This window comes from Sinohyriopsis cumingii, chromosome 6, assembly GCF_028554795.1.
Source record: "Sinohyriopsis cumingii isolate HCF-2022 chromosome 6, ASM2855479v2, whole genome shotgun sequence".
NCBI lineage: Eukaryota > Metazoa > Mollusca > Bivalvia > Unionida > Unionidae > Sinohyriopsis > Sinohyriopsis cumingii.
Window position 1 is genome coordinate 97,684,055 of NC_142966.1, and position 54,853 is coordinate 97,738,907.

General features: G+C 33.4%; 1 protein-coding gene across 14 annotated transcripts; it reads right to left on the reverse strand.

Annotated features, from left to right (window-relative positions):
• Positions 1-4,372: 4,372 nt before the first annotated feature.
• LOC149797516 (uncharacterized) lies at positions 4,373-50,339 on the reverse strand. Of its 14 annotated transcripts, XM_089962363.1 has the most exons (18): positions 50,176-50,251; positions 47,908-47,986; positions 45,874-46,068; positions 45,275-45,380; positions 45,150-45,235; positions 43,523-43,588; positions 38,353-38,382; positions 35,713-35,778; positions 20,519-20,602; positions 19,246-19,326; positions 17,616-17,765; positions 16,998-17,199; positions 16,563-16,682; positions 15,806-15,898; positions 12,791-12,856; positions 11,835-11,894; positions 8,267-8,377; positions 4,373-7,570 (listed from the first exon to the last, which is right to left on the reverse strand). In XM_089962363.1, the coding sequence occupies exons 2-18, from the start codon at positions 47,952-47,954 to the stop codon at positions 7,277-7,279; spliced, it is 1,857 nt and encodes a 618-aa protein (XP_089818489.1). In that variant the 5' UTR covers positions 47,955-47,986; positions 50,176-50,251; the 3' UTR covers positions 4,373-7,276. The 14 variants fall into 14 exon arrangements, with proteins under 14 accessions (XP_089818489.1, XP_089818498.1, XP_089818485.1 ...); XM_089962372.1 differs by lacking the exon at positions 45,874-46,068 and having other exon boundaries at positions 50,202-50,339; XM_089962359.1 differs by having other exon boundaries at positions 45,150-45,380; positions 50,202-50,339.
• Between the last annotated feature and the right edge of the window lie 4,514 nt (positions 50,340-54,853).

The window sequence follows — 54,853 nt, forward strand, 5'->3', positions numbered from 1 at the left end:
CTTGTTTATATTTGTACTTGAATGTTTGTATTATAAGTTTTAAGCAAAATGGCTACCTACCTTGTTTCAGTGAATAAATAAATATTGACTAGTGTGTGAATTGTCGAATTTTAAAGTACAGAAAATTTAAAGTTGAATGCATTTAGCAATTAAAGTTATCACAGTTAAGCCAGGAAAGTCTTTGTGAATGGTCACTCGGAACTTTCGTCCATCATTTCCCCCAATGTCAGTGTAAACTTCAAAGGAACAATATTTCCGAACCAGTGAAATTTACCGAGGTATCTTAAACAGTCTTTAGAAATAAACATTTGAGATATCGACCCCGAACCGCTTGGTAGGAACTTATATCCACTTATCATTTTTTCAAAGGGAAAATTGTCACGCACTGTCGTACACAGATTCTGCGCTGTCTAAATCTGATGAAAGCAATTATTTCTTTGGGAAAGATTAAGGACCATTGCCTACGATTGGGTAGAATGAATTAGGGTGTACACTTTAGAGCAATCTGACTACGAGAGGAAACTTTGTCTCTGCTCCGTGGAAGCCTATAGATTAGTGCTTTCCTCGTGAAACAAGAAACGGACCAGTTGTCGTCGTGTAGAATGAAAGGCATGTTTAGTGCTAGGATGTGGAATCCTGGAAGAAAAACAGCGACGAGGAACAGCTTTCGGAGAGAAGGAAGAGACAGTCCGAATATTAGAGTACGGGAAAATAAAGAAAGAAGAACGAGGTCAGAGTAAAATGGCCAGGAAGTCCATTAAGAGGCAGAACCTAGAGTTTGGAAGGATGAACAAGGAGACGTTGATATACGGTCAAAGTGAATGAAGGTTATGCAATCAATCGTGGCTATTGCGCTCTTTCACCTCTCGTTATGATGATGTAATAGATCCAAATTGGGCACATCTGTTAAATTCTGCTTATATAATCTAACTTGAATTTGAATTACCGTTTTAATTTGTTCTGACTAAAGTTGTTTTTTTTTTGTCAAAGGGGGCTCGTATTGTTTATTTCTTACCAGCATTCTCGCTCAGTTCTCTGGTGAAGTTCTATTCTTCTTTCACTCCAGCCGGGCTATAATATCAAGGGAGGTCATCCTCTGGATAACGCAACCAAACCCAATTAACCACCTCTCTTTATAACAGGGCGACGTTACATAATGAATGAATCGTTATTATTCAATTACCCATTTTACACAGAAAACTTGTTAATTAGTTTTTTCTTAGATTTCTCTCAGAGCACTAATCTTTTCATGTGGTACGCACAACAACTGGTATAATTAATGTCTCCATTTTTAAAAAGTATTTTTTTCTCATTTCAGTTTAGTTTTTTAAGATATTAATGCGTATTATATTTGCATGTTTTATATGACTAATATATACTTTTCGACAGACTGATATTAGGGTTTGAGGATATTATATAAATTTCAATCATCACTTTTCTTTAATAAATCTTGTTTGCCCTGGGAATGTAAATATTTGCATTAAGTTATATGATTCCCAAACAGATCAGTATACATTTTACTGAATAGCTCTTTCTCAATTTATTAGCAACTTTACGAACTATTCCTTGCATTTAGTATCATGTCGCGACAAAATATTGATGTTAGTATTACCAAAATTACTAATGCATTGTATGATACCTCGATATTTGCGCAGAATATTTGAATGAGATGTAGCAATACGACAAAACGGTAGCGCTTTAAAAAAAATGTGAAACATTATTTAGACGGATTGAACAAATGCCTCGTCTGGTTATGCAAGGTAATGCCAATTTGCTCATTGTACTATTGCAACATTTAGAGGTGTCGACTAAATAATGAGAAACATATATTAGTGCATGGATTGAAAATTATTAAGCGGGACGTCAAACAGAAACATCACAAGAATATGTAGATAATCGACAAGAATTATTTAATCAATATTCATAAATATAGGATAGGGCTTAATAGGTCATGCAGTACGATTTAACATTTTCTGCCACATACAGATAAGACAGATTGCTACTATTAGCTTTTCAGTCTGATTCTATTACTGTGAGAATTGAAGCTATGTAAAGGTCTCAACACTTTGAAAAGTATTTTTGAAAAATGTAATCAACAACATTTATAGAGTCAGGGAGAAAGGAACACTTTGCAAATATGAATTAACAAAAGATAAGTAATTTTGGTATAAAAAATATCCACATGTATTACGTAATATGCCACATTAAAATATCGGCGAAATTGTTTTTACCCAAATATTTCTATAAATATACTTTTGTAACGTAAATGCAATAGCTACATGAAAGGGAAAATTAACTAAAGACAAGATTTAAAACTATATCAGCAGGTACGAGGGCGTACCATAAGGATATGAGCTAGCCGATCTGACAATTTCTAAGAAAATCATTTAGTATCGTTAGTGATCCTTTCTTAGGTACTGAAAGCTGACATAACTGTTCAATAGTGAACTGACTTTCGACTGTTTAATAGTGAAATTTATTACAAAATGGCCACTGGAAAGCGGAAACGTATATTTTAAGTGTATATTTCCAAACTGTAATATTGTATTATTTTCTGTATCATTATAATTTAGTCCTTATTACACGGCATAAATTACTGATGAAACAATTGGATGGGGAACTAAATGAGATGCAGAAAAGAAAGAGAGTGTGTACCACTTTCAACGTACTGATTTTAATTTAAAAAAAAGAAATGCCTACATCATATGTGTCTACTCTTATAACAGGTTGTATATGTTTTCTTTAATTGTGAATTGAGTACTATTGAAACGATCGCAATGACTTAATACAAAAAGGAATGGAGTTTTCTTTTAAACTGATATATTAAGGCTTTACACGTTGTTTATGAGTATATTTATGAAAAGATTTCACGAGTAAGGTGAAACATTGTATTGTCACGATTGGCGATAATGCAAAATGTTTCGACTTCACAAGTGACTTATTTCCTTATATCTACTTTTCTATGTATTTTGTATCTTAAAGCTTAAACTTCACTTGACAGACATTGAAACATTGTAATGTCACGATTGGCGACAATGCAAAATGTTTCGACTTCACGAGTGAATTATTTCCTTATATCTACTTTTCTATGTATTTTATATCTTAAAGCTAAACCTTCAATTTACATGCATTGTTCCATTCTGTGTTAATGCCATTAACAGCTGCATTACTACATCGATAAAGCCAAGTTTTTAAATCTAACAATAGTTTTAGGACAATGCTTTCTTACAAATTTAGATTGTAATGCTTCATATTGTAGGTTGTGTTAAATTAATGCATGTTTGCGTGCGAAAATGAACAAAGATAACGTCCAGTAACAAATTTCTTGTGCCGACGGATATAGCGAACACTGTGAACAACATTGCTGGGTATGGAGTTCTACAGAAGCATGAGTGTAGCATCATTAAGCAACATATTTTAATAATTGTAAGTTTACGCGTAAGGATTTTGCTTGCTAGTTTCCTTTATTTCTTTAATCAGACGTGAATTTGCGTGTGTTGACAGGCCTGTTGTCTCCTTTTGTAGCATATCCGGTACACTATTTTCGGTTTTCACTTAATGTCGGTTTAGCCACTTACGAATGCCAGATTTATCTAGCTTTCTCAGGCATGATTATGATTGTGATGATAAATAAAATAGCTACTTCAACCATTTGACTACTTTATGCAGTCAAATTTTTTTTTATATAGAAATGTGTACCAACAGTCGCTGAGTGCATGCAATATATGATGACACTGCATCGATGCCACAGATTATCGAATACCAATAGGTCATGCAAGTTCGCCCACTTCCTATTTGCACTATTCATTTAGAAAGCTAATTATCTAAAATACAATACATTTTGAGGGCGGAATTTCTGTTAACATAAATGTATTCTAGAGATTCAACATTGCTGATTCACAGTCCGATGCTGAGGGAGTGGACGGGGGTGGGGGGTGGGGTGGGGCGGGGGAAACAGCAGAAGAGAAGACGAAAAAATGCGAAGGAAATATAGGTTCAAATACCATGCTTTAGGGAAGAACAGTGACTGAATATTGAATTAAATATTTTGAAGATGATGGAAAAGTTCAAATTTATTAAAATATAAATACTATTTAAAAGATATATATATATATATATATATATATATATATATATATATATATATATATATATATATATATATATATATATATATATATATATATATATATATATATAAATATATATTTCTTTCAAAATAAATTTAAAAAAATAAACAGTAGAAAACATAAGTTGAATAATTTCAAACTTTTGCTATCCTTGGCAATCAAAAGTTTAAAATTATAGATTAAGTATCATCATTTATATTTAATTGAGCACAAATAAAGGATTTTATATATCACACGATGAAGCAAATATCATATGTTTAATAAAAAGCGTTATAGTTTAGGAAACACTGAAAAGAATTTCGGTAGATTGCACATTGCAGTTGTAAAGTTAAATATTGATACCATAAGTGACTTCATGAGGTGTAATCAAACGATGTAATATAAGCTAATATTCTATAGCTTAATCAACGAAGTAGGAAGAACAGCAATGTTATGAAATCTAATAATTATTATAATGAATTAAACTATAATTATCCTATACTGGATAATTGTCTGGTATAACCATTTAGTCGTTAACCATCGTATTTTGTTGTTATTGCAACTTTTTAAGTAATTTCTAGTAGTTTCGTTTGCTTATTTGTTTGCTATATGTGCAGTTCAGAAGAAGTATTTAATGAATAGTATCAACCCCTACACAATGAAACAAGTTTTGGAGGCAACAATACTATTCGTTCGAGTTCTTGGTAAAAAATTCAATTATGTACTGAAACTATCTTGTTATATGATGAAAAGATCCACAAAATAAACACATCATATCGGAATATTGTCTTGATATTATGCCGAAACGCTAATTAACAATATGTTTACTAAACATATAAGAGCCACTGTTGAAACTTTGTAGAAAATGGCAACTTCTGCTGTCAAATATCTACTTTGAAAGCTATTTTAGCATTGACATTAAAAACACGTTTCAAAACGTATTTATGTTTAAGTTCACGTTGTTATATACAAAATGATGTGAAAATTATCTAATCTCAAGAATAGATAAGAAATGTTTTATTACAGTGACCAAAAATACCCTGTTAGTAAGTCGGATTTAAATAAAATACTACAAATGACAAGTAGATGTGCAATTGACATATAAGATAGGTTAACCTCATTGAAGTAATTCAGTAGCTAACTGAAAGTAGATATAAACAAAGATTCATACCCAATTTACATCAAGGAAACATTATTCAGACAGGTATGTCATATAATAATCTTAATATTCGTTCATTTCATACAATAAACAGTACCTAAAGACAAGTGTATAAGGTTTCGATAAACCTTATAGTATTTTACACCAACGAGATTTGAAAACATGAATTGTACACCTCATCAATAACGATTACTGTGTAATGAGGAATACAATACGGAAATGAAAGCAATCGTGTACAGGGTTTCATATTGATATAAGAATAAACACATTGCGAGCGTATAAAGCACTGCCATTTAAAATGACTGCGTATCGTTCTAAAGATTTTATCTCATGATAGCAATGAAAAAGTAGAAAAATATTGCTTTCTTTTCTTATGTTTAACGTTTCTTGGTATAATGCAACATTATTCCATATGAAAGTTATAATGCAACATTATTCCATATGAAAGTAGTTCCAAACACGTGAAGTAGACTTTTTCTATCTCTTGTTGTAGTAAAACCGGATAGCAACTATTATTTTGGGAATAGTGCTTTTTTCTATATCTACTATTTCAATGCTTGAAGTTAAGAAGTTTGAATTTTAATATATCATGTCTTTATGGAGCATAAATATCCTCAGTGATATACCGATTTATAAGGGCAAGAATACATTTAAAAAAGCCACCATATTAGTTTACAAGGGTAATACATATCGTATTATGCATTAAACCTACACTACACTACCAAAGTTAGAACTGGTATATTTGAACAGAAGCCCTGACACCAATACCTTTCAAAGCAGTAGGTTAACGTGTATATTTATAATGAGTCATCATTTATCTAGTGTTCAGCATGTGAGGCAGTTACATATTTCATGCCTAGAGACAAATAATAATATCAATTTAGAAGAGCAGAGGCATCGTGTCAGCTTAAGGAGTTGCACCGAATTTATTAATAACATGTATGTTACCGTGAATATTTTGATTGAACACGGTAATAACACTTACATTTCATAAAATGATCCACTAGAATGATCACTACAGCTCCTCTAAATGGAAATATTTTTCTTTTGTACATTAATCCAATTAGAATACAATTATAGATGTAACATAAAGGAAAGCTTCTTTTGGCAATTATGACTATCGCAATACAAAAGAAAGTTATCATATTAATTTTTAAAATACAACATTACATCTTATACTACACTGTTGTCCGTTAAGTTTGAAGATACATAAATTATATAAGATTAATACAATAACTCCTATAAATTAATCATCAATTAAGTTTGGATTAGTATTGATTTATTTTGCCTACTGCTTGTGGTAGACACTTATCTTATTGATATCTTGGTTGAAAATATAACGATATGAATCGACTTGTTTTGCCATTTGATGAGGCACTAAATTATTTTCATAAAGTGTTTTATTTTATTACACTTTATAACACTTTGCATGTAAATAACAAGTCAAATTGGTATACATGAAATGTGATGCACAAGACACGTCGATATACTTTTATGATTGTTATATATAGGTTAATGATTCATTTTGCAAAATACATTCGTACTTATATTGCATAACTTTACTCTAACAATGAAGCAAATGTATTAAGGAGAGGATGATAATTGCTTATGTCTGCTACTCAATGCAAACTTTCTAGATTATGTTGATGATTAATCCTTGAAAACTAATGATGAGATAAAAACACAAATACTTCTAACAGGCACTGTGCTGAATAACGAAATAATGGTTTTTAAGACATATATATATATATATATATATATATATATATATATATATATATACATACACACAAATTGTTTTCGTTTGCATTTACTTGATCGAATAATGAATAAAATTGGTGATCACTATATCTTCATACGGTGCCCTTTTATTTGCGCTTGCCGTTAAAACACCGAACGGAGATTTAAAAAAAAAAAGAAGGAAAGATTTCACACTTTCCAAACAAATTTACACCAGGTTAGAGATGTTATCGATAAATATGTAATATAAATTTAAGTGTTTTGCGTCTTAACATCCCTGTGCTATCCCTTTAGAAAGTATCGCTCCTCCTACTTGCATCAACAATGCGGGCCAGACAATATAATCAACTTTCTTGCCAGTTTTTGTATAGGGTCTGAACTTGTTAACATCAAACCCTCTTTCTGAACCGTGCTCCATTTCTGCCTCTATGTCAAGATGCAGTGGCTTCTCTTGCATCCCCATCTTCCAACATATTTCCACACAGCCCATCAAATACCTAGAGAGCTTAGGCATGTCGTTTTCATTTATTTCCAAGCCGGTGATAAGGACGGAACGCAATAGCTAGAAATAAAACACCATTACAAAGTGAAGATAAGATCAATTTGATCATTACAGACTGTTCAATTTGATGCATCGAACAAAATTAAGACTAAACAAGAATAACTGTTATCATCCTATATAATGAAGTTTGAAGACGAAAGGGGAAATGTAAAAATAAACAAAATAAATAAAATAAAATTTCATGCATCAAATTAATTTGTACAAAGTTTTAACACCTTGGTAGGGTGATAAAGGTAGATTTCTTCCAGCCACATATACATCTGCTAGAAATTGTGAAATGATATGTTTTGGTTCTATCGTCGTTAGGTTTATTATCAACAATATTTTCTCCTTTGCAAATTATAATATCGGTGGGATTGTTTTTGTTTTTATTCTAGGTAAAATATCGTCTTAGATAACAGTTTTTGTTTAATATAATCAGTCAACTATTGCTTTTAGTCCAATGCATTCTTTCCAAAACGCACAGTTACACCAAAATATTAAACTGAATGTTAGGAATCTATAAAATATGCATCAGTGATGAGATATAAGCATCAACTGTTTACTCGTTAGTGGTGGAGGATCATTGCTTGAAAAGGTTGGATATTTAGCACAAAAGGCAATATTCTCTGGCTATTATCAGCAGATCTACAGCATAGATTAGTAAGTATAATTTGTATGACAGAAATTTCAAACATAATAAAGAATAAAGCTTACTTGTAAAGCTTGGGTTTTCATTGCATTGCTCATTGTCTTCCAGGCTGTCTTTATGTCTTTTTCTTGATCAACAGAGAGAGAAAGGTGTACAGTAGCTTGACCTCTTGAATCCTGAAACAAGCCCACGTGTTTATTTTATTACTTGAAATCAACAATGAATATACTGTGCATCTTGACTCTTTATATTTCAACGTTTGATGTGGAAGTTGTCAACCTCATACCTAATAATACGGTATGTTAAGAGCGTCAATTACGTGGATTCGAACAAACACTTATTTAAGTCGCAGCTGATACTACAAACGCTGTGCACAAACTCCTTCTTTAAAAATGCTAATAAAACATAAACACATGATACAGATAGAACACATTATCATAGGATTTGCTTTTACAAAAATATAATACCCTTGATTTGTTCGAGCAATTTACTTTTGAGAACAACGTTCCATATTCTAATTTTGAAGTCAATATAGAACATGACATTGAGCCACAAAGAAATTACACCTATACAGGCAACGGCAAGACCTCCAACTAAAAGATAACAGAAAGAGAAAATATGAGAACTGTAAGTACTCACCTAATTAATCTTGTTATCGCATAGATGTATTCTTGTTTTCATTTGTTTTGATGATATTGATAATATACACTTTTAATTAATAGATTTTACTTTCTTTTTTCTGCTATAAAATGTGTATCTTTCTTGTCTTTGCTACATGACTGACCATATATTGCATGTTACCTGATTACAGCCATTTTTCCTGCCTAGAATTCAAGAATCGGTACGAAATACAGCATGCATAGTTTGTCTGGACTTAAAGATTTTCCGACCGTCAACCATTTCAGTTTGACTATGTTGTTGCATGATGGTAAATATTGTTTTCCTTCGTCTTGAACTTTAGAAGAGAATGAGATGCAGTGAATCAATGTCTTGGCTTGTGTGAATACGTCTTGCTTTTCTTAATCAATATATATATATTGTCACGAAATTGTGTAGGAGTTATATCAATATGTATATGTTGTCAAAAACGTACTCAGGTTTCGTTGCCGCGTAAAGCGGCACCCGAGGGTGGTATATTTTTTCGGCTTAGTTATTTCGAAATCCTGAGCGAAACTCAGACACCTGCACGTGCAAATTGCCTACAGCGGGAAACCTAAGTACCTAGCTGCGCATATCTGTCACAGCTAGTGTACATATAGAGCAAATTCTCTATAACCAAATCACATAACGTCAAGTCTTGTCAGGAAGCTTACCCCTTTACGGAAGCAAATCTCCAGCTGTAGAGATAATGAAATTTCCTTTATTACTATTCGTTTATATGACTGAATTATTTTCATACTTTAGATGTTTTAGAACCTTAATTAATGTTTCAAAAAGACTTGTATCTGCAAACATATTCCTTGAATGCAGTAGCTAATGAGCAGGAAACATATTTATTCTAAATTCTACGGAGAGTCAATACCTCGGTTATACAACGCCATATTAGATATATTTTTGTCTGGTTCGATTTAGCTATTTGTTGTAACTGAACAGACAAATTGATATTTAATTTTATACGCTGTTTGCATTAAACGATTAATGTAATGGGTAACGAATTCATGTGCGTGCATGCGCTACATATATCACTGCAGAAGTACTTAACCGTGTCATATGTACTACACGGTTTAGTTATCATTTTAGCTGCCTAAAAGCCATGCCTTGTATATGGTTTAATGTGGAGTCACGAGCTGTAGAGCTGCTTTATACATGCCTGCCATGCCTTATACATCGTTTGATCTGGATCTGGAGTGACAGAACTCTGTGGGGTTTCGTGTGACGTATACCCTGTGTTTTGGTGACGTTGGATCGGAAGAGTGGACTGGTTTTCTCGATGCGAGGAACCAGGTCGTCGCGACCATCGGTTCTGTGATGTGAGGGATCCTTCAGCAGACTGAGAGGAGCGGACCATGCGTGGGTACTGCTCTGGCCATTTACTAGAGCGCGTCGAACCGGAGTTAACATCTTGGTCGTCAAATGGGCGCCACGATAGTTATAGTGTTCCATGCTATTTCCACAGCTGCATTTCATAATTTCATTCACTCCAATTGTTATATCGTTATGTGAACGATCGATTGGTTCATAATTTCATTCATTCCTATCGCTACATCGTTATATGAACGATCGATAGGTTCGTAATTTCATTCATTCCTATTGCTATATCGTTATGTGAACGATCGATGGGTTCATTTCATTCATTCCTATTCCTATTTCGATATCGGTTTACGATCGATAGGTTCATAATCACACGTATTGCTATATCGTTATGTGAACGATCGATAGGTCATAATTTCATTCATTCCTATTGCTATATCATTATGTGAACGGTCGATAGGTTCTTCATTCAATTCATCCCTATCGTTATGTGAACGATAGATAGGTTCGTAATTTACACTGCTTTTCAATATTTTTCTATGAACGATACGTTTAAATTTACCTGCTTTTCTAAATCGTTATTTGAACGACACATTCAAGACTTTTTATATTGGGGTGTAGGGCATTTTTATTTTGTTGATCGGTGATAGGATTTCAAGTTTGTTTTGAAATTCCATTCGTTAAATTAATGGTTGAGTTTTTCTCTCGTTGAGTTATTTGTTGATGATAGTTCCATGTTAGGAACTTTATAATTTTCCTTATATTTTTGTTTATAATGGTGTCAGATTTGTTTATATTTAAATTGCGTTTATAAATATCTTGTAAACGCAGTTGCTTTTGGAGTCTTCCCTAATCCAGTCCCGACCCGGCTTCATCCTGTGACATTATACTGTATTTGTGTATGTAACTTTGTATCTATAAGCTGCCTTCTCTCGGTATGAATATTTGTATCTGTAAGTTGCACACCCATTCAAGGCGTATGAATGAATCTGTTTATTGCAGACTCCATACTTTTTTGGGGTTTGAAGGTTTCATCTATAAATTGCACACTCCATAATTGCTTTGGGCATGAATGTTTGTTTATATAAATTGCACTTTCCTATCTTTTTTGTGGAATGAATGCGTGTTTCTATAAGCTGCACTCCAAACACATTCTTTCGGTATGAATATTTATACCTGTAAATTGAATTCTCCTCTCCGTATTTTCTTTGGGAATGAGTACTTTGTATCTATAAATTGCACACTCAATATTTTCTTTGGGTATGAATAGTCGTATCTATAAATTGCACAATCCATACTTTCTTTCGGTACGAATGTTGGTACCTATAAGTTGCATACCCAATGCATATTTTGGGTATTAATGGTTTTATCTATAAATGACACACCTAATACTTTCTTTGGGGTTCAATGTTTGTTTCAATAACTCAATGTCTGTGAGATTGCATTATATAATATGACCGAACTAATGTAGAGTGATGTTTATTGTACCTTAGACAGAATTGGTTCACATAGTTTTATTATGTCTTACGTTACATAAAATGACATAATAGCGCTTCATATCCAAGGAATATGATTATACGGAGACGCGTAAAGAAAAAGCAGCGAAAAAGATAATCCAGAATATTTATATAATGACAATACAGAATATAAAATGATAAGAACCTGGTTTAAATCCTGGCGACCATTACTTTTGTTGTGTGATTCCTGACAGTCAGTGGCTGTCTGCAAAGTAAATCAAATGTGTAAGGATTATTATTCTGTCAACTGAGCGTCATCTATCCTATGGATATACATAAACATTAATGAAGTTCACCGTTTCTTCAACATTTGTGGTTATATAAATGTGTTTTCTGTTAGGATTTCATAAGTACTTCTAAGTGCTCTGACATATAAGTACAAGTAATGAAACTGATATGCAGGTAAATATGTTCCACTCCTAAGATAATCTCATTCGAGCCGATGACTATATTGCCCAAAGAGTACTCTACTCGTTATGGAGTTGAAACAAGAGTTAACATTAGAAGGTATTGCTTAACGAAATAAAGATTCCACCAAATGCGCATGATGATATGACTTTGGAGACTCCGTCAGGCACAAATTAAAATTATTCCTTCCCCGTTATTATCGGTATTGCTTATATATTTCTTGAATACAATTAAATCAAGAACAGGAGTATGTGCACTTGCATTAAACACGTCTATATCAGGCACGACTCAATCTGTATTCATTCTGGGTTTTTTTCCTTCTCTTTACGGGATATTATGAGTATCAACAATATATCAAAATAAAACGGATACGAACTATTAGAACCTAGAGAAGTAACAATATTTTAAAATTATTTCAATATATATTTGAATCTGATATATAGGTAAACATACATTTATGATTTACCTTTGACAATATATTATAAAATGGTTATAGAGCGAACGCTACTTTCCTACGAAGAACTTTGTATTGTGTAACATTCGGAAGAAATTCTTCGCAATTTTATTGAGACCAATATTTCGCAGGATGTATATGGATATGGAAAATATTTAAATGTATTTCTCAATTAAATGTAAACATAAAAGTTTGAATTTAGAACAAGCAAATGTAATTTTCTCAAAATCCAACCATACTTTAAAACTCCAAATATTTTCGTAGTCCTCTGTCTCCATCGGTTCCACTGGAATTTGCTGTTGCTGCTGCAATTATTGTAAAGTACAACGATGACGCTAAGAAGTCAAGAGTCATTTAAAATGAAGTATATTCGTACTCTATTATTAAACCATGACATATGTAATATTCAATAGGTCACCATTTTTATCATCCCGACATCAACACTTATAATATCATATCTGTATCAATTTAAAGTCGGCACATATGCGTATATTTATTAATCTATGGCATCATTAATAACATCCAAAAAATAAATTATCAGTTTTGTGCCGTTATGAATAAATTAATTTAGGTATGGTAATAAATGGCGACATATTTTCTTCCTTGCAATCGATCGAAGAAGGATTTTACCGCTTTTATCAGCATTTTTGAATGTTTCTCATACAACCGCTGTTTGGGGAATGTTTGATGATTCACGTGTCCATAAATGGAGAATATCAACGCTTTCGTAGTAGATATAAGAAAATATTTCAAAAGTGAAGTGGAAACATTTTATTGTCATGAGTGGCAAAGCCAACAGTAAAAATACACAACAACGATGTTTTACGAATTTAGCTCTTGTATATAATGATTCAGATTGTTTGGTTTATAAAGGTAATAACTGATGCAATACGAAAATGAGAATATTTGTACTTTCGATTCCGCATATATTGCACGAAATAATATAGTGAATGTTATTGCGGTGGAGCTATCTTACTGTAGCAACATGAAATATGATGCCCTATCTAATAAACTATTGTCTGGTTTAGTAACAGACACAGGACCAAATTTTGAGAGCCACTAATTTCCTTTTTGCAATAAACACATGCCTAATGACAATATCGCCATCGTTTTCAAATCTCATCAGAGGGTTAAGTTATTTAAGTACGGAAATCATTAGGAACAAACAAGTGTGCTTAAGCGTACAGCTTTCACACACACACATATAGATACATAAAAACATACATACATACATGTTTCACACACACACACACACACACACACACACACACACACATATATATATATATATATATATATATATATATATATATATATATATATATATATATATATATATATATATATATATATATATATATATATATATATATAATGACCTTGGGACTGCGTTATATCCATCCGACAAAACAAGTTCATATTTTCTCATACAAATGCAGTAACCTTTTTATTATATGCTCATCTTTCTTATTCTACCTAAGGCTTAATTATAGAAACAAAATACACTACAAGAAACAAAGTAACTGAATATATGCCGTATCCGAAACTAAATATACATCCGCACATTTATTATTAAACAACAACAATATCATCAATGCGCACATAACTCCGTCTAAACAAATTTGAACTTAGTCACGCGCTAGACATAAGTTTCGAAAAGAAATGACGTTTCGGTCTCCAAAAATTGAAATTTGGAGTCATATTATGAAATATATGACTCCAAATTTCAGTTTTTGGAGACCGAAACGCACATTGCATCAACTTTTCTATTTAATCTGGAATGAATAGATTTTAGTATCTTTTTCGATTTCACGAAATTTCGTGATTATGGACTGGACTCATCTGTACTAATACTACATGAAATACATCAGATTGAATATTTTGAATCATAATGTGGAAAAATATGAAGTCTTTGAATTCAAATTATCAAAAGGACGCAACGGAATTTAATGTTTATTTCATCTTGAGTGCAGTATGAAGGACTTCGAATATAGTCGAAATTACAGTACACTATCAAAATGTGTAATCAAGCTTGAGAACCCATGATATAGCCCATGTAAATCGGATTTACAGAACTAAGAATGTACATTTTGAGGAATTCACAATGTAAAACTCTAAGTATATTTTTTCACATTCTTTTTGCCAGCTATAGGAAACAGTTTATGCCTTGTAACTTGCACGTTATTTGTAGGTACCCAATAATTTTATTAAATCTGGCGTCTATCGCCCAACTAAATCCAAAACATTGTATCAAACAAGTTAACGCGGAATGTAGCCAAGAAGTTGGTATGTGGCAATACACGATTCATCTGCTTTACTTCATTCAGAAACAAATTTATTCAACAAAACGAAAAGCGCCCACTACATAATTCTACAAATCAAAATTGCTGGCGTCTGCGTCCATTGCTTGTTCATAACATAAAGTAATTCCTTTAAGAGTGCAATGTGAAGTGTGTGCATGAGTTCAATATCGTAAAATACTGCACGATTCTGACGACGTAAAGTTAACAGAGAACAAATGGGCATTATATATATATATATATATATATATATATATATATATATATATATATATATATATATATATATATATATATTCGTTTGATCATTTGCAGTGCATTGCAGCAAGGATGTTATTTACTTAGTTATGCATTTAATCGCTGTCAGCTCGTTAAACTTATGCTACATCTTAAGCACCTTCGTATTGTCATGTCCGAATACAACTTTTCTTTCATTCCCCAAACTGGTATTGATTCCATTGTACGTGCGATGCTCGTTTAAATATTTTTATACAGAAAACTTAACATCCTTAATGCATTTGATTCAAACATTATAAAAGAGCACAATCTATGCTGTACTCATAACATTGTACTATATGCATCTTGATAGTGAAAGAACATACAAATTTATTTACAGTATTTGATCAGTTATGCATGCTTTCAGTTAAATATGTTTTATTTTATGACTATATGTAAGCTAATGATAAATAGATCCACATATGACCATATTATCTTTAAGGTAAAATATGCCTTACCCAGGTAAAATTTAAGATTATTGATCCTTAACAAACTATTGTCAGCCTAACATAGGTCTATAACTGCACAAATATAATTGAAAAGAGATGATAGGTCAGAACTTCCATAAGATTTTATTCAAAGAGAAACTCTGGAAATGAGCACATGACTCCAATATCTCTGATCAGTACCAACTGACGCGTTGTCATGATTGGATTCCATAACATGCATTTTGGTTACCTGTTCTTCAGATGAACAAGACGGATGAACCGGTTCAGTAACCTTTGGAGAATGATGTGACTTCGATTCTGCAGGATTCGGAACGTCCTTTCTCTAATCAATACATAAAGAATTCAGTGTCAAAGAAAAGTATCGTTATGTTTCTGTTTTCGCTTGATCTTTCTGCAGACCAAAGAAGTTATCAAGATTTTATAGCAATTAGAACCTGTTTTAAGGATCGTGTTCAAATGAACTTTGAAAGGGTTTTATGAGTTTCGTCGCATTAGGCCTGACGCATAGTAATGGAAACGAATGTATCTGAAAGGAAAGTACAAATATGACATTGCGTGAGCATGAAAATGATAATGTTGGTTGTTCTTATCGTGATTAATAGTGTTTAGTGTTACTACAGTTTATGTTTCAACAGATGCAAGTGTATCACGAGTCATATTGGTATGAATGAATTTATATTTGTGGACTTATAGCTATAGAAAGTAGCTGATGGAAGTAGCTAATGGAATGATTTTATATAACATGAATATGAAAACCTTTTCATTAGCTATCATATCATCATATATTCATGCTATATATATATATATATATATATATATATATATATATATATATATATATATATATATATATATATATATATATTGCTACAAGATAATATGCATTTAAAATCAAGAAGTTAAAATACAATAAATCTGCTTTCCTGCTAAGACTGTTATCAGTCTTAATATATGTGTTGTTACAAAGTCGTATGACACAAATATACCTCTTGACGTTTATTAGACGACGAAGAACTGATTCTGTGCGTGATGTCAAGAGTACTTGCAACTGACTTCATCGCCTCATATCTGTCCCATGTTATCTGCCTGCACGTTTGAAAAGCATTCTACAATGGCAAACAAACAAAGAAAAAACAATTGCTACTTGGAAAATGCATCCGCTGTCTTAGATGTGTGGAATATCCAAAATGTATATTTTGTAAACGAAACGTTATTTGTTTTAATGATCTAAGAAAATTTACACTTTGCAACATCATTATACCCACAATAAACATCCGAATTAGTTATGAAAGTATTTCCCTTTGATTGCGGAAATCTTGAAATAATAAAGAACTGTATATGAAAATAATTTTAACAATAAAGATATAATTCGAACGCATTGTAATGAGCTTATAGACAAAAAATATTGATTTTCACAGTACCATGAGTATTTTAAGTAGGAACTCAATCGCTTTTTTCTCAGAGAGTTGGCCCTTGCTTGTCAATTCCTCAAAAGCATCTGTCCATTCATTATCATAGAGCTCAGAATAAACTTCTGAGAGGCGTGCTGGTCGATCGACATCACTTAAATCAGCAATATTGACGTTCTCGTGTGTCAAACGATCGCCTGCAATCATGCTTAACCTGAGAAGTGATTATATTATTTATTAATAGAATGCTTTGAAGCTTATTATTCTGGTTTGCACAGAATGTATGGTTATGGTTCCAGAGCCCAAAGGGACATGTGATAATACCTTAATCCAATCGTAATTGATACATAAAATAATAATACAACCATCTGAAATACAAATACTAGTTTATAACATAAATTCTTTCAATTTTTACAGTGACGAAGCTCTGGTCATGACTTGTAATTGGGTTATATGATGTTTGTCTTGAAATAGATATTCACTTAATTGACAATAATAGTTTAATGCATAATTTATAGTATGTTCTTTTTGAAACTTTAATCACTTGCCAGATATTTTGGCAAAATGAAAAAAAAAACAAAAAAAACAAGGATACAACATGTTATAAAAATTCGCATAAACACGACACACCTTGTTAATAGACGTTCTTTTTCTTCATTTAACTGCTGAATTTTGCTCTCTTGGTTGTTATCCCTTTGTTGAAATCTGACCACATTATGATTAAGAATCGAGACATCGAATTCCAGCTTTTCCTTCAGTCGTTCCAAAGAACATTTCTGTCTGAAATTTTATTTAAATGTTCATTTTTTTAAGCGAATTCCAGTATAATGCACCACGGTTTAGATTATATGTTGTAAGATATTTTTGGGAGTACCTAAAACACTAGTTAGGAAACATTTTATTACAATGTTACAATGTTTAACTCATGAAAAGCATGTATACGTTTTTTATCCGTGTTCTTTTTATTTTATTTACGCTCCAGGTTTTGACTAGCTAATATATTTATATATATATATATATATATATATATATATATATATATATATATATATATATATATATATATATATATATATATATATATATATATATATAACAGATTACAGTAGCATATATCTTAACGTCATAACAGCGGCCACAGTATATGTTATTTTGTGTTTCGCGAATAACGTGCATAGGACATATACAAATATACATATTTGTCGGTCTTTCCTAATTTAGAGTAAGCGAAAAAGGTCCATAGCTGGATTTCAACTTGGTCGTCTAGCTTGATACTGTACCATGGGAGTACCACAACAGGTGAATAAAACAAAAATATAGTTATCGGATTGTTCCTCTCGGAAACTCTGCTAATTCATGAACGAGCATACGAGGACTATTAATGGTTCGTAAACAAATTTTGTCTCCTGCTGTCTTCATTACTTTATATTATCAACCTTTTCTCTCCTTATTTGGCTTTCGTATTTCTAAGTAAGCAAAATGAGTTCATTGTTGAATTTGAACTTGGTTTAGTAGCAAGACAGGTCGAAATGATTATACAGCACCAGGCTTGTAGCACAATGAGTGAATAAAACAAAATTATAGTTATCGGATTCTTTCTCTCAGAATTTCAGCTAATTCACGGACAAGCATATAATAAATATCAATGGTTCCTAAACAAATTTTGTCTCCCGCTATCTTCATCAACTTCTTCTCTCCTTTACAAATTTAGTGGATACCTATAGACAAAAAGTATCCTTTTTTTTGTTAAGGATAACTTGTATGAGAACTTATTTTCCAACTCCTGATATTACTTCATCTAACCACATATATCCTAATGGACGATTATTGTTACCTAGTTTGATTAAAATTAAAATTCATTAAAATTATTAATCGGGGGATGTTTAAAGACGGGAGTAGCAGCGACGACATCCAAAAAATAGGTGCGTCATTAAACGTAGCAAATGTGTAATTATATACCTCTTGACCATCTCAAATGTATTTATGACATCCGTTATTAAAAGGCTAATATCTCTTAGTTCCTGTTTAATATTGCCGTGCTTGTCTTTGTTTGCATTCAAATGTATACCCTACTCTTCATCATTCCATGTACAGGAATAAAGATGGTATTGGAGGCTATATTTCTTAAAGAACCGCACTGTGCAAATCGAGAGAGAGAGGGAGAGAGAGAGAGAGAAACAGAGAGAGACAGAGAGAGAGAGATCCTTTGCATATACACCTTAGTGATCATTGTTTGCATAATTAAAAAATACAATCTTACTGATAAGTTTCTTCGTATATCTGCTTGAGACTCTCGTGCTTTGAATCTAACTCTTTCTTCGCTGCTTCCAATAATGTGTATCTAAAAGTAAGACGATATGATTTGAAGATACATCGTAAAACTTAGCATAGTGTGATTATATATATATATATATATATATATATATATATATATATATATATATATATATATATATATATATATATATATATAGATAGATACATACATACATACTCTCTCTATCCTCAATGTACCTCTATAAACTTCTCTACTCCTCAACCTCTAAAACACGTAATTTTTTAAATCCAAAATATCGTCCTTTCGTAAATAATTTACTTCAAAAAGCAAAATGTACGCGAAAGCGGACTGAGTAATTTCTGTAAGTCAAACGAATTAATTTAGTGATTGTTATCTTGATCGTTAAAAATATTTTGTTTCGTTGTCTTCAGAAAATAGAACACAACATGTTTAAATAAAATAATCTTATCATACATATATTTGTTATACTAAATATACGTATGATTGTTTTTAATTGTTCTTTTCATAATTGCTGTTTACATTAATTCACGCATAAACCATCAGATTGTTGAAATATATAATGAAACTTTCAATCACGTGTTTGAACCCTTAAATTCATTTAATTAAATGATTAATCTAGATAATGAATATTTTGTACACTGCATGATGCACCATTGCAATTGTATAATGACCTTTGCGTTAAAAATGTTTCCTTTACTCTAGGCTAGAAAACAGGCTTCACTGAAGGCGATACAATACATATTTTGCTAGCTAGTATCGGAGTCAAAGTTATGAAAGTTTCGTTTAAAATAATAACAATCATGTTTTGGAGATTTGAAGATGAGCTTTTAGTCTGTGTATAATCAAATGGAGTCAGAAAATTCGTAAAACTAAAATATTATCCCGTAAAATAATAGAATTTCTGTGTGCTTATTGTAGTAAATAATATAAAATTTTCTCAACAAAATATATGTTCAAACGTATGAGGGAAAATAGTCAGATAACGATGAAAGAAACGTTTTTCAAGTTCGTTTACTGATAGTTTTTTGGTGTTGTTTTAAATTTATAATTGTACAGCATATGTTAAATGTTAATGTACTGTTCGTTATATTACAGTACTGTGTTTTGCTTTAATAATCTTTATCGTCAGTATCAATATTTTAGTTAAATAATATTCATAATCAGTACGATTATTTCGATATCATAAATACGATTAGTTTGCTTAAAATGAATGTGTCTAGCATTAATATCATACTCCTTCGTTTTTTGTTTCAAATCCTTTTCAGTTATTTCCCACTTTTTCGCCATATCTGCATTGACTTCCTTCTGCGCACGTAAACTGAAAGAAAATATATTAAATTATGTGTACAAACCAGTTATGAGTCACTGGCCAAACTTTAATGATTATCATTACTAGTTTTTACAAATAGATTAAAACTAGAAAGGGACGGATCAAGAACATCATCATTTATTACAATATTAATGTATAAATACTCTTTCTTGATTTTATATATATATATATATATATATATATATATATATATATATATATATATATATATATATATATATATATATATATATATATATATATATATATAAAGTACCACATCTGTTGATTGCATGTAAAGTAAAGGCGCAAGGACATGGTACAAATATTTGTAAGCCACTTGTTTGATAAAATGAGCTTATGATAATGAAGTTTGTCAAAGCCGTTGAATCATTTCGCTCATGTGCCAGCATTCGCAAGTTCAAATTTGAAATCTTTTTACTCTTATAAATGTCATATAAACACACCTGCACGAATATATTTTCACACAATTTTGAAATTTCTCAAGAATAATATCATTTTTTTTTAATCTAAACAGACCACATAGGTAAGATTGCCTCCTTTTTAAAATATGTTACCCAATCATAATACCTTAGAAGAACAATTACTACCTCTTAAATCCTGCCCTGCCAGGTTATAACATTTTAGCTAAAATGATAAATGTTATCTGCCCACCTAGAAGGCAGTTAGATAGAATAATTTCCACGTGACTGTGGGATTGGCGCCAGGTCAAGAGAAATTGGCATTTACAACTTCCACTCGTGTCGAGTAGCACGCACGTTACGGGCAAAGAGGACTAGCACAACGCATACAAGCAGTTTGGAAGTTTTCCAGCTCAAAACAAGTTGGACGATTTTCATCTTTGAAGGAAAGTATACTCCTTTTATCATTTTCTATCTTTCTGTTTTCCCTATTGAATATAATTCATTATTCAGCTTCCACTTCGAACACTTAGTTACTATAAGCAATGCTTCAGTGATTTAACCTGTATATTCAGTTAAAAGTAACCTTCACACGGGCTACTTCTTGCTTCGTTGTTTAGCGTCCACTTTGTAAATATTATAACGATGCTGTAAGTCTCTGCATGTGAACCCCTTACATGTATTTATCATAGTGGGTAACTCTGCGAGGACACTCGTAAGTTCATAAAGCTAGACATTTACTATACTACGTGTTATGTATTGTCTGCTCTATTTTGTCATTCATATTTAGGCCATGAGCGAGACTAGTATGATAACCACTCACCATGTGGACGTTTTCTCTGGTTTTGTCAATCCTTGAATTCATGTATGACTTGCATATTATGGGCATATGTCAACGGGCGGCAATTTCTTGGGCACTAAGGGGAAGGCGCAGAGGCATAGATTGAGGGATAAAAACATCAGCTTGCACGCAAGAGTTTGAAAACTTTTCCTGTACATGGGAGCGAGATTGACAACAGCAACAAAATCAGTTACAGTCTCTCATATCAGAATTACGGATAGGCTACTTGGATCAATATCCCGTACCCCATTTCACCTTCTAGCAATGGATAACGCGGCCATATAGCTCTGATAATAATGGGCTACGACCAAAATCGATCATACAGTATAAGCCACCATAAAACAAACTTTTCCTCTTTGAAACACTTCCTGCAGACGATGCAACGTTTATAAAGTCACTTGTATGCATCAATTTAACCTGCATAGTGCTGCTAGCCACTTCTGGAGGACGTCGAGTTTGGATAGGTACTCATATGGATCAATGAAACCTGCATAATACCTCTTGTCACTTCTGGTGTACGATGTTCGCCTTGGTGACTCAGTTCCTAAGAGATGTCTCTTCACTTGTCCTCAAACCTTTGCCACACAATATGAGCCTCTATTTATTGACATCTTAAAAGTACGTGGATTTAATTCATAACGTACTTCAGGTGTAATGAACAGCCATTCCCGGCATTTTTATCCAACAACTTCGCAAGTAGAACAAGAGACATCAGCGTCTCTACTTTAATCCAAAACCGACGAAAACTGTCCCTCACGTTGCCCCCGTCGTCACTATATTTTACTCTGATGAGTGAATTCTACCTTGCGGAATAAATGTTAAATCTAATATATAAGACGATCTTCTCTTGATGGAACACACCTTACATTCTCTCACACCGAATCTCAACAAAATAGGCAGGGGCATGTTTTTGAAATGGTCCACTTTGCAATACATGGACCCAACGTACAATGACCTTGGCCATAACAGCAGCACGGAACCTATAACAGGTGGAACGAAATGCCATGCTCTCTAACTCCACCTTTCTTAAAGACCACCATAGGCAAAGGTGCACTCACAATCTTCATCATCTATTGTTTGCTGTAATGATCAGTTTGACGGAAGTCACAACTAGGCACCAATGAAGACTTTCATTTCATCTCCCACAACATAAACTACGGTGTATGGATTTGCAAGACAACCAAACAAAAGGTCGCAGGATGTCCCTACAGCACCGGTCATTGGTAATAAATCCTACCGAATTTACAAACATCGAAACCCACAAATATCTCGAACAAATTGGCAAAAAAGGAGGTCGGTCATGTTCTTTAGCGTTCCATGCCCCCTTTATGAGAGACCCTTGTAAGGAGAAGGCTCCAATCTTTTTGTTGCTGAATGGCGACGATTTACCATGACGACATGTGAACCAGACAAATTATCCATCACGTTCTGCGTATTACCTAAGCCTTTGACCAGAGTACTTTTAAATACAAAGCAGCACTGATCACTTCGTCGTCAACTCTGTTACATTCTTGGGTTCGCGATGGAATGCAACAATGGGTTCTAATGCCGTTAATTGTGGAGGGTACGCAACCAGTATAAATTTGCATGAGGCGTGACTTCGCGACCCCACTAACACGGCTTCTTGATTCGCCTACAACAGGTTACTAAGCCGCAGGCTAGTTATATTTTAGACCAAGACATTATTTTACGTCTTAACTTCATTTTTCATTCTCAGTTTTTTTTTTGTCACTATGGCACCTCCGATTTTGTACCCTTTTAAGAACACGGTGGAGTAGGTCTGGAAACAATGTTCAAGCATAAAGAATGTTTACCTCAAGAGAAAGAATTGATTTCATGCAATATTTGATTCCTTGTTCACAAAAAGCAATCCGTCTGCTAACGAATTCCTTTACTTCTAGAGTTTTGCTCAATGCAGCAGAGAACACCTTAGTTGTTGGTTGTTTTCTTTAGTTCACATAACAGTGACACTGAGGTTCAAATGAAGGCCAAATGTTAACCATTTGACCCATTTTCACAATCTGCACAATATGAAACTATATCGCAAAGGCAGGGAAAGCGCCCTGGTCTCGCATTGGAGGATACCTCTTCAACAACGTCCTCAATAATTATCGCTACGGATACGAAAACAGATGGCTTCTCCTACCGTTTTAGGATGCCGTAGGAGTGTGGCCCCGTCAGGAATATTATTTACATATCAACATCCTCGAGACGAAGCCGTTTTGAAAGTTTTAAATTGCGACTGGAGAATCTACAGGGGAATGGCGTTCTCATTCTGCCCATCAACTACTCTGTGGTGACTTATATCAACATCAAATCGGAACCAAACAATCAGCTCTTTGTGTTTTTGATTAGGATTTTCTTAATTGGTGTCCTCAACGACAAATCCACGTTTAAGTTCGACATATCATAAACTGGCTTATATACTGGCGAAATCTTCGTGCTGCTAGAAGGAACGAATATAAACGGAAGAGCCTTTTCTTCCTTCATTTGTCACGAAAATAGAAACATCGTATGAGTAACCTTTGGTGGAGTTATTGCCGTCAAGGTGAAATGCCAAAATCATCACTTTTAGCTCGTACTGGATGCGAAAGAATCAATAGAATATGAGTGTCTCCTCGTCATAATTACTCCACTCAAATATAAAATCTTGGACCAACCTCATTAATTTTGCACGAGAAATGCCAGGAATCGAGACCTTTCCGTATCTGTGTTAAGCTACTACAAACTCCTGTGTTTCATCCCAACTGAGAGGTAATGAAGCTTCACATCTGGATCTTATTAAATATATTCTTAAACATGTACAGATATCACAACATGTGGTTGAGATTTCGTCAAGTGAGATAGTGAGATGGTTATGATCTTAGAGGCATACGAAGGAAATGGAATATAATCGCAGTAGGGCGCAGAAGAGCACTTTATACCAATGTATGCATCCATACCTCAATAGCTTACGTTATGTGTCTCTTCGATGAGATACAGTTAGCTCCAATCATAATTATACTTATAGTTCCACAATCATTTGCACACTTTCTACCATAGAAGAAAGAATATCAGTAACGAAAAGACCTATCTAATATTCTGTTTACTTTGGATTTCGCCTAGCCGATGACAATATATCCTTGTCCAAGTGGAATGCATCATGTGAATTTACCTGGCCGAATAAGACACAATTTCTTAAACTATTCTCAAGGGCCTAATCAGTTCCCCTCTCATATAAGGCCCTCGACCCCGACTTCGTTCGCGATCAGTAGGCAAAATCAGCGAATGTATTTTCCTATTGGTGGACCCATCTACATGCAATTCTGACAAGATGGATAAGTATCGTTCATGAATCCCCTTGCTTTTGTTGCTAATAACAGGCTACCGTTTCTGGGGAATCGGATATAGGTAATACTGCCTTCCTTGAACTGAGTGATGTTTGCCAAATCCACAGAGGTTTGCACGGTAATAAGGGACTGTAAGGAAGGAAGACATCAACCTATTGATAACAAGGAAGGAATTAGGTGGGTTGGTGTCAGAAACAGTTTCTCAACTGATTGAGAAAATGAAAGCAGAGTTGACAAGACACCTGAAGCAGACATAAAACATAGGATAGCAGGTTTTCAAAAAAGGATGAAATTTTTAGTGTTTGAAAATGAACTTTTGAGGGAAAATTAGAACAGTCAAAAACGGAGAATGTGAATTTGAAAGTAGAACTCAAAACCACAGCAAATCTGCAAACGAGGCAATGCAGAAATCGAATTATGATGAACAATGCTTTAAAGAAATTATATATAAATAATAGACGTGCCAGAGACACAAAACGAAAATTGAAAGAACAAAATGGTTCCGTTAGTTAAGGAAGCTACAGGTAAAGTCATTAATCAGAAAGACATACCCTCCATCTACAGAATTCCCAGAACTAAAGAAGTATCAAAACGAGTAATTGTAAAATGTATTAATTATCAGGCCAACAATGACAAACATAAAGGACAAAAGAAAATTGTAAATAAAAACATTCCATAAGAATGACTAAAGATGTAACAGTACTAAACATTAGTCTCAATAACAGGCTTTCTAAGCATTCAAAGAGAAAATCTGCCTGGTACTTTAATTGCCGGGACTGTGCCAAGACAAACTCAGGGAGACGACTCAGATTTGACCTTTTTGATTACATTAATACAGTGATTAATTCTAAATAATAGTTCACATTCATGACTAAATGGTATTATACGACACCTTCATATGTAGAGGAGGAAAGTTAGATAATGCTATTGCACAGATGATTGCTCAAACAGATGCTATTTGCGCAAGAAAAGTTCTTTGTTAGTCCACCAAATCTTTGCAAGTATTGGTGATTAAATCTGAAGCTGGAAAATGTAAGTAAAAGCACACTTGCGGCTGAGTAATAGGGGTAGCATTACTAATTATTTGATTTCCTTAATGTCAGTCAACCTGCTCAAATGTGGTACGTTTGACAGTTATAACGGTAACAAAGTTGGGTATCATAACCATAAAAATACTATCTGCCAACTGTCTGGGACATGGAGACGTTGAAAACTGTGACGACGGTTTTGATTATGCTAGACCAGAAGAATTATGGTATATATCTTACAAGGTGCACATTTTACAGAGGATAAAGTTCCATATATTAGGGTACAAATGGGGTTATGAATGTATTGTCAGTTTTTACAGGTCCAACTCTAGAAGACATTGCGTTCTATTTAATAATAAATGTGCGTATGATATAAAATAATGTAAAATAATATCTTGGTTGTAATTTGATTGCATTAGATATTCAAATTGTTGAAAGGAATGTCTCGTTAATTACTGTATATGGGGCAAATAATGATTATGAAAATGATTATATTATTAAACAATGGGCATTCTAACTTTGTACAAAGTGAAAAATTAAATTCATGTAATTAAAACAATATAAATCACCCTAATGCTATAAATGCATTTTAAGTATAAAAATCTAGAGTATTAAATGCCGGATCAAAGAGATATACACGGAGAAGAAAATGTCCTTTAAATCAACCTAGATTGGATTTCTTTCTTGTGTCCGAATCGATCATGCCGAATGTAGGAAAAGTAACAATTGAAACAAGTAATAGGTCGGACCACTCCATGAAAATGTTGCATATGAGTACAAACAATTTCATAAGAGATAATTGTTTGTGGAAATGTAATTATATTTTACTGTTTGATAAAAACTATATTGATGAAATCAAAAATTGCATGAAAAGAATAAAAGTACAATATGATGCAAATAATTATGGTGAACATAAAAACAATGTATTGAATTTAGATCTAAGACTAAGTATATCACATTAATTATTTCTAGATATATTGTTGATCCTTGATATAAAAATAATACAAATTAAAACAAGAAATAGAACTTGTGCAGCAAATACAGGTCGTACAGAAATGTTCCATGGGATCTTATGATTCAGAAATATTGGGGTCTAAAAAAACTTGAAAGTTTCCGAAATAAAAATCATCAATTTGCAGATGATACTACTTTAATTTTGCATTGTTATTTTGAATCCTTGGAATCAACTATTGAAGTATTAAGCTTCTTCGCAAAGATTTCATAACTGAAACTTAACATTGCCAAAACAATAGCAGTTTGGATAGGAATCAATAAGATCAGTGCAGGCACATTTCATCACAGGTTAAAGTTACAGTGGATGACTGAAGTTACAATACTAGGCACAATGTTTTCGGCAGATTTGGGTAATAAAATAAATTTACGACATAAAAAAGAAATGATTAAAACTCGTTTAAATATTGGGAAAGCATTCCTTAACATCAATTGGTCAAACAACAGTTTGAAAACCTTAATTATTCCAAAGCTTAATCATTTGTTCATATTTTTGCCAAATCCGCCACAGTATTTTATCTTGGAACTAAGCGAATTATTTTTCAACTTATACGGAAACAAAAGTGAACAAAGTTAAAAGAGAGATCCTGATTCAATATATTTATAAGGGCGGGTTGGCGGTAACAGATATTGGTAAATTTATATTACCTTTTAAAATAGCATGGATTCGTAGAGGTCTTCTACCTCACAGAAAATTTCTCAATTTATCTGATCATGAAATATGCGAGATTAAGAACATGTTCTTATCATGAGATCAACATGTGATGACCTTATCTGAAAAGACTAAAATGTTTTGGCGTGATGATTTGCTGTTTTGGAAACTGTTAATAGAGAAAATATACCCTGGACAGGAGACTATGTTATGAGAACATGTTTATGGATGAATCCTCTTATAAGGGTGAACAAGGTATCCATCTTCTTTCGGAAATTGTTTGAACATATTGTAATGTATATTGCTGATATGCGTACAGATCAGAGAACTATTATTGACTTTGACAGTTTTATAGCTAGATATGGTTTCAATACGAACTTCCTTACAATTCAAGGTATAATTAAATGTGTAAAATCCTTGTGGAAAACGTTACAGTTAGATATAACAAAACTGGTCAGACCATTTATCCCTTTCCACTTAGAACTTATATTTTATAACAATAAAATAACTTGTATTTTATAACAATAAAATATGTAAATACTATTCATACTTATTTTGAAAAAGGATGTTAAACGAACTAGTGAAAATGAATGGAACGAAATTTTCAATTTAAATATGGATAAATAGCCTGACATATAGGCTAACGTTTTTTAATATAAAAAATAACCCAAAATTACAATGGTTTCAACGTCGTGTTACTCACAAAATTTTACCAATGAATTCAATTCTGTATCAAATAAAACTATCCGAGACTCATAAATGTACGTTTTGTAAATATGCTTCGGAAACAATACTACATTTGGTTTGTGAATCTAATGTGTTGATCAGGCTGTGGAATGATGTGTCCCACTGGATTTGAAATATATATATATTTATATAGTGCCAAGTGGAAAAACTTATATTGGGAGATACAAGTAGAGATGGAAAATCTGAAAAACTTTGTTTTGTGTGTTCTGGTAGGCAAATATTACATCCATATATGTCAAGTGAAAGGGGATATATCTAGCTTAGATCGGTTTTCTTAAAGACCACTATAATCTGGGAAGATATATTGCAATAATCAAATCGGAATGGAGAGAAGCATTTATTTTGATTTGGGAATAGTCGGAACCATTATTCCAGCAGTAACTAAGAATGATGTGTTATAATACAAATGCACGGTTAATATCATCGTGTTACAGTGTACAATGTGTGATTGTTTTTGTATATAACCTTATAGTTAACCAAAATATTTCATCTAGTCTGATTTGATGGTAAGCAGAAAAAGGACTCTAACAACTCAAATTCAAAGCCACCGAGGCGCTGTGTATTTGTATTTGACTACTATAAATTGTGAACCATATGAATGAGTGCATGTGTGTTTCCATGTTTGTGAATTATGGTGTCCTATACTACATGTAATTACCTAGATTATGTGAGATCGTAACGTGACCTTGGGATGTTTTTCCCGGCCCTGCGGTCAACATATTAAGGGGAAAAAACATTTCTGTCTATTCTATACACTTCATCGCAAGGCCATCTACATCAACCAGTTATCTATAATATGTCTCATATACCTTAGATGGTCTCGGCAGGCTAAGGGGATGTATCTCTCCACCTTTAACATATTCCCACCATGGAATTAATATTGGGTGACGTATTTTGAAGAAGAAACCAATTATGTATAGTACTACTTACCGAATCAAAATACAAATACAACCTCACAACCTCCTGGCAGTTCCATCTATATAGAGAGGATGCTTTCCATTCCAGAAATACCAGACAATGGCGCTTGTACTTAATTCATCCTTGTGCGAAAATAAATCATGATGCAATTGCCCCCGGCTGCGACCATATTGTTTTCGGACAAGGTCGCTAGCGACGTGTAGTAACGCGGATGCTGGCAACATTTTGAAAGTATGTTTTTACAAGCTTTATATTCATCTGGAAACGTAATTCTTTAATATGGTCACCACTAAACATTGTTGCTATGGTTCATATACAAGTGATTCGAGGTACCAGAAATATTGTGTTTGGTTCATTGAATTTTGAAACGGTTTTCCAAAGACTGACAAGGAGAGAGAAAGGTGTATGCGATGGGTACATCATTGCGGCCGACGTGATTTTACCATAACAAATGTGACGAAGGATACATATATATGTAGTTTGCACTTTGTTGTTGAAATGGACCCACCAAGGAACATCCAGACTCAATTAAACTGGAAATTATAGTACGTATTTTTTATTTTGCTTTCTATCTCTGTAATTTCTCTTGAAGAGGTTGTATCATTAGAAGAATTAGCATATTTTTTAAGTCAAACTACTTGGATACCATCAATAATAATAATAATCATAATAATGATGATGATAATAATAATAAATTAATTAATTTATTACATAATTAAAACAAATACAAATAAGCTAATAAACTCAACAATGCAGTAGTATAAGGGGTATACATCTATTTTTGTTTAAAATATATCAAGATGATATATGTTATAACGCATTAATATTTAAATGGTACTTTTTACAAATTATTTTGAGAAATGTTGACTTGTTACGAAAAATAAACATATGGCTCAGAAGTCAGTGACTAGAAGAAAATGTGAAGACAGAAATGTTATTGTTAACTTTACAAAGCTTGACCACACTTGACAGGTTTACCATGCACAATATCCATGTACTTATAAATGTATGGAATACCAAGAGTATCAGTGTTAATAAACTGAGTGCTATTTGTACTGCTCATAATAAACCTTTTTAGTTATTTTATTTTTTTAAACTTTTTATTGTTCATATGAAGCAGATGTGAAAGCCACCAAAGAGTCTTGTAAAACCCGTATCAAAGAGCTTAAAAGAAGACGTTTCCTTGAACAGTGTTTTAGAGGATGCTGATGAAGGTGCATGCACAGATATGTATGGTGTAAGAGGGGTTAATGATTTTTCATGCCAGAAAACAGTCGAAGAGCAACATGTTGAGATTACGGTCAAACCGTTGGTGCACGAAGCATCAACACAGACCAGTTGATATGTGGCATCTAAAACACTGCAACTGAATGTCTAGAACAAGATTATTGATAATGATTTGAAAGTGATACTCAGTGAACTTGAGCTGTTTAAGTCACCACCCAAAGGACATGAAACAAAGGCCAACGACAAAAATGGATTGCCTAAAGGAAGAGTGAAACATCATGACTTATTTTGCATAGACAAAGTGAGAGATGATGACAGTATATTTCGTTTTTGCACTTGCTTGGCATATTAAATGTTTCTAGCCTCTGGCAGTTTATTTGTGTTTCTGCTTTGAAACTAAATTATTGGAACTCAGGTGTTTCAGACCTAGAGAAAACACCAAGTAAGCTCCGTGGGAGAAATAAAATAATTAGTCCCATAAATGAACTGTTTCTCACATTGATCAGACTTAGGCTTAGCCTGCTAAATACAGATCATTGATACCGCTTTGGCATAAGCACCATGCAAGTGTACACAATTTTGCTCACATGGACTCGGTTCTTATATTAAAGATTCAAGCCAATGAAGACGACAATGTTAGCAAGCAAACATTTAGTCAGAAACCATTTACCCAAGAGCTTTACGAAACATAAGAACATTATATGTATTATTGATTGTACTGAAGTATGTGTACAGCTACCAGGACATATTAGATCACAGGGAAACATGTTTCGGCATATAAAGGTCACACAACATTCAAAGTTCTGCTGGCAGCTGCCACAAATGGCGACATTATGTTTATGGCAGACGCTTCTGAAGGTATTTTTAGTACAGTCTGGACCTTTACACCTGCTTGATGCAGGAAATCAAGTAATGACAAATCGTGGAGATTTGAAAAGGCGTACGAAATGAACGACAGGTCTCCCAAATAATCCCACCATGTCTAGGAAGTAGGATGAAACTGACTCCTGAGAAAGAATCACTAACTAAAGATATAGCCAGGCATAAGATGCATGTTGAACGGTCCATTGATAGAATTAAGAAATTTAGACTGTTACAGAAAGCAATATTCACTCAATATTAAGCCTGTCTTTTCTCAATGTGTATTTATTATGGATTATTTAGTCAATTGTCAAAATCATCTTGTGCAGTAATTACAATCTAATAAGTTTGTATTATTCTGAAATTTAACATACATATGCAGACACTAAAGATATTTTGACATGTACTTCCTTGTTGTATGTAAAATGTGTATCATTTCAAGGCTAGCTGTTATCGTTAGAGACAGCTGTTTTTTATATTACAGTTTATATCAGTACATCCAGACAAAGAGACAGCTGTTTTTGCATTACAGTTTCTATCATTACATTCAGACAAAGAGAAAGCTGTTTCTGTATTACTGTTTCTATCAGTACATTTAGACAAAGAGACAGCTGTTTTTGTATTACTGTTGTTATCACTACATTCAGACAATTATACTTCCCGACATAATGTAATATACCTTTTCAATTAAATGTGTTATGCACATAGCATTAATAAATGACATGAAAATGAACATAAATTTTCTCATTTGTTTACATTGTTACCAATTTACAAATGAGACTTAGAAAACGAGTAATGAAATCATTAATGCATATTACCAAAACAACCTACATTGATATATTTATTGATCAAATATCTAGAATATATATGAAAGTTTGTAGAATGATGCATGAGCCATATTTAATTAAACCCTTTTATACATACATGCATTACGAAACATTCACTAAGCAGAGTTCAAATTGATGCACAAAGCAAAAAGGAAATAGTAACTGTCCTATATGTACATTTCTCTTTCTTTACATGTTTAAAACATCAATCACAAATAACAAGACATCATTTAGATCATTTAATTGGGGCAGTTCTCTTGACATTTTCACCTCAAAATATTCAGGGCATATGCATTGGTGATCAAATTCAATAAACGTGTGCATTATACAGTTCCCATAAGATTCATCAAATCTGATCCTAATAATTACACAGTCTGCATCTGACCAAACCACTAAGTCACACCAGGAAACATTTATAGCAGCCATCTGCATCTGTATTTGAAAGTAATATTATTTTTTTCCTTGGTGTAAGTGTACCTGTCTCATTTTAATGCAGACAGAGCCTGTCCAACTGGTCATTGTTTCAGTTCATTCTTCAAAGAAGATTCATTCTTGTGTTCCAGAATTTTAGGACATTTAATTTCTACTATGCCATACTTTGATGGCTCAGTTGCATCTAAAACTAGTCCATCTGAGGTACAAACAAGTTCAGGATACCCTGGATTTACCCATATACCTGATTAAATTACTTTTTCTTCTGGGTTTGTAAGGTATGACTTGTCTTGATAACATTTGCGAGCCAGTGGTTCATTCCTTAAGCCATACAGCATGGTGGAAGTTTAAATACTGTTTTCCCATATTGACAATTTTAATGTACTGGTTAATGCCACAAAAGTATTTGCATTAAAAATGTTCTTGCATTGCGATGATGTTACCCGTACGTGTTTCTCTCTAATTCATTGGTCATTGGTATGTATGTTGCTTTTGTACGAACTCAACTGGTCAAGGTCCATGTCATTTTGGAACAACAAGACTGCACAGCATAGCTTCTCTCTGACATATTAGGACTTCAAGTTGGTTGTCATTGAAAGTGTAATCGTTGTACTTATATGCTAATATAGTTGTTCACATACTTATGTTGTCAGTGTGACATCACATGCTTCATAAAAGGTCTGCTTTGGCTTCTTCTTCTGTTACTGACTGTAAAGATATTGGCCTCGGATTGAAGATATTAACATCATGGACTTTTTCTTTTTTTGTACTAACATGATGAGATTCCTGTACTTTCTTAGGCCGTTTCCCATGTTTCCTTCCTATATTAAATGTACATTTGCATGACGTACAAGATGCCTTTTCATTTCCGTACTTCTCAACATAGCCTACCGCAGCAAAGAGTAAAGCAGCAACATAAGTGCATCTGTCCATTGTGGAAGCTACACATGTACAAGCGGCATCTTTGACATATCCAGCATCATAAGACATTGTTACTGTGGCATCATAAAATACGTTTAATCTATAAGATGCCATAACCATGGCTTTAACAAAGTAAAATTAATTTTGCTTAGTCTTTCATGTTGTGCACATCTCCGCTGTCCTCATCTGATGGGTCTGGGGACATAAACTGTACAGACTGCAATATCGTGATGAATGTTTCCGTTGTTAAAATTTTCTGGAACATTAGTTGATGGAAAATTATCCCATGAGAGGCATAAATGGTATTGATTCCTTCACATCAATTCCCGTATGTGATGTTGTTTTAGTTTATTGTACCTTTTTCTCAAACCATTTACCACTGTCAACATCAAATGTGATATCCCTGTCTTTCCCTGCATTGAAACAGTCTTGGGCTCTGTCAAGAACAACAACAATAATAATAATAAAAATTAATAATAATAATAATAATAATAATAATAATAATAATAATAAGAAGAAGAAGAAGAAGAAGAATAGGAAAAACAATAATTAACAAATATAACAGTAACATTTATTACTTATATCATCATGCAATTATGACGAAATTACCGGGATTATTTGCGATAATAATAATGATAATAATAATAATAATAATAATAATAATAATATAATAATGAGTAGAAGAATAACAATAGCAAAAACCACCAGATAACAGTAACTTTTATTACTTATATATCCATTCAATTATGACAAAATTACCGGGATTATTTGCGGCGATAATAATAATAATATTAATAATAATGATAATAACAATAATAATATCAATACTGAAAGGATAATATAAGCTCTAGAACAATACAACCAATAATAACAACAACAATAATAAATAGCACTTGTAGATATGAATATCAACGTAATCATAGGTGTTATGTACTGTTATAAATCAAACACATGTCAAAGTGACTTCTGGTTTGTGTGATTAATATCGACATTTCTATTATTTACAAGACTTTGCATACAGAACAGGATTAACATTACAAGATACAAGGTGCACAATGCAAGAAACTATATTCAACGAACGTAGTTCCGGAAACATAAATACACTAGGTCCCGATATGTATAGTATATGTTTTGACTCACCTTTTAAGTAGTATGCTTCTTTCTCCGTTCTTAGGCAGACCTCGACATTCTAACTATCGCTGTAACTGAATATTGGAATGCTCATCTTGGATGAATAAATTTAGCGCCTAGTACATCGTTTTCACTAAGAACAACAATACGGAAAATATCACTGGTCGCCATTATGCTGGTCCGCCTTGTCCGAAAAGATATTGTTTTAGAAACTGATGTCATTGCGTGTGACGTATCAGAGAGGTAAGAAGTACAAATGAAGGGGAGCTCAATCTATCCATCCGCCACTTAGGTGTGTAAAGCAACATTTAGTCTTGTACATAAACAGTATTTACATGGGAGGGCTGGATTCGCGAGGTATTAGTAGTTGTTCTAATAATGTATTATTATTGGGTATGTATTTTAGAAGAATACTATAAAAAATGGTATTCATCACATGACTTTTGATATACGTTGAACAGTACTGAACTGCAGTGCACTGAAATGTCTTTGAGATACGATTTGAACATATCGAACAAACATGCATTACATGACTTCACAAGGTGTGATTAAATATATAGTGGTAGAAAATATATGTAAGTTATCTTAATAACTCAAATAATACCATAATAAACTAATCAATGAAGTCTAGTGATTGATACTGATATTTTGAATAAACCTCTGTGGCCATTAGTGAAAGTATTTTTTTAACAGCTCAGGCTGTATTTGCAACACAATACAGTATGTCATATTAATCTTTGCAATGACGGATTATATTAAAACATGACGATACTTCTCTTCAGCATCTTCTATTCTGGTTTGAATGTCAGGGAGATGACTTGTTCTTGTCAACTTAATTCTGAAATATACCATGAAAGACAATAACTTAATATTTAAACCAATATCCTCTTATAACGAGATTTTCTACGTTTTCATACGTAAGAGACAGCAAAGACAAAATTATATATATATATATATATATATATATATATATATATATATATATATATATATATATATATATATATATATATATATATATATATATATATAATTCACAAAATGTTGATGATATTAGAACCAGCAAACAGTTTCTTAGCATTTGAAGTCAAAGAAGCTATTTGTAAGGGGAAGGCACATCTTACATACAGTAAACGAACTCCAAACACAAAAGTGAAGATTAATTCTCGAATCCTACACATTTTAATGACAGTGAAAATGATTCAAACAATACATACAGTAGAAACAGAGAAGGGAAAACTATTAAACAGCTGTCTTAGAATAAGTAAATTATATGTATATTTGTCCATTCTCAGCCCAACACATATTTTTACAACAAAACTCAATGATGGGATTATCTTGCCTATCGCAAGCTAAGCCAAAAAGGTTTTCATCTAATTCTAAACAGGAGGCAAAGGATGGAAGCTATATATTGAGAAGAATCTACGCCTTTTGCAACGTTTATAAAATAAATTATAGTACCTGGCAGCAACGCAGATGTGATAATAGAAATATGTCAAGATAATGATATAGAGGGATAATGGACAAGAGTAGTAGAAGTAGTAGTAGTAGCAGTAGCAGTAGTAGCAATAGTAGTACTAGTAGTAGTAACAGTAGTAGTAGTGGTAGTAGTAGCAATAGTAATAATAATAATAATACATGCAAATCATTACAGAACACTTGCTTGAGTAAATGTTACAGCAAATTTTGTAAACATGAATAAAATTGATGCCAGGCTCTAGTTTTCATAATATTACATTGACATGGTCAAACGTTTCTATTTAGGCTTAACTATCCACGATAGTTCAGTTTTAGTAATCATTATCGTTCTTTCAGTGTGCGTTCTACATCGGTCCACTCTAGGCTAGGCTGAAGTAGCATGTGAATGAACTTGATTTAATTATTGTGGTTGTCGACTTTTGCATTGATTTTATCGGAAATGTAGTGATTCTGGCTATTCATGCGTTCTAAAAAATCTTCAATATTAGATAATATATTACATTATTGATCAGAGATCCTAAATTTGATTGATTGGGAAATTCTGAAAGATTTGGTATCGTGCATATGCTTTCATATTAGACTTCGTATGTCGCTGCAGCAGTTTGTGATTGAATCTGTGATCTTGTTTAAAATTACCATGAGGCATGTTCGATAGTCCTTGATAGTTTTTTATCTACGGAACTCACTTAACATGACTTTTTAAAGTATGCCCTTCTGGCTTTTGGAGTATTCGGTATGGCGACAATGTTGTCCTTCGTCCGTCGAAGTCGAAGATCACCATTAGATCACTAATAGGGCTGGTTTCTGCGAGTGGTCGATTTGTGTTCTGAACTAGCTGTGACACACTGGATAGGAGATACCATTTGGGCTTGCTTGAAGCACAGATGACGTGCTGCAATTCTTGATTTACGCTGCTAGTTACTCTGCACTGCCTTTGGAAGTTTTCTCTGCTTGTAGGCTGTAGCTTGAGTGCGGATCAGACTGTATTGTATACAACCATCTTTTGGCGTGGTTATTGTTGTAACGAGCCGGTTCAATCAACCTATATAATTGTCGATAATTCGCTACGTAAACCATATTTTGAAGACCATTTTAGTCAACATATGTATCTTTTCAATATGCCTCTACTAGCGATATCGTAGTGGAGTAATCTGGCAGAATGTCATAACATGTGGCGGAATTAGGTAGCTTCAAATTTGTCTATAATCTCCTAAACCGTGGACACAATTTTCTATGCACATGTCTTGAGTACATCTAATGTATGATATATTGTAACAAAAAAGAGCGAAACGAGCAAATTTAGTAAATTTCAACTTATAATTTATCTCCCAAGAATACAAAGTGAAAATTTAATGGAACTTAAGGTATTGTCAATTAAGTCATAAAATAATTCTAAAAGTTCTAACATAAGTCCAAAAGTATATAGTACTCCGTATGAATTTCAGTGTTATTCCAAGTGATTTACAATATTCAATACGCTCATCTGCCAATTGTCTTAAATGTGTTTGTTTTAACAATCTTCATGTATCGATATGATATAATACAAACTTTACATAAATTCATGAATTCATAGTAATCGCAAGATAGCGAATTGGTCAAAAAGTATCAATGCGCACAGGTAATTCCGATGAACACCTTAAAGAAAAAAATTGTACCAATTTATAGCTAAAAGACTTATTCAACTAGATAGATTTAGAAATAGGAATAGTTAATCCTGTCGGTCACTACCCTTATGTATATGACACAATAAGTGTTGACCTTAACCGAACACAAAAGACAACCCTTTCCAAATCCACCAAACAGAGTAAAATATAAACATCTTTAAGCGTGGATGAAAACGATGGCTTAAATATCTCGTAGTATATTCAATTTCAATCATACACAAGTTGAAACGTATCCAGTAGTTGCTGAGGTACTGTTTCGAAATGCTTACCTCCTTTCTTCTTCCAAGTCTTTTACTGTCCTGAAATAGTAAACAATATTTGCCAAAATGTGCATAGCAGAAATTGAACTTGAAGATCAAAACAGCCCGTTTATATCAGAATGAAACTGACACAGCCTTTGTAGTTTGTACTAGAGGGTGTCCATATTATTTTTGTATTCAGAATCAACGTCTTCTGCTTAATAACGGCATTAATAAAACCAACATTATTGAATTAAATTTGTATCAACAATATGGATCAGTGAATTAGACCAGCGATCATCCATAGTTTATCATTATGTAATACCTTTTATTGTCTTTTGCTTAATATGATTTAAATGAGAATAAAATGACCGATCTGAAAATAACTGGAAATTGTTTAACAACACATGGCAATATACACACTTTAGGAGCCTGATTGGTAAGTTTATATCATCAATGGATTCTGTATATAATGATCTCTCTGTCTCTCGTAGCAATGACAACTTCTTTATGAGTGATTATAGGATGTTGAAAGGGCGTTTTCTATTGTTCACCTAGTATTATAATTGCTTTATGCAGTCTTATTGGTGAAAATAATGACGAAAGTTAAATTTTGAAAATGATGTTGGATATATTATTAGCTTAGTCCGATGTAGATGCTAAAGTCCTTCTGCATAATTCTAAATCTCAAGCCTCTCCCCCGTTACGAATATATACCTAATAATAAGTAAAAGAAAAAAATGAAACCAACTATTTGAAGTAAAATTCAACAAACCATTTATTTCTATTAAATATAAAGTGAATATTTAAAAGACATTGACACTATTGTGAACTAAATCCAAATAATCCTATCAATCGCAACTGTCACATCACATGTCCAAAAGTAAAAAAACTGTTCCAAATGAATTCCAGTAGACTTTAATATCTTCACATGTCCCAGTGACATAATCCAAAATGTCTTTGAATGCGCCTTTAAAATTTCAAAGTAGTGCAACAGCTCAAAAAGGCGATGATCAGGTTGTAATACACGTAACCACATTTATGTTACGTACTTCGTTTGTAGAGAAATACAGTCCAATACAAAGGAGCAGATGTCATAATGGGACTCCAAGACTTCATTCATGAAGGAATACAATATTGTCCACACACCATAAGGTTCGACCCATTTAATCTCACATTATTATTTGAGTGGATGTAGCATTTCGTTTAACAAAAGCTGTGACATCGCCTCCAATAGGAGGTAAGCCATGAGAACGAAATCTCACAGACTGAGTGAAATATTCCTAACGTTGATTGTTGCATAACAATTGTAATGTGCGTGGATAACAGATAACTCGAGATAGTGTAAGGATGAAACATCTCTAATCATTCCTATCTAGATATTTATTTTCGTTTTGTGTCTGTAAGGGTTAAATGTTTTTTGTCTCTTTCTATCTCGCCCTTGTTGAGGTAAGCGCGGTAAAGGAATGGTATGAACAGGAGTATGAAGTGAATTTATAGGAAAATTAATTTATTTTCTAGTTTTCGTTTTATTTGAATCATCAAAAGTTCCCCTGTTTTCATTAAAGCTTGTTTAGCAAATTTTGGTCAATGATAATATTTTGGGGAAATTCTTTTCCTTGGTCAAAGCCGAAAGAGTAAAAAGATCCATATGTTTTATGATGGATGCCACTGACTGAAATGCCGATGTCAATATACCACGCAAACCATGCCCTCGTTGTCTAGTCACTTCTTGGTACATGTGATGCTTCAGTTACAACTCAGTGCAGAAAAACTATCAAAAATGTCGTTCAACAGTAACCTTTCATTGAAAGAAGAGAATGTTTTGTCCAAGATTTTCTTATACTAACGTTGACCCTGTAAAAATATGATTTACCGAGTGGAATATAGTAAGGATTCACATATTCTGGGTGAAGTTGATACGTGATTCATGTTTTTTGGTCATGGTTGCTGAAAGTTCCCACCACGTTGGATTCCACATTATCATAGTACACAAAAATCAAATTGACTTCTTCATTCAGTTTAATGGGGTATCGAATGTACTTAACGAATCGGTTGAGCTTCTTGATGTTCATGATTGAAACAATAAATGGGTTTCCACCAATGAATATCAAATAAACTGAGAGAAAGTGTGGCAACATTTATTTGTCAGAAAAATCTATTTTAACATGATGATTGGGTTCATTATATTCAATCGCCTAACTTTGGCGAGTTTCATTCAGTGTTTTGTCAAACTAATATCTAAAAAGAGCTGAAATAGTATCGACCACATGATAATTATTTAAAATAAGAATCTACAGGAATTCCCAGTTGTTTACCTAATTAAGTTGGGATTGGCTAGTGTTAACATAATACTCCACTAAGATTTGACAGATTTGATTTTTAGGAGCACAGTCTACACTCACAACCCATCGGTATATTCCATGGCTGAACTCGAGAAGTTGATTTAGTATTTAACGTCATCTCCGTGTTTTCTTCGTCTTCGTTAGACAATGGCTTCTGAAGCTGCAATCCACGAATCGAAACTGTGTGGGAGTAGACCGGTATCCTTTCCATATATTTGATGATCGATGTTAATTTTGTTTCACGTTTAGGAAATCGTTTGTGTTCCGCAGGTTGCCAACCAGCGATTACTGCTTCTTTTGTTGTGTAGTATTTATAAGATTTGATTTTCAATGTCTGACTAGCAATAACAGTAGATGATGGTGCATGAACAGGGGTAAACAGTTCTTTTACATTTCTAACTGCTTCCTTCACCTCTTTATTTCCTATTTCTAATGGCGATGGTTTTCGATATCAATTCTTTGAGACAAGCACTACATGGCATAGGTCCCAAATGTGCTTGTTGTGGCCGATGAGGTGTAAAACGCTTCTTCTTTCTTCATAGTGGCTTGTGGCCGTATCTGTTGCCGGTTTCAGATCTGGTGCGGCTGTTCATTTTTTAGGTTCTCATGATATTTGTGAAAACTCGCAGAGTAGATTTTGCAATCTCCATTAAAGCTTTTTGGTGAAATAATTGAAGAGGTTGCAATAATTATATGTAACGTCGCAGGCTTTCTGTTTCTGAGAAATATGTTTGATATGTCCACACTGGTAGTTATTCTTGTAAGCGAGACATCAGGTAAGCGTCTGTAATAACGATAATTTCATCCACCGTTCGCAAAGAACTAAAGTTAATTTTCGTCCTTCTATAAGTCTGAGATGTACACGTGTTGTCCGTACAGAACGGTATGGCCTCTTTATGTCCGCCTCATCATTCCTCATAAAAGAGGTCTAGCAATCGTTCATACATATCATTGATATTCAAAACATTCATTTTAGTGAGTACTGACAATACATCCCAAAGTTTAGCGAAACTAAAGGATACACCCATTCGGCATGTTTTATACCTCTTTGCATATCGTCGACGATGGTGTAAATGTGATCTTTGAGAGGAATACATCTTGATAAGATTTGATGTGAGTCTTATCCATCACTCCTTTTTTGTCAGTACGTCCAACCAAAACATGACTTTAGTCCTGAGTTCTGTTTGGAAAAATCCAGTAAATTTTGCAATATTTCTGATCTGTCTTGACCTTTTGTCTTAGAGGATGCCATATTATTTGGCTGTAGCTGCAGCAGTAAAAGCAGCAGAATAACACTAACACGACGATTCAGAAGTAAAAGTATCTTGAGAGACATAATTCCATTTTCTTATCACATGGGAAATATTTGTTTTTAATACGGTTTTGCTGATATCATCAAAAACGAAAGAGTAGAAACTGATGAGAGAAGAAGGCAACAAATGAAGGTTTTGGTGAGTACGTGAGCATTCTATCCGCATTTGCGCTGTTTCTTCTGACACCATGTGCTTTCTTAGTCTTTCCTGTCTTCTTTGTGAAGGAGAATTTGAGCGCAAAGACAATGATACTCTCCTGTTTGTCTTTCTTGTCGGGTTTGGTTTCTTGGTGGGTTTTGTGCATCTAGAATTAGCAACCATATATGCATTGTATTGTAGATGCGAAAGAATAATGATTCATCCTGGCGATACTCAAGAAAGCGGTTTCAAAGTAAATAAAGTTTAGTTAAAGACTTAAATGGACCATTTGTATGAAATCTACTTTATGATTTTCCAAGAAGCGTTGTTTGTGATGAAAGGTTTGCTAAATTTGTTCTTGAAATTGAAGTGCTGGCAAAGTTTGTACTCGTAGCACTTTTGTGACCGGTTCTAAAAAATGCAAACACATTGGACGATGGATTTGCGACTGAGATATATTGCACCAATCAATGCTGCAGAAAGATGAGATTTAAAATAAGTCGTGTTGAATCCTGGCAATAACGAAAATGGAAATTAATGTTTTGATAGAACGTTTTAGGCAGACAGAAAGAGTAAAGTGACATGTAAATGACGAGACTTCCATCATAAAAAGGTGAAACAAACTTGTATAAAATCTCAAATCATCCGGAATGATAGGTTTTAAATAGAAACGTAAATGCGCATATGGCAATTAAGTACCATATTCATTAACATAATTCAGCCAAGGTATTCCTAACTGTTCAACTAATACTTGAAAGTGTGATTTGTATCTAAGATGTTTGCAACACTACATAATACATAACGAGTGTCGACAGCAATCATACAATGCGCTTTACTTTGTTAAATCAAAGTTTAAATAAGTAAATAATATACGCTGATGTCGTTTACGTATAAATAACATTTTCATTTCCATTTCGTCTTCTTGCAAAATGTAATCAAGGTTGACAAGATGCATTTGACTAGAGATCGTCCTCGCGCGAAGAATCCATTCTACAAGCAGATTATTTTATTAATGACCTTCTTTTAGTAAGATATAACACGATTGCGAATCTTTCTAACATCACACTATATGTGCCACCTAGATTGTTTATCTTGTTTGGTCAATATTATACCAATTTTAAGTACTTTCTTTTTGTTTAGCAACATCATTACTATTTTTGGAAGATATGACATGAACACATTTCTCCATCTGTCTTAAACTTTACTGTCATGAATTACTCCGAAAATAATGGGTCTTTTTCACTACTAGAATGGAGTTTGTAATGGTTATTGGGGCTGCATTATCAAGCAATGTGTGCAGAACATATGAAATGCACATTAATATTCTGCTCTGACTCTTAAAGCGTAGATAGAAACCAAATAAAAGAGTTATATTTGTTGGAGTAAACGCATTGTTGAAGTTACCTGTGTATTTTATCCTTGAGTTGCGTTATTGATACTTCTTTGCTGCTTAACTCCTCTTGAAACTGCCTGGAATAAATCAAATTATAAAGTACTGTCTTAAAGATATATAGCTATTACCTCTTTAATTAAATATTCATTGATATATAAAATGTATATTGAGAATATAGGGGTAAGCTTTGTATACTAACGAATGCTATTCTGTATTAATTTGAGGGACAGGCGTTGGCATTTGTCATTAAAAGCACAGTACTTTCTTCATATGGTTCAAGGACGAAACTATTTGTTTACGGATTAAGCAATGTATTCTCAATACATAAGGCAAATAATTTGCAAATATGCGTAAATATACGCAGTCAGTTTGCATCACTCATACACCTAACTATCTGATATCCTATGCATTTTGAGCACATCTAAGTTATATTTGTTAAGCTGCATTTTAATTTATTCTATTTATTCGCATTGAAATTCTGTTCTTTAATTTCACGCTTGGACAATCCTTAACTCTAAATCATTGGAATCAACAAATATTTTTTTCTCCAAGATACAAATATCACTTGATTAATTAAAATTAACAAAACTATTCTTGTTATTTTCATGATTCAAATTGTTAAAGGTTTGTAGTTATCAGAATGGTGATCCGATCTGATGCTTTTATTGGTACGAAACAAAATTAACGCCAACTATAAATGTAATTTAAAATGCAACAGCACCAATATCGGAGAAGTTTTAGTCATCGTTTGCATTCTTTCTAACGATGATATTTTTGACATCTATCAGTATGACCACAACTTTAGACCTACGATAGAAATTTTACACCCTCGCTATTGGCTATTGTTAAATAAATACTTTCCAAATTGTTTTTTTTTCTTTTCTTTTATAATTAGGTTAGTTTTTTATCTATGAAATAAAAAGGGTCAGTTCTTGGATCAGCGATAAATCTGTGTTATTGTCAGTAGTTCGATCCACTTGTAAATTACATTCTTTTTCAGATTATCAACTTTAATGTTCATCATCTATCTTCCCACTGGTTCTCATTCGAAATATACACACTATACCTTTCCTATTTTCTACTTCAACCTGGTTCTCATTCGAAGTATACACTCTATACCTTTCCTATTTTCTACTTCAACCTGGTTCACATTCGAAGTATACACTCTATACCTTTCCTATTTTCTACTTCAACCTGGTTCTCATTCGAAGTATACACTCTATACCTTTCCTATTTTCTACTTCAACCTGGTTCACATTCGAAGTATACACTCTATACCTTTCCTATTTTCTATTTGAACGTTCCGTTGTAAGAAGTTGTACAATTCACAAAGGACGTACAGAATTTTAAGTCTCAAAAATGGTTCATCCAAATGGTGAACTGGAGCAAACCTTACTTAAATGAATACGGAATAGTACTTTGACTATCGCATTGGAAAAGTAGTAGATGTCAATTGCAGATGATACTGTAATGATCCATATTATTCGTTATTATGGATATGGAGGCAATGCAAAGAAGGCAGAAAACGAACCAACTGGGTTAAGCGCTGTTGGGGGTGTTTTAGCATAGTAGTTTATTCTTCTATCGCATCTTGGCAAATAAACAGAGTAAACCCAAGCGTAAGGAAATAATTTGTACCTTTCGTTCTCTTTCATGTTCTTCCATGCCGACAAAATAAGATTCAAATCTGTATCCAGTTTCAAAGATTGTTCTGATTGTTCAGTTGTCTGGGCATGGTTACTTCTCAGTTTACGTCCCGTAGCTGTAAATTTGTTGTTCCTCTCTGAAGATGGAGTCACTTCGCTTCCTTCACCCCCAACGATCATAGTGGAAAGGTGAGATATTCTTCTGTATGTATAATCCAGTTCCCTGAAATATTGAAACTGTACTTTGCTTATATTTGCATTTTTGCCAAGGCTGTCTATTCTATGTGGTCTGGGTCAGTTTTAAATGCATGCACACCGTCCCACTTGTAGTATAATTTAAATTAAAATATGCTAGTGATAAGTAAGTGAAAATATTGCTGCAATATGAATGTGTATGAGTGGTAACATCTTTTACAGCATCAGAAAGCTCAAAATATTTAAAGCAAAACTGAAAGAAGAAAATAGGAGCAAAATTTGTCCTATGTAAATATTGTTTCCCCATTTAGGCTGCAAAGAAAGAAAACTGTTATTTTTGTCAGTATAGTTGGATGCTATATATTTTAAAGAAAGCTCTACAGCCTTAGATAAATATTGCATAACAATCTTATAATACTAGCAATAGATCGAGCAAAAAATATAAAATGGATAGATTACAAAAGAACAAGTACATTTATTTATTTTTTAAAAGAAAATTTAATTGGAATGAATAAACTTACATTTCCAAGTTATAGAACTTGTGGGTAACTTTCCAGACATTAGCTACCAAATCAACAAGTGGCTGGTCATTCATTGAGACTTCGGGGGGTTTGGGTACCATTTGTGGCTCTGCATCTCTGACGGTTAAATTTCTATGAAGAATGTCCAAAATCAACCTCATATACCTGTTTTCAGCTTTTAACCGTCTTGTTTCGCTGCAAAAATGTCCGTGCATATAATATTTTCTAAATCTTTCAATTTGAAACTAAAATCAATATTTAAACCGCGCAGCAAACTGATTATGTGACCATTTTAAAGATAGCTTAGCTTCTTTTTTCGTTTTAGCTACACATGTGAACACTTGGATCATCTAACATAAGGAGGACACCCGGAACATGGTTTAGTAACGCTAAAAAATCTGTTTTCAGAATGGTTTCTGGTACGAATTTGGCACAAAATATATTAGATAAAAACTTCCATCCATATCTTAGACACATATTAATTTGTATTCAAATGCTGGTGCGCATTTGGTAAACAAGGCGCAGTTTTGTTTTAGAACTATGAAAACAAGACTCCGGTGTATTTTTTTCTCAATACTTCTTGAGATATGTAACATCAGTAAGTATGCTTCTTAAACTAATTGGTACGTAAGTCATTCGAAGTCAACATTTCATCGAAAGAAATGAAACTGTCATGGTGATATAAATTTGCAATATTTACTCCGATAATAGACTGAAAATGAGTATGACCGAGTTAATAGATTGAAAAGGTGTATGAACGAGTTAATTCAGTTATTGTTTATAATTTGGAGTGTGTTGCATTCAGTCTGTGCATGTGTGCAGATGGCTGTGATGTACAAAGAAGATCTAGTATGCAAAACCCCATCACCATAATGTTAATTGTGTGATACAAATACTATAGTTGAATGCAACCATTTCATTTACATAGCACAAACATCTGCGATCAACATTTGCTACGCTATACCATAAAAACAACATTGGATTTAATGTGTGCACCATAGTTTCGAATTTGTTCCTAATTTTAAAAACCTTAGCTTCTAAAAACTGCAACTCGGCGTATACCCCAACAGCTACAGGTACACCAGGATCGAACTATGTTTTGTTTTGCTTATTTCATCGATGCAAATGTCAAGACTTATGCATTTTAAATTTGCACAAGCGGTATCCGATTCGGTAGATGTCTGCATGAAACATAGTTTTTCACATCTGCCGAGTTTTGAAACTTATAACTTGTGCACTATACCCATATGACTTACGCATGCATCATGCAACCTTGCTTCTCATGATACATTTACTTTATTGTAAATCCCTTGTATGCTCCAATTTTACTGGTACTACAGTAAGGCTGGTCAAAAAGCGATGTATTAATTTTTAATTTTAGCATTTTGGCGAGATGGTGATAAAGACAATTAGAAGTGACCTAGTTACTTTCCTAGTTTGATTTTCACAACAGTCATATACTTGCTGGCTTAATTATTTTTTTCTTTTTCTTTTTAATATTGTTGTATCCTATGCAGATACATACCAAATATGAGTGGGCCCACCTTCATACTTATCTTAACTCTAATATTGTTATGCGTGATGTACGTGACAACGGAATATATGTGCGGTTTCTAATTCGTTAGTAGCATATCAATAATCATCATTACCATCATTGACTTACTGTCACGTGGTAATAATCGCATATATAATTCAACATGGTATGAGATATCCAAGTGCTTGTATCTAAATTATCAACAAAGTTTGATTACAATCTGTGATCCTGTAAGAATGTTAAGTTGCCAGTAATTTTGGTCAAATATAAAACAATTAGTTTACAACATCAATAAAAATCTGAGCGGTCCTAGTGAAGAATGTCAAAACAACTTGTCATATAGATGTTAGCGTACTCTCCATATGTTGCGACACCTGATTTCTTAGTTTGTCCAAAAGAAATTGCCGAACAGAAAGGCAGTAGAAAACCATCTAAGATGAAATTAAATAGTCTCAATTGGGTAAAATAGATATTAACTTGTTTTACTATAAAAAGCTTACTCTTCAAATGTGCTGTGGTGTATAGTTCCTTCATGCGCTTCATCCATGTTTGTGTGCGGGCAGGCTCAGATGAGGCTCTCTGTAAGCAAAATGAGAGAACGATTCCTAATTTGACCTTCAAGTTTGTATGTGTGTTATTTAATGTTGCCACTAGTAACATTAATTGGAGTCATGGGTACTGCTTTTTGCTGGAACAAAAGAAATTGGGAAGGTATAGACAGCTAGCAGATAACGAAATCAGCTAACCATTTTTAAAAATTTTTAAACAATGCTATAATTTCTAGTGTAAAAGAAGGTTAAATTGACATGAAAGTAAATCCAATCCAAGAAAAATATTCACAATACGACTAAATATATTTCCCGAAATTTCTGATTATAGGAACGTTTCATATGTTAAATCTTGCTTTAACATGTCGAGCGTTCTTCAGTGCGATATAGTTTGGTTGATTATTAATTCTTCCGCTGTTTTTGACAAACGTAAAAATGCATTGTCTCGACTGCATATTATTTCCCCTATACTATATAGTCAGTTGCTTCACTAAAAAAATAAATTTTGAACGCATATATCATACCCACCACTACCACCATTCTCAGAAATACTTTCCATACTTTCAATTTCAAGCAAAACAATTTTAAATGCATCATGTACGAATATAGAGTAAAGAAACAACACGCAAAACAAAAAAGTTGGATAACTTGTTTGATAAATGCATTTTTAACATGATATAATTGTCTCCCCTATATACAACAATCCCTCACAGTTGAAAACTTGTAATTAATTCAACTTGAATTTGTAACTTTTTACCGGACACGGCCGACTCTCAATAATGTGTTTCTTGTTCCTTCATATACCCAACACATATTTGACATATTTGACAAATGTATTAATCATTTCTTTTCTTACTGACTTTCGAACATATTTTAGATAGGCTAATATTTTAACTACATTTATTTACAGGGGAAAAACAATGCCAAGTGCATCTTAATATTTGTTCCATTTTCTTTCTGCTAGTTAGCTAATAAATACATACATTCTTTGATCACTTAAATCATTGCAATGCATTTTATTTTAATTAAATGATACATTGAGCAATTTCAATTTTTCTTCTAATGCACAATTCGTTCATCATATATTTTATGTTATTTGGTGAAAAGGTCTTTCCAAGTTTTCAAGTTTATCGATATATCTAATTAAATTTACGTTGAGCGTAAATAATATCATAACGTGTCACTCATACAGTTATTTTCACTTTTTATGTAATAGTAGATAATAATTGACTAAATTATTTGGTATTTTCTATTTGTAAATTGACTTTTGCTTTTTGAATTTTAATATTATTGTGATGTGTTCAGGTGTTCAGCTTTCCGAATTGTAAATTAAATTCAGTTGGGTTTCAAAATGTGTATAATTATCTTTTCCGTAAAAGTATACATATCTAAGTGATATTTAATTGCTTGAAAATAACTAATAATTTACTTAATTTATTTAGAAAGCGCAAACAAGTATGAGTAATTTCAGATTGTACAAGTTTTATTTGATTACATCTACCTATATAATTACAACAACAACAGCAAAAACAATGACAACAACAAGAACAACAATAACTACTACATCTATTACTACTACTACTAATGGAATATAACATTCATGTTAGACTGCAGGTTGATTGAATGTTGACGGGAAAATATTTTCAGCAAGATTAACGATCATAATTATGTCGCCAGATACATTGGAAGTAAAACTACTCGATTTTCAACAAAACGCGTAAGGGGTCCAAAGTGGCCGAATGGTCTAAAGCGCTATCCGTTACGGATCACTGCCATCTCACCTCTGTCTGCGTGAGTTCGAGTCTCAGCCTCGGCTAACGTTGGTACGTGAGAAAGCCTGTCAGTAGCTTCTCGTGGGTCGGTGGTTCTTCCGGGGTTTTCCAGGGTTCTTCCTCCACCAATTATACTGGCCGCCATGTATAGCTTATCTTGTGCTAGAAAATGGCGTTAAACCCTACAACAACAACAACAACAACAAACGTGTATATATATCCGGGCCATTGATCACGAATTCAACATTTCGTCTGCACACCTAGTAAGTACCAGTTTCATTTCTATATTACTTCCGCTATCGATAGTCAGTTAGAAATAAACATACCAGGACCAGTGTTTCAAGATACTGTTGTTTTGATAAACCTAGTCTGTGCTTAACAAGTACGTGAAATTTTGTGAAGACATGAAATATTATTCTCTAAAACAGCTTCCTCCTGCACACACTACCAACTCCAAACACAACGTTCACTCACCCAATAACTAGTCGTCACAACGTTTCTGCTTATCTGGTGACGGTCAAGGTCTTCTTTGAACAGGGATATATATAACTTCGTTTGTATGCGTGATTAGGTAATTCCATTTATAATACTTCCCTTCTGAAAAGTGCGCAACGTTAGAGATATACAAACTGAATGTAAAGCAGTATCATTATGCCAATTAACGTAACACTTCTCCGACCGCCACATAACTCCCATCTTCATTCAATCTTAGACTGCTAGATGTAGGATTCTCCATCATTTAACCATGGCGGGGGTTTACTGGAGAGTGGAGGTGCATCAGCCTCTATCCCTCCTCAGAAAGCTTATTCCCATTTATTTTTCAACCAGCCTCTCTGTGTGTGTGTCTGTGTGTGTGTGTGTGTGTGTGTGTGTGTGTGAGAGAGAGAGAGAGAGAGAGAGAGAGAGAGAGAGAGAATGCGGATATTTCTCAACAGTTTACAGAACATTTACAAGTATTATTTTAATATTATAAAATGGGGGAGGGGGAGGAAGGAGAAAACAGGCCTTAGCAACAACTTTCAGACTAATAAATTATTATTATTTTTGTTTTTATTATTATTATTATTATTATTATTATTATTATTAATTTTATCACGGAAACAAAGAGAGAGAGGGCCTTAATATATATATATATATATATATATATATATATATATATATATATATATATATATATATATATATATATATCTTAAAGTTACTATTATTATTGAGGAAACCCCCTTTTTATATGGTACCTACACTGGATCTTGTGAGGCACATGGTGATACTAAAAAAAAAAAAGTTTTCCGAATGCGTGAAGGTTGAAAGTTACATAAAGAACAATTGCATCGAATACGAGAAAGACATTTAAACAATTGGTAACTGAATATAATAGGAAGACCGATTACTTTAAAAATGTTCAAATGCTGAGATATTACGATTCAATTTTCCATACCATCACTTCAATCATCAAGGGGACATCAAACTCCGTTGAACGAAATGAAGTACAAGAATTGGTGTGAAAAGAACTGATATCAGAAGACGGAAGGATTTCCGGGGTGAATTTTGGCCGAATGTTTGGGGATGTTGATAACCAGCAGATTCTTTGTGGCAAAAATGCAAATAGTACATGCAAAAACATCACAAGAATTGGTATGTTGAATCAAACAGGGGGCAGGGTCCAGTTTTTATGTACAAATTTAATGCCGCAATCAGCGACCTAATATAAAAAATCATAAAAAATCAAATACACAAGTGAGGTCAAAAAGGTCCATATTTTTAGATACCTATATTAAAACAAAGCATAAGAATAGTATTCACTTGACCAGAGAAGTCAACGGCAGTTCACAGCAGAAGAGGTTTATGCACCCCAACCCCTATTTTATACATGCATTTTTCACATCCAAATGCCATTTTTGACAGCATGTGGTGCTCACAGTGCAAATGCAAGCCCTTTCCCTGGATGAAAATTTTGAAAAACATTGTCTACTAAGTAGTTTGATGCAATTCAGAATAGTTGTCATCCAAGCCGTTTTTGAGATACTCTAGTTGCCTTGAACCCACGTGTCTACTGCTATGGGAGGCTAGCTCTTCTTCCTAGCCAACTATTGGTATTTCACTATCAACATACTGCAGAGCAACTATGGAAGGTGTACATGCCTGACATTAATTTCAAGAACAACACAAGCCCAAAACACCTAGTTCACAAATATATCCATATCTATAAATACTAAACAATAATAGCTGAAAAAGTCACACCATAGCCTTAAGTTAAGAAATTTGCCAGGGGCCAATTTATGAAACTGGACCCTGCCACCACAGTGTATGTGCCAACATTCGTTCTAAATTCTCGGTATGTCGCTGTTGGGTAACTGGAATCTGAAAGTAGTCTTTAGGCACTACTGAATTAATTGCTTTCTTCGTTTATCTTTACTTTGTCCAACAAAGATAGATTTTACTGGCTAATGATATCTCGTGTCTTCTTGAAAATGGCAAGCGTGAAAGATTGATTTTATTGGTATTGGTAGGATGGTTTCATGACGGCAGGCTTTTCGTGCTTGGTTTGTATATATATATATATATATATATATATATATATATATATATATATATATATATATATATATATATATATATATATATATATATATGATACTATAATATAATGTAATATAACATAGTACTCATGCGTAAGTGAATGCAGACATGCAGTGCCAGTCTATAAGATGAAAGAGACACAAAATATGATACTTATGGTTACAGATTTATATAAGAGTTATTTTATAAGTGTACTTTCAACAACAGTTCAGAACAAGCTTAAGATAAAAGACAAGGTACATGGTATACCTGTCAAGGGAAAACCAACTGGCTCAAAATGTCCATGCCGTCAAAGGAAACAAACGTCTAGAACAAGATTAAAGAGAGACAACGGTAAAGATACCTGTTATCTTATTATGAAATAATATACTGGTCTACAGGCTTGTCACAAAGGTAAAACGAGAAAATTAGGACATTGCAGAAGAAGAACACAAAAGAGAATAAGAACACGAACCATTTTCAGCAGAGAGACGTAAAACGAAATGCTCTGAATAAACTGCAGAATATATTCCAATAGGAACGACAATGAAAGGGAAATAAAAATGTCACCCTTGTAAATATGTTTGTATTTAATATTTTGATATTTTGTACTTACAAAGACCGTGTCACCAATGAAGAAATATGGCAAAGAATTAGACAAGCCATTGGGCCTCACGAAGACCTCATGAATACACTGAATAAACGTAAACTGCAGTGGTATGGGCATGTCTCATGATTATCAGGACTTGCCAAGACAATCCTGCAAGGCACAGTACAATGAAGAAGAAAGAGAGGCAGGCAAAGAAAGATGTCGGAAGATAACATTCGTGAGTGGACAGGCTTGACATTGAGCGACTCACTGAGAAAGACGGAAAGTCGAGAGGAATGGAGGAGGCCTTGTGCGGTGCCCCAACGGTCTACCAGACTACGGGACTGATGATGATGATGTTGATGATGATGATGATGATGATGATGATGATAATGATGTACATGGAAATAATGGGTCTATGACTAATACTCCGTCTTCACTTGTTTAAGGTTAAGCTTGTGGAAGTTATTAAAATGTATCGATTTTGAAAACCAAAAATGGTGGTGTCTAGCTTTTCCGTATATTCAAAGCATTCTCTCTCTCTCTCTCTCTCTCTCTCTCTCTCTCTCTCTCTCTCTCTCTGTTGTACACACGCATTGCCATTTGAATTATGTTGGAGTTATCACAAAGGTGTTTCCCTTTATATACAATTTAAGTGATGTTGGTTGAGAGAAATTATAATCTTGCTCCTGTGTGATAGTTTGCGTCAGATTTAATAAACCATTCTGTCACATTCTACTCTCTTGTAGGATAGGTCACATATGCGTTTTTAAGTAAAGTGTGTGTATATCAATACCTCTTTTGTGCTGGATAGTACATGTCCAGATCTTGAATATTAGACAACGGGTGATTGATAAACGTATTAGTGGATGGTGGTCACATCAAACAGCATCTACATGGTATAGTGTGTGGTATTGGTCGATCTAGCAGCTTGATGATACTCTAGTGGGAGTATTGGATAATGGATAACTAGGTGTTGGATAAAAAAATCTGAATGGTGTTCACTCCAAGCGGCATAATGATGGTAAAATTGTGGGGGTTTATATGGTATATAACTAGGTGATGTATAATGAATTAATGGGTAACGGATGCTCTAAACGCGGAGCTAGAACGTCAATTAAACTCGTAAAATACAGGTTAGTGAAAATAGCTTACTTGTGCTTAGTAACAAAGCTGAATGTTAACTGATGAAGTAACATATATTATAGCGAATAAGCTAACTTGAACTGTTCCAGCAGCTGTGAATATTTGTTTTTTATATGGTTAGGTCAGATGCTCTTTTAATGTGTTTTTTCATTACTGTGCTAGAAATATTTCGATGTTATGAATTTTATGTATCCTGGTAAGTGTTGGTTGGTGAAAATTAAATCAAACATTTACGAATTTATACATGTTTTCAATACTTAGAGTTATCATTATACACTTTCAAAAAGTAGTCACGAAGTATGTTTAACGGTCTGAATGTAATGCAGTCAAGTAACAGTAAGAAAGTGTCCTTTTTGCACTATTCGTTACCCTATTGATCCCGGACAGCCGTCATGGCCTTTAACTCTCATGACAAGCTATTCCCTTGCGACCCATCGATGTTTGATCACTTTTTTGTTGAGGGGCTGCTAGAGGTTAAACACACACAAGACGCGAGTATGCCAGCCATGGGTGTTAGAGTCTCGTACTGCTAGCCGTGTTCCCAAAGAGTATCGAATGAGGAAAAACAGCACTTTTGTACTACTCTAGTCCGCAACGATCATAGAAATTAAAATACTGCGGAATTCTTTTATAAAGCTGTGCTAAAAGCGATGTAGCAAAACCAAATGTGGAAACTTACCGGCGCTAAAAGAAAATTGTTATAATTGTAGTTGGTGCAGTACATATTCACGGATAGGTTCAGTTCAAGGATGAGTAACTTGAGAACATTTGGGCTGCTGCTGGGCTGTGATTTATCTTATTCCCGTGTGCAGATCGATTTAAGGTGCAAACT

Coding starts and splice junctions, on each gene's coding strand:
- LOC149797516 (XM_089962359.1), bottom strand. CDS start 47,954: ATGGATGAAGCGCATGAAGGAACTATACACCACAGCACATTTGAAGA. Junction 45,381..45,873: donor AAGTTCTATAACTTGGAAAT/GTAAGTTTATTC, acceptor TCAATATTTCAG/GGAACTGGATTATACATACA. Junction 17,200..17,615: donor AAAGAACGTCTATTAACAAG/GTGTGTCGTGTT, acceptor ATCACTTCTCAG/GTTAAGCATGATTGCAGGCG.